We start from the raw sequence: 56,912 nt of genomic DNA on the forward strand, positions 1-56,912 counted from the left end.
GAGATATAGTACTAAAACACTTGAGCGTCTCTCTTGATCCTAGGTCCTGGCAGAGTTGTGCAGACTCAGGACAACTGAGATTTGAAGGAATACGCAGATTTAAAGAGGAGTCCGTAATTTGCTTTCTAATAATCATGATCTTTTCCTCAAAGAAGTTCATGAATTTATCACTGCTAAAGTGAAAGCCATCCTCTCTTGGGGAATGCTGCTTTTTAGTTAGCTTTGCGACAGTATCAAAAAGGAATTTCGGATTGTTCTTATTTTCCTCAATTAAGTTAGAAAAATAGGATGATCGAGCAGCAGTAAGGGCTCTTCGGTACTGCACGGTACTGTCTTTCCAAGCTAGTCGGAAGACCTCCAGTTTGGTGTGGCGCCATTTCCGTTCTAATTTTCTGGAAGCTTGCTTCAGAGCTCGGGTATTTTCTGTGTACCAGGGAGCTAGTTTCTTATGAGAAATGTTTTTAGTTTTTAGGGGTGCAACTGCATCTAGGGTATTGCGCAAGGTTAAATTGAGTTCCTCAGTTAGGTGGTTAACTGATTTTTGTCCTCTGGCATCATTGGGTAGACAGAGGGAATCTGGAAGGACATCAAGGAATCTTTGTGTTGTCTGTGAATTTATAGCACGACTTTTGATGTTCCTTGGTTGGGGTCTGAGCAGATTATTTGTTGCAATTGCAAACATAATAAAATGGTGGTCCGATAGTCCAGGATTATGAGGAAAAACATAACAGATAACAGATCTGTCTCACACTCTGACCACATCTATACTGTACATTATTGACTAACAGCAATAATGTAGTGCCAGTAATGCCAAGTGATTAAATTGGATTAATCCAGGATAAGATTATGATTTGGAGATGATATGTTGATCCTACATCTGTGCCTGAAGGCAACATCTTCCCAGAGCCATGTGAAGAGGTCCAGATCTTCTACTGATGGATCACAGCAGAGAAGCCTTTACCAATATTCCACTGGGCCATTTTACTTCACAGGCCTAACAGTGAGCCAGAGAACACATATCCCACTTGAGCCTATATCCATTCTCTTCATATCCAGCGGATTTTCCATTAATTTATCTCATCTAGTTTGGCTGGGTCTCCACCAGACCAGGTGTAAGCCTGAGTCACAAGGCACAAGACAGCACACTACACCCCTCTATGAAGAGTCATAATAAACAGTGGTCTAAGTTATATGGACTCCAATCCACTTTGGTTTATAATAGAGCAGAGCTGGGAGCTTTAGTAGACAGTAGGAGAAGGTTTAAGTACAGATTAAAGTGCCAATCTGCGATTGCTATATTCATTTTTTGTATTATTTACACTCCCCTGCATATGTATTTGGACAGTGAAACTATTAGGTGACAGTACAGAATGTCATCTTTTATTTGAGGGTATTTTAATAAATATCTGTCTTACTGTTATGTATCTATAGTCCCCCCATTTGAAGGTGTCATAAGTATTTGAACAAATTCACTTATATTGTATTTAAGTAGTCTAAAGTTGTGAGTGGATACAAGATGTTTCTGAACCCTTATTAATGAATCCTGAAAATGCCATGATTAAGAGAAATCATGAATGAATCATGAATAATGATGAGTGAGATGTTGTGGGATGGAGTTATCTTTCCAGATGTTTACGGAGTAAATGGAATGGTATCAAACACCTGGTTTCCATGTGTTTGATATCATTCCATTCACTCTATTCCAGCTATTAGTATGTGGAGGAGAGACATGTAGGCCAAATGTTCAAGTAGTGAGTCATCATCAATAACACACTGTGATGTGAAAACCAAATCATGTTCTGTGTCAAACTATATTTATGGACCACAATTACTGGTACACATGAAGAGTTTTGATGTTTGTTACAATATATCTGCCTCTTCCAAGTTTTCTAAATAAATACTTGTCATAATATTGATGTAGTGACTAGTGAGTTATGCATAACAAGGCCTGAGAATGAAATCAAAGAGATTACAAAGACAAACAAAAATGCCCTATTATGCACTGTTTGACGAAAGTTTGTGTTTCATACAGTACTTATAGTGAATGGAGACCTACAGATAAAACATGTATACATACATTCTCGCTGTCTCTCTCTCTAGATCACTCATTCACTAACACACTGAAACACACTCACTCCTTCACACACACTGAAACCCTCGGTTACGACCCCCGTCTCGCCCTGAGAATGTGTATCAATGCTGAGAAGCAGGTCAAGCATTCTGAAAGTGCAGCAAAGTGAGATAATTGTCACACTGTGATTTACCCAGACAGCTTAGGGCTTACCACTCAAATATACCCCCACCGCTAAAGACCCCACCCTCTGCACCCCCCGGCACAGTACCATTCAAAAGGCCACTGTTTCAAAGGCAATTGTCCCCGATCAGAGGGGGCGGGGGGAGTAATACCTGTTTATGACTGACAGGCCCTGGGACAGTTGGCGACAGTGTGATTAGTGCCCTGGCGAACGAAGGCCCTCTGATGTGGCTGTGTGTGATATCCCCGGCTATTAGGGCCTCCGGTCGCTTCTAAATACCCCCTTTAGGTCCGATTGGTACCTCCACCTCCCAGCACTGCTTTGAACACAGGGTCAATGAAGAGTGGAGGGGATGGGGGAATGGAAGAGGGGATGGGGGAAAAAGGAAAGCCCTGAGAGAGAGAGGACCAGGGCACCTGAGGGTTCACACATAGTATGTGGTGGCATTCACTTCCTCAAATCAAATTAACTTGGAGAACTTCGATCCCAACTTAAAAGAGAGCAATATTTTCCCGAAACTCTCGCATCTAACAATATTATATACTGTATGAAGAATAATAAATAAATGTTGGTTGTTAAGAGCCATATTGGCTTTGAAATTTAAGGACAGATTCCAGGAGCCGTTCTTTAAAGAGAGAAGACCATCTGAAGACAGAAAACCTCTATTGAGTAGGCTTATTAATACATGGACCCAATGAGCACATTGAGCAGGATCAGTGTATTGTGGGGGTACAATATGGCCCTCTGTATCTCTCCCATTACCTTTCATGCAATAACGCCATAGGCACAGCTCAGTTCACAAAAAGAGCAATCCTGTTTGTGTCAGCTGACCTAGATTTAATGAGAAGATCTACTGTATGTCTCTATTTTCCCTTTGGGGGAAAATAGGGGGTGTACTTAGTACCAAACCCTGAGTGCGAGTCTCCGGGAGTGTCTGTTGACCTTTTCATGTGTTCCAGAGACACAGGCCTGAGCAGGGAGACAAATGCTGTTGAACACCACACTGTCAATCCGATGAATCCAATGAATTATTGGGAATTTGGTATTGTTGTCGACCCCCCCTGGACAGCCCACCTCATTGGTTCATTACCCGTGGTAAACATGCTTTTCCCCCTGCCAGTCTGCAGCTAGCCCTGGTAAATACCATAGGCCAGATTCCTCCACAGACAGACTCGTACATCTCTTTGCACTCTAGGCATCTGTCTGACAGGCTACAGTCAGTAGGATGAAGCCATGCCTCTTTTTGCCATACTTACCCTAGAGCTGTGACGGTCATGGAATTTTGAATGACGTAATTGGTCAGCTAAATGACTGCGGCCAATGTTATAACTGTTCTAATACCAACAACAAATAGTGTTTTAAGATGCACATTTTCTCCTCTTCTCCGCTCCGCTCCTGACTACATGTGCTGCTGCTGCAGAGAGGGGGGCATTGCCTAGGCAACTAAAGTATTGTTTGCTACAACACCTTGCTTGTTTCTGCAACAAAGGTTCATCAGGTTCTAGAGTCCATGTTACAGCAGAAACAGACTCAACTACACGAATGCCCGGCTGTCCCGTTTTCAGTCTGCTGTGCTTTTTTACTGATTGGTTCTCCTCTGTGTCTTTCTCACCCAAACACCCACATGGACAGCCACACACAGTTCACAAGCCTCACCTGGTTGAATCTAGGGCCTACTTGTTTCCTTTACCTCAGACTGGTGGACGCAGGCTGAAGGGCAAAGTTGTTGTATTTGACTGTGTTTACTACATTACCTATGCCGTCTGGCCTCTCTGCTCCTGGTAACCTGTCACTTCCCATTATTCAGCTCCATTGCACAGCTTGCGCTGCACTTAGGCACAGTATTTGGAATACTGCAGCTGCATACAGATCGAAGTGATGTCTCCTCGGCCTCATTGCTGCACATTAATGAATGTATACTGTGGGAATCAAACAGTCGGTCACAATTATGAGATTTAAATATATAGACATTAAATCAATTAGGTCAACTTACATGTAAAACTAATTTTAAACTGTTCTTTCTCACCGTCTGCCCCAAAGCACTTGTTTTACCTGTAGGCAATAACATGTACATAATTAACACATTCATACAACCAATTTAAATATTATTACTCATTTTAAATAGAGGGTTTACCATTGCTACCCGAAAGGCCGGTATTAAGTAGTTTCATCTTACAGTCAAAAGTGAATCTATGCAGCCGGCTGTACACTCATATCCCCCTTGGACCCGTTCGTAAATATAACATTGTCCATTCAGCTGTAAAGGTTTAATTCAGCTGTAAAATCAGCTGTAAACCCATTTAATGGCAAAAAGGTGAAAAAACAGTGGAAATAGGCATACTTTCTTTATTATGTTTAAAATTAATTGTTATCATCATGCACTTGAGTGCACAATGGTCAACGTGTTCTTTAGCCTACCAGTCTTGACCACAATACTCACAGACGACATCACTGCCGGGTGCAGGCGGTTCCGGAAGGCCAGGGATTGCTAAAGTATGATATGGCGCCCTCAAGTGGGAATTATGGAGAAAGAAGTTGCCTTTTCTCCGCAACCTTTTCCATCCATCCTGTCGTGTGCACGGTCGGGCCTTTCCATCTGCTCTTGCGTGCCTTTATGCGCACGTGACATAATTGGAGGCAGAGGACTCAGACAGAACATTCTTTCAATCGATGTGAACCGTAGTCGTCCGTTCAAAAATGTCGGACAGAACGCCTCGAGCCGACAACCCGAACTCTGTGGTTTGTAACATATGCGGTATTGCTTACACTTTACCAGGTAAATTCTTTGTAATAATTATAATTTGCCAGTCCACATATTGTCATTCATGTTGTTTAAAGTTTTAGCTATATCGAGCTAACGTTACCTGTCAAATTGCACACCTGTTAGCTAGCTTCGGGCCACGTTGTGTCTACCAAAAGTTATACGGTCCATTTTCTTAAGTAAACAGGCGAACTGTGTTTATACAGTAACGTTATATCGTAGTTAATAATACATTTTGTTGACTTGAAGAAGCTTATCAAGAGTTTGGTCCGGACACATCATCTCATTCTGCCTATAGACTTCCACAGTGCCAATACGTCTGGACTGGACCGGACCATTATGGCCAGAGAGGAAGTATCTTCCGTTAACGTTAACTCTAATTATGGCATAGGAACATGTTTTGTTGTTGCAGGTTTAGGCACCCATTTCCCCCAATCTAAAAATGCACAAAACGTTGTAAAATACATTTTAATGCCATTAATCTTTTCAGAGGACGAAATCGTTGGCAACCTTCCCAATGTCCTCCTATGTTCCCACATCTTCTGCACTACCTGTCTGCGCTCACTGGAGTTTAACAATGTCATTCTGTGCCCTGAATGCAAGGTACAGTACAGTACTAGCACCTGAAGTCAGCTATACAACAAACACTACATGAAACTGATGGTCACATACATATTTCAAAAGGGGTAAGGCTGTAAATGTAATGCTGAATGTATACACTTCCCTGTATATGTATAGTCCCTATATTGTCAACATTTTCACATTTTACAGTAATATAAATCAAATCCAATTATAATTGTCACATGCGGTGAACACAACAGGTGTAGTAGACATTACAGGGAAATGCTTACTTACAAGCCCTTAACCAACTATGCAGTTTTAAGAAAATACCTTTTTAAAAAAGTAAGAGATAAGAATAACATATTTAAAGAGCAGCAGTAAAATAACAATAGCGGGGCTATATACTGGGGGTACCGGTGTCGAGGTAATTGAGGTAATATGTACATGTAGGTGGAGTTATTAAAGTGACTATACATAGATAACAGAGTAGCAGCAGTGTAGAAGTGGGGGGGGGGGGGGGGGGGACAAATAGTCTGGGAAGCCATTTGATTAGACTTTCAGGAGACTTATGGCTTTGGGGTAGAAGCTGTTTAGAAGCCTCTTGGACCGAGACTTGGCGCTCTGGTACCGACATACAAGACCACTGATAATCTCTCTCGATCTGGGGCTCCACGGAAGATCTCACCCCGTGGTGTCAAAATTATCACAAGAACCACACAGGGGGGACCTAGTGAATGACCTGCAGAGAGCTGGGACCAAAGTAACAAAGCATACCGTCAGTAACACACTACGCCGCCAGGGACTCAAATCCTGCAGTGCCAGACGTGTCCCCCTGCTTAAGCCAGTACATGTCCAGGCCCGTCTGAAGTTTGCTAGAGAGCATTTGGATGACCCAGAAGAAGATTGGGAGAATGTCTTATGGTCAGATGAAACCAAAATATAACTTTTTTGGTAAAAACTCAACTCGTCGTGTTTGGAGGACAAAGAATGCTGAGTTGCATCCAAAGAACACCATACCTACTGTGAAGCATGGGGGTGGAAACATCATGCTTTGGGGCTGTTTTTCTGCAAAGGGACCGGGACGACTGTTCCGTGTAAAGGAAGGAAAGAATGAATGGGGCCATGTATCGTGAGATTTTGAGTGAAAACCCCCTTCCATCAGCAAGGGCATTGAAGATGAAACGTGGCTGGGTCTTTCAGCATGACAATGATCCCAAACACACTGCCCGGGCAACGAAGGAGTGGCTTCGTAAGAAGAATTTCAAGGTCTTGGAGTGGCCTAGCCAGTCTCCAGATCTCAACCCCATAGAAAATCTTTGGAGGGAGTTGAAAGTCCGTGTTGCCCAGCAACAGCCCCAAAACATCACTGCTCTAGAGGAGATCTGCATGGAGGAATGGTCCAAAATACCAGAAACAGTGTGTGAAAACCTTGTGAAGACTTACAGAAAACGTTTGACCTCTGTCATTGCCAACAAAGGGTATATTACAAAGTATTGAGACCAAATACTTATTTTCCACCATAATTTGCAAATAAATAAATTAAAATTCCTACAATGTGATTTTCTGGATTTTTTTCCCCTCATTTTGTCTGTCATAGTTGAAGTGTACCTATGATGAAAATTACAGGCCTCTCATCTTTTTAAGAGGGAGAACTTGCACAATTGGTGGCTTACTAAATACTTTTTTGCCCCACTGTACCTGTCAGCTAGGGCTGGGCGACATATATATATATATATATATATATATATCTCGTGTGACAATAGAAAAACGTCTATCGTTTCATATTATGCTCTGTTGTTTATTTTGTTGTGTCGCAAATCACTCTACGGCAATATTTTTAGTCAATTGGATGACGCTTTGTGTTGCAAATTTCTTTCCACATGTGAACGCAAACAAACATGGAGGAGAGTGAACGTGGCATGGAGACACAGAGCTCGTACCTAAAAGAGGGGCTACTTTGTTTGCATGGACATGGTTTGGGTATGAAAAGTCTGGCACAGACCAGAAAACTGTCCTCTGCAAAATATGCTGCAGGCCGTTCCTGACAACAGAATCAAACACCACTAACCTCTTTTACCACCTACGCAAGAATCATGTGAAACTGTACGGAGAGAGTCTACAGATGAGACCCAAAAAAGTACAGTCGAGTGCTCAAAACAAACCCCCCCCCCAAACTCGTGGCAAGAGGCTTTTGCCCGCGGCACACCATTTATGGCAAAGAATCACGAAGATGGAAGGAGAACAGCTGCTGTTACAATTTACATCTGCAAAGACATGGCCCCAATTTACACGGTTGAGAAACGGGGGTTTCGTGAGTTGGTGCAAACTCTCGACCCAAGGTACCAAATGCAAATTGATATGTGACACGTATTAATGCCAAAATAACATGCAAAACAGGCAAGCCCCCAAAATATATATATTTTAGGCCTATATTTATTTTGTTTGCAACTTTAGTTGAAATGTTTTCTATTTACCCTTTTTAGATTTTATACATTAATATTGTTTTGTTATATGCTTAATTGAAACATTTGCGCAAAGGTTCTAAATAAAAGGAGAAATAATCAAATATGAGTAAGTACCTTTTTATTTGTTGAGTATAATTCAAAGAGAAATAGGCCTTTTACACGTGGTCATTTTATATAAAGTAGTTATTCATTGAATTTACAGAAAATGTGCTATCATATGTATCGTTATCGGGATATGAGATTTTGGCCATATCGCCCAGCCCTACTGTCAGCAATGGGCGCGGCTGATATAGCCGAATCCACTAATTTGAAGGGGTGCCCACATACTTTTGTGCCAGTTCATACTACTTACCAGCAGGCTAATTAGCTGCAGTGTGAATAAGTAGTGTAGTTGTATGAAATGCAGTGGGTGTTCCTGCAGGTTGAGTCCACTCTTCCTGAAGGAGGGGTGGAGGGACTGCAGGTGGACAGCAGAATCATTGGCCTCATCTACACAGCCAAAATGAACAAAATGAAAAGGTATATAACAGTTTATTTCACATACTTATAAATACACACATGCCAGCCACTATGATTCACTTTGGCAGTTTACAGTGCAGAAACTAAATTGCTGTCCAGTTGACCTTACACACATATTAAGAGCATAATTATAAATAGAAAACATTTCAATATTATTTCCCCCTATTCTAATTTTTCTTTTCAGTGTCCATTTAGCAGCTAACTCTGAGCGAACACTACCATTCTCCTCAGACCATTATGGGTCCTTCAGTTTGGAATCACAGAGATTCTGTCTCATATCTCAATGATGAACAAACACTCCAAACTAGAAATATAATGCGTTTGGAAAGTATTCAGACATCTACACTTTTTCCACATTTTGTTACATTAGACTTATTCTAAAATGGAGAAAATGTATATATTTTTTCCTCATCATTCTACGCACAATACCCCACAATTAAATTTTTGAAAATGTATAAAAAAAATAATAAACATCTTTATTTACATAGTGCCTTCGTAAAGTATTCATACCCTTTGACTTTTTCCCCTACAAATTACGTTACAGCCTTATTCTAAAATGGATTAAATTGTTTTTCCCCCCTCATCAATCTACACACAATAATCCATAATGATGAAGCAAAAACAGGTTTTTGAACATTTTGCTAATTCAAAATAAAAACTGATATCACATTTACATGAGTATTCCGACCCTTTACTCAGTACTTTGTTGAAGTACCTTTGGCTTGGTTTTGCACTGTCAACTGTGGGACCTTATATAGACAGGTGTGTGTCTTTCCAAATTTTCCAATGAATTTAATTTACCACAGGTGTTCTCCAATCAAGTTGTAGAAACATCTCAAGGATGATCAATGGAAACAGGATGCACCTGAGCTCAATTTCGAGTCTCATAGCAAAGGGTCTGAATACTTATATAAATAAGGTATTTCTGTTTTTAATAAATTAGCAAATATTTCGTAAAACCTGTTTTTGCTGAAGAGGTTTTGTGTGTAGATTAATGAGAAAGAAAAAACAATTTAATCCATTTTAGAATAAGGCTCTAACGTAACAAAATGTGGAAAAGGTCAAGGGAACTGAATACTTTCCAAATGCACTTTATGTAATCGTTCTTATTCTGTAGACAACCTTTATTTTTGTTTATTAAAACTCTGGTAGAGACAGACCGAGGCATCACAGAGTCAAATCCTCGTCTTCACCTCTTGAGGAGGACACAAAACAGGTATGGTTTAACGTTAATATAAGAGTGCTTGGCCTGTCTGATCAGTAATATCCAAGCTCCTGGAGTCGGTCAGCCAAACAGAGATGCAGGGCATTATTTAAAGAATGCTGCAGAAATGGAAGAATTTCTGTTGTTTCTATATAGTAGGCAATATATGTATTCTGTTCTAGGGTCCAGATGTAGAGAAAGCACTGAAAGCAGTAGAAGAGGCTCTGTCTCAGGCCTCTGAGAACATGGCCAATCTGGACAACATCCATCAGGTGAGTGACTAAAGTACTGTCCCAGATCTCCTGTCCTTCCATGATCCAATAATACTATGGCCTGACAGATTAAGCCTCGTCCTGGACTGAAAAAAGCACATTAAATGGAGAATATACATTGTGCATGCTTTGTAGTCCAGGACTAGGCTAAATCTGTGTCTGGGAAATCAGCCCTGTTTGAAAGCAAGATGTTACCTGTAGCATACCTGCTGTGTGCTTGGCTCTGCAGACTCTGGTGAAAGGCTTGATGGTGCAAGTGAAGAGAGAGAAGGCCAGACTGCTGATGGAGATAGATGAGGCTATGGACAGGGCCTTCACCATCCTCAATAGAAGGTACACTACTCTACAAACACCTCATACCTTCTTCTCACTAATGGGCTAGTGTGTTATGTATTTGTAGCTTCTGCTACTTATTGTGTGTATTGCGCTTGGCTGTAATGCTTTTTATCAGGGCTGATCAAATGGACGTATACAGTAAGTGGACCCCATTATTTTTCTTGTTTCATGGGGTGAGGTGTAATTCCTACATTGTCAGGAAGGGGGCACTGGTGGCTGAGCTGACCAACATGGAGCAGCACTTCCCGTCCAGCAGGAGGGAACTGGGCCGTGTGGAGGAGAGGATGAGGGCCCTGGACACAGCCATGCAGAAGGCCAAGCAGGTCGGACAGCACCCCTCCCTGGAGAGCTACTGTGACCTGGAGCAGGTACATACATACATACACACACACACACACACACACTAAACTGCACCTTCTGGATGTAGAGTGGCACTTCAAGGAATACGGGGTGTGTTTGTGTGTTGAACAGTTGTTGGAGACCCTGCAGGCTTCTGTGGATGTACAGTCGTTTGACCTGAAGTGTCTGTCTCTGGGCTCTGGACTGAGGTGAGTCAATAAAGTTGACCTGCATTACAATTTGAAACCCTGTAGCTATGTGGCCTGACTTGAGTTCTGCTACTGTAGTTTGAACTCACATCTGAACCATGGCGTGCATGTATGTGTGTGTGTTAGCTGCATAGCACAGCAGGATGCTCTGGGCAGGAGTCTGAAGGCGTGTCTGAAGATCAACATTGGGAACGCCAAGATGTACGTACTGTAATTGACTTCAGATAGAAAAATATATGTATCTTTGTTTACATGGTTTAACTGACTTTTGAACTCCCCCCTCAGTCTGACAGATGAGCTGATCCACAGAGACAGAGAGAGGCCCCAGGAGCAGGCTGGGCCCAATAGGAAGGCCCCCCTGCTCCCACACTCCATTAGCACCAGAGAGCCCAGCCGCCCCCAGCAGCAGCAGGTGAGCCAAACGATGACGAGGCCTCCCCCATCCAGCACCAGAGAGCATGTTCCACCTCACCAGGAGCAGGAAAGCCTGAGGATGACTAGGCATACCTGGGGCCCCTCTCCCATCCCTGGCCCTCGGCCCTTACCCAACTCCAGCCCTATCTCAGACTCCGGACCCAACGTCATCATAGAGGAGATTATAGAGGAGAATGAACAAGAAGGGAAGGACGAAGTCAGTTTGAAATCCTGCCATCAAGTCACCACAGCCTCATCCAAAACCACTGCAGCAGGGTTCTCAGTTGGAGGTTAGTGACAATGTCACAGCAACATTTAGAGCGCACGTCAGTGCATGTCTGCTGAGGTAAACCGCATCCCCATTACCCATAGGATAATAATGGTGTTTCTTGGTTTCTGCTTGTAGTTGTCCCAGCTCACCTGTCTGAGCTGCAGCAGGCCAGTGAGAGACAGAGAGCCCAGAGGAGCAGCAAGAAGAACCAGGAGGACCTCCCACTTGTCAGTCAGGGGAAAGGTAGAAGAGACAGACACACATTTCACATAATAACATGCACAACAGTTATGGTCACATAATCTATAACTTGATGAATAGAGACACATAGAAACTGTGAGTGTGTTCAGTGTTCCAGGAGTGGGTGATGGTGACCCATGTGGTGAACCCTAACCACTTCTACATCCGCCACGTGGCAGAGCAGAAGGCCTGTATTCTGCTGTCCAAGAAGATCAACTCCCTCTGCTCTGGAGAGAGAGGACTGTTCACAGCCAGCGAGATACTGGAGACTGGTGAGATCACTGTGTGTGTGTGTGTGTGTGATACCTTACTGTGGGTATGTCCCTCTCTCTAGGCTTTATGGTGTTTGTGAAATGAAAGCAGTGCGATGTTGCCACTCTGACTATTGCGCGTGAGTGTCTCCGTCAGGCTCCACAGTGTTTGTGAAGTGGAAGGAGGGGATGTGGTGTCGGGCCACCCTGACAGAACTGTTCCAGAGAGGTCACCTGGACCCGGTCCGCAGCTGTCCTGTTCCTGAACTTCACCGTGTCAGAGTCTACTTCCAAGACTATGGTTTCTGCAAGGGAATAGCCCTGCAGAGGTACAGATGCACACGCACACACGTGAAAAACCTAGTAGGCATAAAAGGGGACAGAACATTGATTTGTTTTTTCAGTCACCCAGGTCTGTCTTTCTCTTACACCTCTACTTCCCCATTCCCAGTGAGGAGGCGGGTCCAGACCTGTTCATCAGGGACATGAATGAGCGTCTGAGAAGAGTGGACGTGGCCGGCCAATCAGAAATGAGCCGCTGGCTCCCTCAGGCTATCAAGTGTTCCCTCAAGGACATTGTGCCTGCAGACCTGGTAAGTTGATGACATCGTGCCTGCGGACCTTGTAAGGAGCATACATTTGCATATTGTCCATATTCTGACATGACATTTGTGTATGTCGCCATCTATCTTTTTCTTCAAGTGATGGGCTTTTGTATAAGTGACTAGGATGAGTTTAGATTTTTTTTCTTTACCTGCATCCCCCTCCTTTTCCTCTCTTCTCTCCCAGACTAAAGGCTGGAGTGCGGAGGCCCAGGATGAGTTTCGCCGCGTGGTGGGCTCAGCCTCAGTAGAGATGCAGGTGTTTGGTCAGGAGAGAGGTGCTCTGCTGGTGGACCTGAAGAAAGGCCCCATGGACAGCGGTTCCAGCAACATGCCCATGTCCCTCCGAGAGTACCTGGTCTTCCTCGAGCTCGCCAGGTACATACATACTCAGGGTTCGTATGGTCATGAAAATCCTGGAAAAGACATGGAATTTTTTGAATGGTGTTTTCCAGGCCTGGAAAGGTTTTGGAAAATGATCAAATCTGAAAAGTTGTGGAAAAAGTCATTTTTCTGTTCATGTAATTTGTTTTTAAATATTTTATCAATCAAATTAAAATCCACATATCAGCCAGGATCGGAATGACACTTTTGCACAGCTGTGTTTACACGCATCACCTGCATTTGTGAGAAAAGAGTGGGCTGTTGCTCAAGGAGAGCGAGACAGTCGAACATTGCAGCAGCAGGTAGGCCTAACCGGAAGGTTGCAAGTTCAAACCCCCGAGCTGAAAAGGTACAAATCTGTCGTTCTGCCCCTGAACAGGCAGTTAATCCACTGTTCCTAGGCCGTCATTGAAAATAAGAATTTGTTCTTAACTGACTTGCCTGGTTAAATAAAGGTAAAAAATAAAATAAAAATGTTATACCTCGGGTGGGTCTAATGCTGATTGGTTAAAATCGCATTCCAGCCGGTGTCTATTACATAAGTTACCACCGGCTAAATCTATGACGTTAAAATGCGTATTTACTCTGTTCCATCTGACTGGGCAACCTGCTGTCTCGTCAGCCCAGCCAAGCAATTTATCAACTCGATCTCCACTGTAAAAAGCATCTAGACATTATCTCACATTTCTTTTAGACTAACATTTAGTTTTCAACGGCAGAGATTGGTATAAACCTTGTCTGTCTCCGACATTTGCAACATTGTTTCAATATTCAAATTTGATCTCCAGCTGTTCCATAGTAATGAACGTGACGAGACCGGCAGGCAGCGTTTCTCAGCCAGTCAAAATCATGAATCAGCTGGCATAATTTTTCTGGGTATATACAAAGAAATGTCAATTGAAAAAAAGGTCAAACTAAACGAAGTGCAACGAGTTTGCAGTCTTTTCAGTTTGAAGGGATTGTGTTAGCTGAGTTGTTGGCTAGCTCCTCTGAACAACAGTGTTCTGCCGAGTGAGCACATTTTCTATGCCAACCGAAATCGCGCCTTATTAGCTCATTGTTATGGATGTATCCAAATAAATGTCACTAGAAAACAGCTTAAACAAATGCAACTACTTTGCTGTTATTTTGGCTGTACTTTTTTATGTGACTGTAAATTAGCTGTAGTTGGCTAGCTTGCAAGCAAGGGATAAGAACATTGCCAGCTTGAATTGCAATCGTTTCATTCATCCATAGATGCAGAACAAAAAGACTGAATGACTGGGTCGCGTCTCTGGCAACTGAACCGATCGAACGAATGACCAGCCTGCTTGGTTAGCAACCTTAGATTTGTGTTGGGACTATATCTTGTGGAAGGATGAATTAGTATGAATAAATTCATAAAATGTTTTTTTTTATGGAAATATGTCAATGATTATTGTAATATGTTGTTAACACGTTGTATAAAAGTGATAATGCCCTCGAAGCCGGTGTTTGCAGGATATATTGGCACGGTTTACTTTTTCTCAAGGTTAACAACACCCGTGCCGACTTCTTGGGCATTATCACTTAAATAGAGAACAGACTAATAACTTTGTAGCCAATTCAAAACATATCTTGTGCCCTTTAGTTAACTGTTAAGCTATTGTTAGCTTGTATTCATGTTTTCGTCATGTCCAAAACACTTGCGAATAAGCCCATACAAAGTTGATTTACTTTTTTTTGAACGACTCAGATTAGTTTAAAATGAATATTCTTTTTTACGAAACGAACAATACATTTCACCATTGTATTAGTTGGGATTTGGTTCAAATGCAGTGAATCAAAATAAGAATTTGTGAATCGTGAACAGTAATTTTAGAAAAAAGGATTAGATGTAGCCTTTCTTTTGGATTAAGTGGCTTCAACTTGTTTTGGTGATACTTATAGTTTATTTGGGCATCCAATGTATGGGACATTGCAACTCAATAGATGCTAGTCAGCCTGCAACGTAATCACTTCGAAGGTAACTAAAATAAATTAGAAAAGGTACATTTCCTGAAGAAAATGTGTGGGCTTGCTTCAGCTGAATAAAAATAATTGTAGCCTATCAAAGCCATTTGATCTTTTGATATATAAAATTAGCAAATTATTTAAAAAAGCATAAAATGTATTTGGTTGTAATGTTGCAATATTATACATCAAGGGTGGTCAATCATCCTCCAGGAGAGCTAATGAGTGGGTAGGCTTTTATTCCAGTCCCCCTCAAACAAACCACATTTTAGAAATTAGCTGCTGAACTGTCTCTGTGTTTGAGCAGGGCTTGATCAAAAGCCTGCACACCCAGTAGCTCTCCAGACTGACCTCTTGTTTTGTACAGTTGCCTAACAGGTATTCTACTTTGTGGTGGGGTTAAGTGCTTTGCACAACGACAGGAGTTGGTACATGGGATCAGAGAGCAGCCTCCCAGGGTCGATATCACATTACATACTGTTTTATATGTACACACAGACGGCACCAATTATTGGTCATGGAAATTTGGTTAAAAGTCATGAAAAAGTCTTAATTCCATTTGTCAAAATGTGTATGAACCCTGCATACTGTACATATCCAGTGTTTCCCTTATGAGTTTTGCGGAAGGCTGCATCAGTTTCTTCCTTGTTGCCATGGATAATCAGTAGTAATGTTTGTTCCGTTCTGTTGCTGTAGGTTTTACTCTCCCGTGGCGTGGAATGCCAAGACTGTGCCATGTGGCAGGAGGCCTCTCCAGTTCTACCTTCCTGTCTTCCCTCGTACCAATATAGAGCTCAACGCTGTGGTGTCCCACATAAACACACCCTCACACTTCTACATCCAACTGGTAGGTCACACACAAACACACACACACGAAAGCATTATCAGCTGATATTCCAGTGCCCTCTCTAACTCTTCCCCCTCGCTGATTAAACGCAGGTTGACAACATGGAGTTCCTGCTGCTGACAGCCAAGCTGCAGGAGTGTTACAGCTATGACTGCCCCAGCAGGGGGACCAGAGGAGAGGACCAGGACTTGGAGGTCTACTGTCCTGTCCTGGATCAGGCCTGTGTGGCACGCTTTGACGACAAGGTCTGGTGCAGGGCCCATGTCATCGGTCAGTACACTGTCTGTGCGTGGGTACACTTAGGGCAGTTGCGGTGACCGAATTACCGCCACACCGGCAGTCATGAGTCACATAGGCCTACATGAATGCTCTCTGTAGGCCTACATGAATGGCGCTGATGTATAAGGCAGAATAATCAACTGGCTAATGAATGGCTTGGTACTCAGTGCCCTGTTGTCAGTCTAATCTGAATGATGAGGATAAATGGTGATGGGAGTTAAGAGGTCCCGTTCCAAAATGGACCCGGGGCTTTCCCAGGCGGACAAAATATGCACAGTACACTTTTTAACATAGAGACCCGGTCAGGTTTACAACCTTGCATGAGAAAATTCCATTTGTTTTGGTACTTTATTAACCGGAGTGGAGGAAAGGAGAGGGAGAGCAACAGAACGAGCATGGCACTAGGGAGAAGGGGCCTGCGGTGTGTGTGTGCGCAGTGAGTGACACAAGAGCAGGCACAGAAAGAGAGAGCGACTGCACGCAATGTTAACTCACGCTAGCAGACTTCTTGCTTGTTATTTCTCATCATATCTGATTAAATAGTACCCGTCTTGACTGCGTCAAACTGAGAGAAGCTAGCTCGGTAGGTTAATTGAGGCTAGTCTACATAACGTTACTGCGCTTCTTTCTTCCTTCAGTGTGTGTGTGCGTACTGTTACAAATAACAACTCCGTTCAGATTATTAAGGAGCAGCCTACCTGTTTGTTTTTGGTCTTTGAGACCGTGAGACTAGCAGTCATTGGCATGACGGTTACCAACTGACAAAATGTAATGACCGCCACAGCACCAAGGTATGCTCATTGAGGTCACAATGTGTTTTTACGGTATTGTCCCCTTAGATCAGTGGTTCTCAAACCTCTCCTGGGGGCCCACAACCGTTCCATGTATTTTATCTATTCTAGAACTACCACATCCTGATTTCAAATAGTCAACTAAGTGAAATCTGGTGAGCTAGTTCAGGGTTACAACAAAATTGTCAAATGTCTGGAGATTCCGAGGAGAGGTTTGAGAACCACTCCCTTAGATAATAAATTATATGCAAACTCCAAAAATGTATGGAAAAGAGTCTACCTAAAGATTAAAATGTTATCGTGTGTAGGTATTCCCGGGGGCAGGAAGGTGGAAGTCCAGTTTGTAGACTTTGGCAACAACAAGATTCTGTCAGTCAACGACCTGAGGAAGATCAAGGATGAGTTCTTTGCCCTCCCAGCCATGGTGAGGTCACACTACACAAGAGTATGTTGGATGGAGAATAAATAAGGCTGACTGTATCCATATACCATCCCAGCATTAACTGCTAGGGTTGGTAGACTGGGCAGGGCACTCCTATTATTCAACTGCCTCTGACAATTACCCCCCCCCCAGGCCATCCAGTGCTACCTGGCTGATGTGATTCCTTTGGAAGAGGGTGAGACGTGGAGCAAAGCGTGTATAGAGAAGTTCAAGAGTCTTGCTGACCAGAGACTTGTGACCGCTGTGGCCACAGGTAAGACGGGTAGAACTGGAGTGTTCTCCTTTCACACGGCACTGTTTTGGCATCCTACGACAACCGTGTGACTTTTCTGTAGTTGATTGATTTGTGTGTGTCTTCTGAACCCCCAGAGGCTGGTCGAAGGGGCAGGGGTCTGCCAGTCAGGCTGTTTGAGACCAGTGATTCCAGCGAGCCGTTAGCAAACATTGAAGATCTACTGGTCAACGATCAACTGGCCTGCTTCAAGAAGGGGTGAGTGTGTGTCTGTCATCTCACAGCAGGATACTTCCTGGGTAAAATCAATAACTAATCATATTTAGACTTTTTGATACCTGCACACACACATGTGGGTATGGTTCCAAAAAGGAGATGTTTTGTTTTACCCCATCTCCCTCTTCCTTAGCATCAAATCTAAGGACACCCAGGCCCAGGTGGTAGACACCACAGTGTGGGACCCCCCACTCGAGGGTCTTCTGGGTGAGTCTGAGCCAGCCCCTACCTCCCTGGGCCAGGAGACCCCAGAGCAGGACCAAGAGATCCAGCCCTACCTGATGCTGCCGGCCAACCTGAAAGACCTGAGGGTCAGGTTGACCCACGTGGTCTCACCCGGGAGCTTTTACGTCCAGCTTCTACAGATGGACACCCAGCTCAAGAGGTGATGGAGAGGAGGGCAAGGAGGGACAGACGATGGCTTACTGAAGCCTCGCCAAATCCAGCAGAGAATCTTGGGCTGTGTTCACACAGGAATCTTGTAACTGTAGAGTGGATGTGTGACTTTAGAATGAGACGCTGATGAGAGGTCTGTGTCATTTAGTTATCGCTCTCTCTCTCCCTTTCCCTCTTGCTCTCGCCCCCTCTCTTTCAGGGTGTATGAGTTGTTGAAGCAGGAGTATGCCCTTACAGAGCCCCAGGAGATAGAGTGGAAGGCAGACATGTACTGTGCTGCTTACAATAATGGGGTCTGGGAGAGGGGCCAGCTCTGCTCTCCTGTTTCCCTCAGCTTCATTGCCGAGGTAACACACACACACACACACACACACACATCTATCCTTTACGAGTCACAAAAGTGGACTAGGAGTGGATTTCGAAGTAATAACATTGTAGCAGCTGATTGTAGCTGATTTGTCATAACTGTTTCATCAGTGACAGATGGATGGGTACATCCAGCTGTAACTGCAGTGTGGTGTTTTGTCTCCACATGGTGTTAGGTAGTACGCTGTGATTTTGGCAACAAGGTGAAACTCCATGTGAACAACCTGAGACCACTGCTGCCCAGTCTGGTTGGCTGTCTGGTGCTGGAGTGTTCCATCAGTGAAATCAGGTAAACACACACACAAATGCAGGTATACGAAGGGCTGACTTCAAACACTGATCCCTGGCAAAATGTCCTGAATTAGTAGGCCTTTCACAAAAATAGATTCTGACAGGTTTCCTCTGGGCATGAGCTATTTATCACACCTATCCTAATAGTGGAGGAAGGGGCATGCTATTCTCCTTAGACCTCATTTCAAATTTCTCACTCTTTCTCCCTCTCTCGCTCCATTTCTTTCTCTCTCCCTCTCAGACCTGCAGGCGGTCGTTCCACCTGGACAGCCACGGCGTGTGACTTCATCTCCTACTACCTGACAGGAGCCATGGCCATCATGACCATCAAGGTGACGCCACATCACACATCACACTTTTCCTAGCCCTACCACTTCCCCTAGTCCCTACCCCTTTCCCACACTTATGTGAACTCCAAGCAAAGAGGGGTGGGGGTGGAGATGAAGCCTAGTCTCTGATGCCTCACTGTTTTGTGTTGTGGCATATTTGACCATCCATGTTTTTATAAATAAACTTAAGTGAGTAGGTGTGTCCAAACTTTTGACTGGTACTGTGTGTGTGTGTGTGTGTGTGTGTGTGTGTGTGTGTGTGTGTGTGTGTGTGTGTGTGTGTATAGATATAGTGGCAGACCAGGGGGTTGGGTCAAAACGTTTACACAGATCAAACACGGACAGAGTAGGTTTAGCTTAGTTTCAAAGGTGTTTATTAAAACAATAGTTCAAAAAGAAAAGAATACGTCTCCCCCATGAGACTCACGGGATACCGTCTTCTTGGCTCCGGGTCTTGCTGTATCCTGTGGGAATCAAAAACTGAACTCACTCCTGTTACCTCTGCAACTATACGGGAGTCCTTTCTTCCCCCTCTCTCTCCCCTGTGTGCTGCCCTTCTGGAAGCTTTATGGGACTCGTTCAGCTGGTGAGCAATCAACTCCCAATCAGCCCCAATTAGTCCTGGCCAGAGAGCCCGTCGAGACCTGGCACGTCCAGCAGATGGAGGCATCACCTCGTGATGTATACTCTCTGTCACCAGGCCTCGACGAGTCTTCCCCTGGTGGCTGACCTGTTGTATGTGTGATATATACATACACACAGTACTAGTCAAAAGTTTAGACACCTACTCATTCAAGTTTATTTAATTGTTTAAAACAATTTTCTACATTGTAGAATAATAGTGAATCAAATCAAATGCATTTGTCACATGCGCCGAATACCTTAGAGTGAAATGCTTACTTTACAAGCCCTTAACTTTTTTTGGATAGGGAGCAGCATTTTCACTTTTGGATGAATAGCGTGCCCAGAGTAAACTGCCTCCTACTCAATCCCAGTCCTAGATGTCAACCGTCTTGAGAACGTAGTTCCAGGCTTCTACTGTGAAGTGGGACCGGATGAGAGCTCTTTGAGTCAGTGGTCTGGCAGAGAGCCACGCGCATTTCACATGAGAGCGACCTGTGTTCCATTGCTTTTCTACAGACAATGGAATTCTCTGGTTGGAACATTTATGATAAAATCATCCTAAAGATTAATTCTATACTTAGTTTGACAAGTTTCTTCGACCTGTAATATAACTTTTTGAACTTTTCGTCTGACTGGACCTGATTTGTTTACCAAACGCCCTGACAAAAGAAGCTATTTGGACATAAATTATGGACATTATCGAACAAAACAAACAAGCGGAGGAAGGGAAGTGTGGAACCTGCTGGCAGAGAGGTAGAGGGGCAATGTGCTGGAGAAGGATGTGGAGCCACGTCCTCCAAAATTCTGACCAAAAAGGCCACCAGGACCTCAGCTCGACATGACATCAAAATACAGCCCCATGCAACTTTTTCAATTGTTTTTCACCCCGGCAGTTGTTGATTCCCCGGCGTGTAATACTAACAAGTATGGGGCTAGGAAGCAAGCAGGAAAGAAAGAGGCATGGAAGCCCATTTCCATGTCAGACCTTTTCTGCTACTTTTCACTGGTAATTTACATGGGGCTGGTGAAGTTAAAAACCCTAAAGGATTACTGGAAAACATCCCCACTCTATCACCTGCCCCCCCCCAACTGTCATGTCCTCTACAAGGTTTTTAAATATCTCACGGGCGCTTCACATCAGTGACCCAGAAGTTGATGAGGAGAATGACAGGAGGAGAGGCACCGCAAGGTTTGACAGGCTCTGCAAAGTCAAACCTCTCTACCCCAGCTTGGTTGAGGCCTGCAAGATACATTTTCAGCCCGCCCAGAACTTGTCCATAGATGAGAAGATGGTAGCCTCAAAGACCAGAATTGGCCTAAAACAATACATGCGTAACAAACCAACTAAGTGGGGTTACAAGCTGTTTGTTTTGGCTGATTCTGTGTGTGCATACACATGCAATTTTTTTGTCTATGAGGGGAAGAACACGTGTGCAACTGGTAAAGGACTTAGTTATGACTCTGTAATGGAGTTATTGGTTTTTCAACTGTTGGGGAAGGGCTACAAACTCTTTGTGGACAACTTCTACACAAGCCCTACCCTGTTTGCAGACCTGAGAAAGCTGGAGGTGTGGGCATGTGGCACCATTCGGAACAACAGAGTGGGCTTTCCGAAGACCAAGGTAAATGACATGCCTAAGCGGGCTGAGCGGGGGACCATGCGATGGATCCGTGAAGACGGCCTGCTGTTTGTGAAGTGGATGGACACCAGAGAGGTGGTGATGTGCTCCACTATCCACAAGTCCTTCAGTGGCGATCACGTCGTCAGGCGTGTGAAGGACGCTACTGGGCATGGACCACCAAAAATGTCCCCATTCCTGCAGTCATCAAGGACTACAACAAGAGCATCGGCGGTGTGGACCTGTCAGACGCACTTATAGGGTACTACAATGTTCTACATAAGACAAAGAAATGGTACAAGACATTGTTTTACCATTTCATTGACATTGTTGTGGTGAATTCCTTCATCCTCCAGAAGGAAATGGCCAAGAGCTGTGGACAGCCCCCCATCTCACAGCTAGCCTTCAGGGAGCTGCTCATCCAGGAGCTTGCTGGCTACAGCAAGTCCACTGCATCATATTCTGCCGCCTCTACCTCTGCCAGCTCCAGTGGTGTTCATATGCCACAGTTCATTACTGCAGGCATGACTGTGCCTCAGGGCCAAAAGGGTAAAGCATGGAGGAGTTGTTGTGTTCTTTGTCACATGAAATCCCCCATCACCTGCACCAGTTGTTCAGTTTGCCTCTGCTTTACAACAGAAAGAGACTGCAATGGGACATGGCACAGGCAGCAAAAGATTGTGTAGAGGGCTTCCTAACCGTCTACCCCTGTTTTTTGTTTCTAATATTTTTTAAAGATTTTTAGATATTTTTTTGTGTGTTAGAATTGCTTTTTGATATGTTGTATATAGTTATTTGCACTGTTGTATATAGTTATAGGTCATTTCATCAATTCGGCCACTTGGGTACATTTGGGCAACTTGTGTGGGACACCTGGGTGACTTCATGCTAAATGTCATGTAGCTCACCCATTCCTGAAGTTATCAGTCTGAAACTTTGCACACCTACCGTTGCCCTCTTGTGTTATCCATCAAAATTATCACCAGCATCCTATCTGACTGTGTGGCTATTCTAGTACATGTGAAAGATGATGCTACAACAATAAAAAAACAGAAAACGTATGCTCTTTTCTTCCACCATATCTACTGTGTTATATTCTCCTACATTCAATTAGCATTTCCACAAACTTCAGAATGTTTCCATTCAAATGATACCAAGAATATGCATATCCTTGCCTCTGGGGCTGAGCTACAGGCAGTTAGATTAGGGTATGTCTTCAGGCGGGAATTGAGAACAAAGGGATACAGCCATAACACCTCTTGAAACTCCCCATCCCGGATCCGGGATTGTGACTAAGCCTCGGGCTCATTAGCATAACGCAACGTTAACGATTTCTGAAAATCGCAAATAAAATTAAAATAATGCGTTTGCTCTCAAGCTTAGCCTTTTCTTAACAACACTGTCATCTCAGATTTTCAAAATATGCTTTTGAACCATAGAAATTGACTAATTTGTGTAAGAGTATGCAAAGCTAGCATAGCATTTTGTGTAGCATGTAGCACGCAACATTTTCACAAAAGCCAGATAACCAAATAAATAAAATCATTTACCTTTGAAGAGCTTCTGATGTTTTCAATGAGGAGACTCCCAGCCACATACCAAATGCGCAGTGTTTCCTGAAAGCGTCTGTGTGTAGGAGAAATCGTTCCGTTTTCTACATTGCGCCTGGCTACCGAAACGAACCGAAAATGCAGTCACCTACAACGTGAAACTTTTTCCGGATTAACTACATAATATCGACCGAAACATGGCAAACGTTGTTTGGAATCAATCCTCAAGGTGTTTTTTCACATATCTCTTCATTGACATGCAGTTCTTGGAAGCTTGCTTCTCTCTCTCTGCCCCATGGAAAAATACTGGCAGGTGACTTTTGCGCACCAATTTCGGCGCAGGACACCGGGCGGACACGTGGTAAATGTGGTCTCTTATGGTCAATCTTCCAACGATCTGCCTACAAATACGTCACAATGCTGCAGACACCTTGGGGAAACGACAGAAAGGGCAGACTCATTCCTCTTGCGTTCACAGCCATATAAGGAGATCATGAAAGACAGAGCCTCAAAAATCCTTGTCATTTCCTGGATGCCAAGTCATCTTGGTTTTGCCTGAAGCTCACGTTAAAGGGCACGCACAGAGAAGATATTTGTATTTCTGGACACGTCAGAGTGTTTTCTTTCGAACAGTAGCAATTATATGCATAGTCGAGCATCTTTTTGTGACAAAATATCTTGTTTAAAACGGGAACGTTTTTCTTCCAAAAATGAAATAGCGCCACCATAAGTGTAAGAGGTTAAGGAGAAGTGTATCTAAAGATCCATGCATAACACTTGAATTTTCATCAACATTTATAATGAGTATTTCTGTGAATTCATGTGGCTCTGCACAATCATTGCATGTTTTAGAACTACTGAACGTAACGCGCCAATGTAAAATGAGATTTTAAAAAATATATAAATATGCACTTTATCGAACAAAACACATGTATTGTGTAACATGAAGTCCTATGAGTGTCATCTGATGAAGATCATCAAAGGTTAGTGATTAATTTTATCTCTATTTGTGCTTTTTGTGACTCCTCTCTGGCTGGAAAAATGGCTGGGTTTTTCTGTGGCTTGGTGGTGACCTAACAAAATAATTTGTGGAGCTTTCGCTGTAAAGCATTTTTGAAATCAGACACTGTGGCTGGATTAATGAGAATTGTATCTTTTAAAATGGTGCCTAATACTTGTATGTTTGATAAATTTGATTTATGAGATTTCTGTTGATTTGTATTTGACGCCTTGCAATTTCATTGGCTGTTGGCAAGGGGTTCCGCTAGCGGAACGGGGTTAAACAGTCCTAGACAGGTTGTAGATATGGTAGATTCTTCAAAGTAGTCACCCTTTTCCTTGATGACAGCTTTTCACACACTTGGCGATCTTTCAACCAGCTTCACCTGGGGTGCTTTTCCCACAGTCTTGAAGGAGTTCCCACATATGCTGAGCATTTTTGGGCTGCTTTTCCTTCACTCTGCGGATCAACTCATCCCAAACCATTTCAATTTGGTTGATGTCGAGTGATTGTGGAGGCCAGGTCATCTGATGCAGCACTCCATCACTCTCCTTCTTGCTCCGATAGCCATTACACATCCTGGAGGTGTTTTGGGTCATTGTCCTGTTGAAAAACAAATGATAGTCCCACAAAGCGTAAACCAATTGGGATGGTGTATCGCTGCAGAATGCTGTGGTAGCCATGCCTTGAATTCTAAATAAATCACAGACCGTGTCACCAGCAAAGCCCCATCACACCTCTTCGTCCATGCTTCACGGTGGGAACCACACATGCGGAGGTCATCCGTTCACCTACTCTGTGTCTCACAAAGACATGGCGGTTGGAACCAAAAATCGCAAATTTGGACAAGATTTCCTCCAGTCTTAATGTCCATTGCTTGTGTTTCTTGGCCCAAGCAAGTCTCTTCCTCTTATTGGTGTCCTTTTAGAATTGGTTTCTTTGCAGCAATTCGAACATGAAGGCCTGATTCATGCAGTCTCCTCTGAACAGTTGATGTTGAGATATGTCTGTTACGTGAACTCTGTTAAGCATTTATTTGGGCTGCAATTTCTTAGGCTGGTAACTCTAATGAAGTTATCCTCTGCAGCAGTTATCCTCTGGGTCTTCCGTTCCTGTGGAGGTCCTCATGAGAGCCAGTTTCATCATAATGCTTGAGGGTTTTTGCAACTGCACTTAACTTTCAAAGTTCTTGAAATTCTCCACATTGGCTGACCTTCATGTCTTAAAGTGATGATAGACTGGTTTCTCTTTGCTTATTTCAGTTCTTCTTGTCATAATATGGACTTGGTCTTTTAGCCCTATTTGGTATCTTCTGTATACCAGCCCTACCTTGTCACAACACAACTAATTGGCTCAAATGCATTAAGATGGAAATACATTCCACAAATGTACTTTTAACAAGGCACACCTGTTAATTGAAATGCATTTCAGGTGACTACATCATGAAGCTGGTTGAGAGAATGCAAGAGTGTGCAAAGGGTGGCTACTTTGAAGAATCTGAAATTATGTCTTCACTATTATTCTACAACGTAAAAAATAGTACAAATAAAAAACCCTGAATGAGTAGGTGTGTCCAAACTTTTGACTGGTACTATATATATATATATATATATATATATATAATTTTATTGGACCAATAAACACAAATTGAACAGATGCATCCTTTTATCCCCCTATACTTATTGAAACACCTCCCTCCCCTTAACAACAAAAGCAGCATACATACAAAAATACATTAATACATCAATTGGAAATTATATATAAATAAAAAATATCACTAGATACCCTCCATTCTCTCCCACAAACTCATATCCCCTGTTGGCCAACATTCTTACTCCTGATCAATAGAAGGCAATTGTTCAAAAAAGGAAATTAAAGGCTGCCAGAACAACCTTTCTAATTGTCGAAAACAGATCTTTTAACCAGGCTAATACTGTGTGAGGTTTGGAGGATTTCCAATTAAGCAAGATCTCCCTGCGTGCTATAAGGGAAGCAAACACTACAATGCCTTCTTTACTTTTAGTGAGACTAGGCAACAAAGATGTAACTCCAAATATAGCTATTAGAGGATAAGGCTGCAGGTCGGAGTGATTTGAACATCATTCATGTGTCTGGGAGGAATTTACTCTTTGGTGTAGTGAATTCTGTGCAAGACCTTGAACTGAATTAGACTTACCCGAGCACATGATATGGAGTTAACCCTAAGAAGGGAGTCCTCCCACATGTCATCTGAAAATTAGAGCGAACAAAGTTAGACTTGAAAATAGGGAAAAAGATTAGCTACACGATCATTAAAATTGGCTAACTTCCCATATAAAAATACATCTTTGAAACATACCAAACCTCCCTGTTGCCGCAAAACAAAAGCCTGGTTGAGTTTGGATGGTTAAAATAAGTGCTTGTTACAAATGGGGCTTAGAGGAGAAGGGGCAAAAAGTCTAAAATGTTGACAAAATTGTCTCCAGATCCTCAAAGTAGAGAGCGCATTGGGGTTTCCAGTGTACTTTGAAGGACAGTGGGACACAAGTAAGAGCAGAAAGGGAGGATGATTGGCAGGTGTGTGCTTCTAATGAGCACCAGTTGTTACTTGGAGCATTACAACCAGACCACAATCTTTTGAATATTGGCTTTCCAATAGTAAAGCAGTAAATTTGGATGTGCCAATCCTCCATCTTGTCTCCTTTGAAGTATTGTTCTACATGTCTTAGGTAATTTGCCAGCCCAGATAAAATGACTGAGCCTATCCAACTTGGTAAAAAATGATTTTGGCAGAAAGATCAGAAGACATTGGAAAAAGGTATAGAAACCGAGGTAAAATGTTAATTTTAACAGATTGGATCTGCTAGCTAAGGACAGAGGCCGACTATCCCAGCGTTGTAAGTCTGTTTTAACTCGACTGACTGGACTTGTGAAGTTAGTTTTATGGAGGGTAGCCAAAGGTGTTATATTCAAACCTAAATAGTAAAAACCAGAGGGCGACAGATGGAAAGGCAGGGCTCCAGGGTGAATTTGCTTGGCAGCGGGGTTGATCTGAAAACATTCACTTTTCTGAATGTTCAATTTGTAACCTGAGAGTGATCCAAATGTGTTTAAAATAGGCAGTATGTTATAGACAGGATTTGTGATATATAATAGTAGATCATCTGAATACTGTGATACTTTGTTCTTCACCAGCTCAGTGGAGACCATCCATGGTTTTACTTGAATCTCTCTTTATACCAGCCTTTTCCTCTTCTCTGCAGGAGAACACAGAGCAGCGTCCGGTGCCGGTCTCTCTGTACTGCTCCAACCGGGCCGGGCAAGACGTCAGCATCGCAGACTTCCTGGTTAGTGAGGGCCTCGCTCTGAAAGAGAGGAAGCCACAGTGAGTAACAGAACTGTGTGTGGATATATGTTTCACAGTTGAGTATAATGTGTTTCCTAGGACCCATGTCTTTCTGCTGGCTCTACGTATCTGCCCTCTTTGACCCTATGTTCTGTGCTACAGAGCGTCCCCCATGCCTAAACTAGAGGAGTTATCAGACTCTGACTCCAAGTTCAAGGGCCTTCAAAACAGGACACCTAACACAGAAAATCAGCCCCCCACCCCCTCCTCTGACTGGTCAGTCTCTCCCCGACCCGTCTCCACTGCCCCTATGCCGCCCAAACCGGCCCCCGTACTAACCCCTCCCCAGAGAAGGTGAAGACACAGGCCTACTGCCCCCCTGAGCTGCCCCACTGTGGACGCACTCTGATGACCATCTCTGCCATCGGAGAGGATGGCCTCATCTACGCCATGACGCACCACGCAGGTACTCTCCTTCATACACTGAGTTATACACAATTTGACACAGACTTTCCATGACATAGACTGACCAGGTGGAAGCTATCCCCTTATTGATGTCACTTGTGAAATCCACTTCAATCAGTGTAGATGAAAGGGAGGAGACAGGTTAACTTCTTACGGATCATTGACAACATCCGGTGAAATTGCAGAGCGCCAAATTCAAATTACAGAAATCGTTATATTAAACATTCATGAAAATACAAGTGTCATACATCATTTAAAAGCTTAACTTGTTAATCCAGCCGCTTTGTAAGATTTCAAAAAGGCTTTACCGCGAAAGTACACCATGCGATTGTCGGAGGACAGCGCCCCGCACACTAAAGCATTACATACATTTTCCAACCAAGCAGAGGCGTCACGAAAGTCAGAAATAGCGATAAAATAAATCACTTACCTTTGAAGATCTTCACCTGGTTGCAATCACAAGGGACCCAGCTACATAACAAATGTTCCTTTTGTTCGATAAAGTCCTTCTTTATATCCCAAAAACGTAAGTTTCATTGGCGCGTTTGACTCAGTAATCCACCGGTTTCCCTCGTTTAAAATGCATACAAATGAATCCCGTAAGTTAACAATAAACTCTTCCAAACATATCAAACAACGTTCCTAATCAATCCTCAGGTACCCTAATATGTAAATAAACGATCAAATGTAAGACTGAGAATCCCGGTGAACATTACCGGAGATAAATAGCTAAGTGCACGCCCTCACCGGAACACGCAACAAACACTACAGCCAAAATGGGAGCCACTTGTATTGTGTTGTGCTTTGCTGGCATGCATCTAAGAAAAATAATTCAGTGGTCATCATAACAGCCCTAGGTGACACACTCAATATCAGGAAGGTGTTCGTAATGTTTTGTACACTCAGTGTACATGCGTAACTACTGTGTATTTGTCAGGGCGTCAGTTTGAGCAGCTGCGGGAGCGTCTACAGCAGCACATAAAGACCCTTCCCAGGCTGAAGCCCTACACCTGGAAGAGTGTCCTGGGTTGTGCTGTCATGGGCTCTGACATGCTCTGGTACAGAGGTGAGGTGCTGGAGGTCATTGGAGGTCACGTTAAGGTACAGACACGTTTTTTGTGAACAAATAAATACTGGGATTTTGAACAATTTTATACAAATGATGTCTATACAAAATTTACAAGACCCCAACCTGTGTGTGTTCCAGGTGCGCTACGTGGACCAGGGTCTAGTGGAGAACATCCCAGTGTGTCACGTCTACCCCACAGTGTTGTGTGAGGATATTCCCCAGCTCTGTATGCCCTGCCAGCTGCACGGAGTCATCCCTGTGAGTGGACTAGATTCAGAATCGTGGTTGTTTGTGTTCCATCGCAGTAGCTTCCTCTCCTTTATTTACAGTTGCTCCCCCCTCCCCTCTCTCTGTTCAGGTGGGCAGGACGTGGCAGTGGGATGCTGTGGCTCTGCTGAAAGAGCTTCTGCTAAACCGCTGTGTGGACATGCAGATTATGGTGAGGTGGACACTACACACACAAAGATGGTATGTTCGTGCTTGGGGGATATGAGGTGATCCTCTCAGTTTGAGTAAGTGTGGGTGTCTCACTATAAGCTGCAGGCAAGGCCCTGTATCAGTTGTGCATGGACTCACTAGCCTGATGTATGATGAAATGTAACAAAAAACATGACTGTGTGTGTTAGGAACTGCCTGAGGATCCTCTGGGCTGTCTGACAGTACAGATTTCTCTGGATGGCATGACTCTAAGCAGAATCATGGTTCACCACCAACACGCCTCTGTAGACCAGGCTATTGCATCCACGCAGGAGGTAGGGAGGTGGGAGTGGGTATTACCCTTGTTTCAACCCCCCCCATTTAAAAAACACAATTGTCTAAATCTGTGATTTTCCTCAGGAGCTGGTGGTGTCATCTCACCTAGATCTAGATGACTGGGACATTGACACAGAGGTATGTTGGTTATTCAGTGCCATCTGTATATAAGATGTTGTTTGAAATTGCTAGTATGCACACTGCGATATAACTTGCCAATTACATTTGTTTATTTATCGAGTGTGATAATGTCAGTTATCCCCACTGCTCTGCTGTGTTTTCCTGTCTTATACATTTAAGTCATTTGGCAGACGCTCTTATCCAGAGCGACTTACAAATTGGTGAATTCACCTTATGACATCCAGTGGAACAGCCACTTTACAATAGTGCATCTAAATCATTTAAGGGGGGGGGGTGAGAAGGATTACTTTATCCTATCCTAGGTATTCCTTAAAGAGGTGGGGTTTCAGGTGTCTCCGGAAGGTGGTGATTGACTCCGCTGTCCTGGCGTCGTGAGGGAGTTTGTTCCACCATTGGGGGGCCAGAGCAGCGAACAGTTTTGACTGGGCTGAGCGGGAACTGTACTTCCTCAGTGGTAGGGAGGCGAGCAGGCCAGAGGTGGATGAACGCAGTGCCCTTGTTTGGGTGTAGGGCCTGATCAGAGCCTGGAGGTACTGCGGTGCCGTTCCCCTCACAGCTCCGTAGGCAAGCACCATGGTCTTGTAGCGGATGCGAGCTTCAACTGGAAGCCAGTGGAGAGAGCGGAGGAGCGGGGTGACGTGAGAGAACTTGGGAAGGTTGAACACCAGACGGGCTGCGGCGTTCTGGATGAGTTGTAGGGGTTTAATGGCACAGGCAGGGAGCCCAGCCAACAGCGAGTTGCAGTAATCCAGACGGGAGATGACAAGTGCCTGGATTAGGACCTGCACCGCTTCCTGTGTGAGGCAGGGTCGTACTCTGCGGATGTTGTAGAGCATGAACCTACAGGAACGGGCCACCGCCTTGATGTTAGTTGAGAACGACAGGGTGTTGTCCAGGATCACGCCAAGGTTCTTAGCGCTCTGGGAGGAGGACACAATGGAGTTGTCAACCGTGATGGCGAGATCATGGAACGGGCAGTCCTTCCCCGGGAGGAAGAGCAGCTCCGTCTTGCCGAGGTTCAGCTTGAGGTGGTGATCCGTCATCCACACTGATATGTCTGCCAGACATGCAGAGATGCGATTCGCCACCTGGTCATCAGAAGGGGGAAAGGAGAAGATTAATTGTGTGTCGTCTGCATAGCAATGATAGGAGAGACCATGTGAGGTTATGACAAAGCCAAGTGACTTGGTGTATAGCGAGAATAGGAGAGGGCCTAGAACAGAGCCCTGGGGGACACCAGTGGTGAGAGCGCGTGGTGAGGAGACAGATTCTCGCCACGCCACCTGGTAGGAGCAACCTGTCAGGTAGGACGCAATCCAAGCGTGGGCCGCGCCGGAGATGCCCAACTCGGAGAGGGTGGAGAGGAGGATCTGATGGTTCACAGTATCGAAGGCAGCCGATAGGTCTAGAAGGATGAGAGCAGAGGAGAGAGAGTTAGCTTTAGCAGTGCGGAGCGCCTCCATGATACAGAGAAGAGCAGTCTCAGTTGAATGACTAGTCTTGAAACCTGACTGATTTGGATCAAGAAGGTCATTCTGAGAGAGATAGCGGGAGAGCTGGCCAAGGACGGCACGTTCAAGAGTTTTGGAGAGAAAAGAAAGAAGGGATACTGGTCTGTAGTTGTTGACATCGGAGGGATCGAGTGTAGGTTTTTTCAGAAGGGGTGCAACTCTCGCTCTCTTGAAGACGGAAGGGACGTAGCCAGCGGTCAGGGATGAGTTGATGAGCGAGGTGAGGTAAGGGAGAAGGTCTCCGGAAATGGTCTGGAGAAGAGAGGAGGGGATAGGGTCAAGCGGGCAGGTTGTTGGGCGGCCGGCCGTCACAAGAAGCGAGATTTCATCTGGAGAGAGAGGGGAGAAAGAGGTCAGAGCACAGGGTAGGGCAGTGTGAGCAGAACCAGCGGTGTCGTTTGACTTAGCAAACGAGGATCGGATGTCGTCGACCTTCTTTTCAAAATGGTTGACGAAATCATCTGCAGAGAGGGGGGGGAGGATTCAGGAGGGAGGAGAAGGTGGCAAAGAGCTTCCTAGGGTTAGAGGCAGATGCTTGGAATTTAGAGTGGTAGAAAGTGGCTTTAGCAGCAGAGGCAGAGGAGGAAAATGTAGAGAGGAGGGAGTGAAAGGATGCCAGGTCCGCAGGGAGGCGAGTTTTCCTCCATTTCCGCTCGGCTGCCCGGAGCCCTGTTCTGTGAGCTCGCAATGAGTCGTCGAGCCACGGAGCGGGAGGGGAGGACCGAGCCGGCCTGGAGGATAGGGGACATAGAGAGTCAAAGGATGCAGAAAGGGAAGAGAGGAGGGTTGAGGAGGCAGAATCAGGAGATAGGTTGGAGAAGGTTTGAGCAGAGGGAAGAGATGATAGGATGGAAGAGGAGAGAGTAGCGGGGGAGAGAGAGCGAAGGTTGGGACGGCGCGATACCATCCGAGTAGGGGCAGTGTGGGAAGTGTTGGATGAGAGCGAGAGGGAAAAGGATACAAGGTAGTGGTCGGAGACTTGGAGGGGAGTTGCAATGAGGTTAGTGGAAGAACAGCATCTAGTAAAGATGAGGTCGAGCGTATTGCCTGCCTTGTGAGTAGGGGGAAGGTGAGAGGGTGAGGTCAAAAGAGGAGAGGAGTGGAAAGAAGGAGGCAGAGAGGAATGAGTCAAAGGTAGACGTGGGGAGGTTAAAGTCGCCCAGGACTGTGAGAGGTGAGCCGTCCTCAGGAAAGGAGCTTATCAAGGCATCAAGCTCATTGATGAACTCTCCGAGGAACCTGGAGGGCGATAAATGATAAGGATGTTAAGCTTGAAAGGGCTGGTAACTGTGACAGCATGGAATTCAAAGGAGGCGATAGACAGATGGGTAAGGGGAGAAAGAGAGAATGACCACTTGGGAGAGATGAGGATCCCGGTGCCACCACCCCGCTGACCAGAAGCTCTCGGGGTGTGCGAGAACACGTGGGCGGACGAAGAGAGAGCAGTAGGAGTAGCAGTGTTATCTGTGGTGATCCATGTTTCCGTCAGTGCCAAGAAGTCGAGGGACTGGAGGGAGGCATAGGCTGAGATGAACTCTGCCTTGTTGGCCGCAGATCGGCAGTTCCAGAGGCTACCGGAGACGTGGGTCGTGCGCGCTGGGACCACCAGATTAGGGTGGCCGCGGCCACGCGGTGTGGAGCGTTTGTATGGTCTGTGCAGAGAGGAGAGAACAGGGATAGATAGACACATAGTTGACAGGCTACAGAAGAGGCTACGCTAATGCAAAGGAGATTGGAATGACAAGTGGACTACACGTCTCGAATGTTCAGAAAGTTAAGCTTACGTAGCAAGACTCTTATTGACTAAAATGATTGAAATGATACAGTACTGCTGGAGTAGGCTAGCTGGCAGTGGCTGCGTTGTTGACTTTGTAGGCTAGCTGGCAGTGGCTGCGTTGTTGACACTACACTAATCAAGTCGTTCCGTTGAGTGTAATAGTTTCTACAGTGCTGCTATTCGGGGGCTAGCTGGCTAGCTAGCAGTGTTGATTACGTTACGTTACGTTAAAAGAACGACAATAGCTGGCTAGCTAACCTAGAAAATCGCTCTAGACTACACAATTGTCTTTGAGACAAAGACGGCTATGTAGCTAGCTAGCTAGCTACGATCAAACAAATCAAACCGTTGTACTGTAATGAAGTGAAATGAAAATGTGATACTACCTGTGGAGCGAAGCGGAATGTTGACCGGGTTGTTGAAGTTCTATTCGGTAGACGTTGGCTAGCTGTTGGCTAGCTAGCAGTATCTCCTACGTTAAGGACAACAGATAGCTGGCTAGCTAACCTCGGTAAATTAAGATAGTCACTCTAAGTCTACACACTCTAAACTACACAATTATCTTGGATACGAAGACAGCAAAGACAACTATGTAGCTAGCTAACACTACACTAATCAAGTCGTTCAGTTGAGTGTAATAGTTTCTACAGTGCTGGTAATCGGTGGACGTTAGCTAGCTGCTGGGCAGATAGCAGTGTAGACTACGTTAAGACGACGAAATACGATAATTACGCAATTATCTTTGATACAAAGACGGCTATGTAGCTAGCTAAGAAGAAATTGCTAAGATTAGACAAATCAAACCGTTGTACTATAATGAAATGTAATGAAAAGTTATACTACCTGCGGACCGAAGTGTAGATGCGACCGCTCGCTCCAACCCATCTGGTTCAATGTACAGGGTTTGGAGGACCCAGAGCCAGTACCGAGGGTGTTCTCATACCCAAACCTGCCTGAGAAAGGCGAACGCTTCCGGGTCAGGATCAAACACCTCCGGACCCCCAACGAGGTACTACCACTTCCATACCCAACTGTAATATCAATTCTGAAATGATTTGTTATGCCTTTTGCAACACTTTCTACTTTTTTCTACTGCGTGTGTGTTGCAGGTGTTCCTGTATCCCTTAGATGGCAGTAGTTGTGTGGAGTCTGGTGGGGAGAGTCTGGAGGAAGCACTGAAGAGAGTCCATGACAGGATTGACCGTCTGGCCATGCTCTCGGACTTCGCCATTGGTAAACCACAACACGATCACAAGCTCTTTCCATGTACTAAACTTCACACTTAATGCTTTTACTAAAACATTTCCGTAGGGTCTTGTAACAGGGACTTATAACGAGCTAGGTGGTAAAGTTCTGACTTGTTGATCCTGTGTATCCATCTCTCCAGAGGCCCCGTGTCTGGCAGAATACAGTGATGGGAAGTACTACCGGGCCAAGCTGCTGGGCTTCGCTGGCCTCAACCCTGTTAAGATCTTGGTCAGACACGTGGACTTTGGCTCTGACGACACCCTTCCCACACACAAGTAAGACATCTCACTGTGGGCCGAATCCTACTGGAGATTGGAGCATAAATAAATCCCATTTTCGTGCAGATTGATAGTCTATTATATTGACAAGATAGTCAAGTGACCACTCTAACAATGAAAATACACATCCTCAAAGATGGAAGGCAGGCGAAAGGAGGAGAGATCAGGTGGGACCATTCTAGCCAATGAGAGGGCATGCGTACAACAGGCCTTAAAGCAAGAGCAGTGGTTCCAAACCTTTTTCGGTTACTGTACCACCAACTGAATTTTGGTCTGCCCTGAGTACCCCTGATTTACTCTCATGTGCATTTTACCAGTAAGCCTATGGTCTTATGAGTCCTTGTACCCCTGGTTGGGAACCTTTGAGATGGACTACTCATCTTTGTATCTGTGCCATTATAGTGTCTGACAGCATGGGCAGTGCCATTGAGGCTGTCTCCATTTTAAGTAGTCAATTTTCTTATTCTTCATTGGTTGATTGCTCCCAATTCATAGGAATCCCCACCCTGTTGACTACTTTAAAATGGTGGAACTCCTCAATGGCAATGTCCACGCTAAAATGGGTTATAGAGTCCTCTATCTCTATGACAACAGGCAAAAAGTCATATTTTTTTCAAAGTTGCCGGAATGCCACGTGCGTCCATTTATATCAGTGTATTTGTTTACAACCTAACCATTACAAAACTTCTATTAGATCAAATAAGCCCCACATCGCAAATTTAAAAAATGTGTTGACCAAATTAGACACACTCCTTGACCTCCATACAAAAATGTCTGTCTCATTTTTGTGGACAGATTTTGGGCAGAGTAAAAAAAACTCTCGCTTTGCCTTTTCCTCTCTGGTTACCGGAGTCTTTTTTTTTTCTCCCCGTCAGGCTGCGTCAGATCCCAGCCCATCTCCTGCGGTTTCCCTGTAAGGCCATCAAGGTGCGGGTGGCGGGCTTCAGACCACCCCGCCACAACCTGGAGAAGGAGCGCCTGTCCTACCGGCCAGAGTGGAGCCTGAAGGCTGCCCTGGAGATGATTGACCTGCTGCACAGCTGCTGCACCGCATCCGTTACCGTGAGCAACATCTGCGTTAGTTATCCCCGTCATATCAGTGGCAGTCATAAAAAGCTGGACAGACGATGACAACACATTAAGTGTGGTCATGGTTATGATAGTGGATTTTTGGCATTCAGCGTTACTGTGGTCTCTGCTCAACAAGGACGATAACAGCAGAATTGTTGCATGTGTGTATTGTGGTTATAAACAGTATACTGTTCAAATACCATTCAGCCAATTAGATCATTGTGAGATGGTAACCTTGGTGCTGTTGGTCATCTCTGCCAATCATGATAATGGTGTTAATGAAGCTATAGTGTAGTTTTTATGATAATGGTGATAATGAAGCTATAGTGTAGTTTTTAATGATAATGCTGTTTCCTGGTTGTCTCAGGCCACTGAACCAGAGCTGTCTGTGTTCCTGTATAACGAGGATGGAGCTCTGGTCTACCTGCCTCTGGTGGAGAAAGGACTGGCTGACTTTGACTAAAACACTACAGCAAGAGACAAAGGTGGGTTTGGCTCTCATTCAGGAGTCGTGTTGCACGGTATACTGGTACCAAAACGTCATGATACCAACATTTTTGAATCACGTTGTACAATATGATAGTACCACATTTTTCAGCCCTACCGATCTAAAAGAAATCAGCTGCCGCTGTTTATAAAGTCAGTTTTGTTGATAAATTGTTTTTATTAAGCAACAACTACTCTCTTGCGCCAGTCTAGAAATGTTCACTTTCAGGCGCATCTCATGTGTGGCAGCTATAATCAGCCAGCCGCATCCCCTACCAGCCTTCACTCACCTGCTTCTCTCTGTCCGCTCTTCCTGCGTATCTATTCTTCCTTCAGTTTTTAAAATATAATTTGGCTGTGAAGGCGAGAGGATGCAGACCCTGATGAGCCATCCGTTGCTACATCTGTACATTTGATACATTGGAGAAATGAGCAAAGTTGATACATTGTATAATTTCATTGCCTGGTATAACCAAGGTCACAGGCTAGTCTAAGTAGGCTTTGCAATTTCAAGTTCGCTGTCACACAGCCTCTGTGCGGCAGAGGAAAAATGGAGCGCCGCTTTGCGACAGGCATGCTTGCAGATTTATAGCAGAGAACACTGTGTCTAGCCCAACTGGTTCCAGAAATATGACCCATATTAGCAAAGCTACTTTTTTTCTTCCTGCATAATTTTGCAAACCATGTCACCGGCTGTTTTTAATTAACTAATCCCGGGTTGCTAATTATTGGTGTGATAAACGTCGTGTTACCTAGCTAACTTTGATACTAGGTCTAGGCAATTTTGATTGGCACAGGAAGAAAGTAAAGGGTCTGCTACTCATGAGATGTGCTTCGCTACAGCCCAATATGGCAACCGGAGTATGAGCGAGATGTGTCAAAAGGAGTGTGTGTATAGAAAGCAAATCAGCTAATTTTGCTTGGCTGATTGGGCTGCACAACAAGTTAAGCCGGGTAACTAACGTGGCCATTTCATTCCTACCATAATTTTATTTATAAGTAGGATAGTACTTACCTACACAAGAAATAACTAGTATTGATAACCATACATACTCAATGGGGAGGGCATGAATGGCAACACAGTACTCTGCGCTCCCCCATCACTACTGTCCAGCAATGGCGTGGGAAGTAGCTAATGTCCTAGCGATAGTCAGTAAGCACACACATGCATATTGGGATACACTACCCCCTTCAAGGTAGGATTCATATAGGCATAAACTATATCAGAAATTATCTTCCTGGTGCTCCTTAAATTCTGTTCTTTTAAAGTTGGTAGCTGTGTGTTTCCCCCTTGCTGTCACAATGACATGCAGGACATTATGCATGTATACATCTTCCGCCATCCATTCTATGCATTTTTCCATTAGACAACGAACAGTGTGAATTTAATTACGTGTTGTAGAAGTGAGTGAATATCAGTGACAGGTTTTTTTGCAAAGCACATAACAGGACCCCAGGCCACTCGGCATCGTATGGTCAGTAACAACACGCCGGTGTTCAAAGAAAGTTAAATCTGTTTGAGAGCGCGACGTGAAGTCTGAATACGTTATCAAGTAACATTTTCTCTCCTTTGACCCCCCAGATCTGCTGTGACATTGGACGGGTTCTTCAGTTCCCTGTTCCTTCTGCATTGTAAGAATGCTGCCTTCAATAAACAGTACATACAAATCTCAAACATTTTGTTTTGAGCAGAATGTAGCTGAGCACTTTATTTTATATATTTTCGTTCTGTATGAAGGGTACAGAAGTATTAAAGTTTTCATTTAAAACTGCTTCAATGTGTCTGACTATCAAATCCCTGTGCATACATTTAGGGAGTGTATTAAACATTTATTTTACAAAAGAAATTACAATCAGCTAAAACTCACACCACATTAAACTAAACTTCTCGAAACACAAATGATTCAGTCCTAGGGCATGTTGTCCATGACAACGTTGGCGTCCGGTGGTGGAGCGGGTCTCCTGTCTGCCATCTGGGTACTCCCTCCTTTTATAGTCTGTGTGGACCTCCTTCTGGCCTGTGAACCGGATCTCCTTACTGCCATCCCTGGAGGAGAGGAGAACAGTGGTGAAAAATACGAGACTTACTTGAACAAAACCCCTTGTAACCACTGACTTCACGAAAGAGACAGATTGGGAACTCTTCATCAAGAGCTTTGACCTGTCCAGATGCATGTCAGTGTAGAGAACGTGGTCGATAGGTGTGGACTTACAGGTTAACTTGAATGATGGTCCCATCAGTGAGTGTACACTCCTCCGTCCCATCTGGATACAGGTCCTTAACTGTCTGGTCAGGGTACGTGATCTCCTTACGGCCATCAGGGAAATGCTTCTCTACAAAAGGAAATGTATCGGGTCAGAACAAAGTGGTGGAGGTAATTAAGTATAATGAAATGTTTCCATCAAATCTCACCAGTCTGGTTGTTGGAACTGCAGAACCTCGATGCCATCAGGATAGGTGGTGTGAATGGTCTGGGCATCAGTATAGTAGTAGATCTGTAAGAGGACCACACACACACACACACCGATCTGGGATTCATGTAAAGTTTAATATCCCACTTAAGGTGTTGAGCTAATGCACTAAGGCCAGGGAAGGGTCACTGTCAGTAACCCACCACTCTCTGGTCAGCCATAACCTGCTTGATGTCCCTGTTGAAGAAGGTGACATTGGCTGTCAGTCCGCTAACACCACCTTCCTGGTCCCATTGGGAAAGACGATGAGTCTCCCTCCACAGGCCAGCACCCTCTCCATCTTCAACAGGAACACATACAATGTAGAGCACTTTGAGCTCCTGGAAAAGCACTAAATAAATCCATGAATACAATCCAGAGTCATGTGCACAAAACATTAGGCACACCTGCTCCTTCCATGAGACTGACCAGGTTTAAGCTATGGCGGCAGGTAGCCTAGTGGTTACAGCGTTGGGCCAGTAACCGAAAGGTTGCTGGATCAAATTCCCAAGCTGACAAGGTAAAAATCTGTTCTGCCCCTGAACAAGGCAGTTAACCCACTGTCCCTAGGCCGTCATTGTAAATAAGAATTTGTTCTTAAATGACTGCCTAGTTAAATAAAAAATAATCTGTTAAATCCACTTCAATCGGTGTAGATAAAGGGGAGGAGACTGGTTAAAGACGAATTGTGTTTGTGTGCCATTCAGAGTGAGTGGGCAAGACAAGATTTGAACGGGGTATGGTACAGTTGTGTCAAGAACTGCAATGCTGCTGTGTTTTTCACAACAGTTTCCCATTTATCAATAATGGTCCACCAACCAAAGGACATCCAGCCAACTTGACAACTGTGGCACGCATTCAACACCTTGAGTCCATGCCCCGACAAATTGATTCTGTTCTGAGTGCAAAAGGGGGTGCAACTCAATATTAGGAAGGTGACAGTGTGCAGTACTTAGGAAGCCGGGCCACTGCGATTTCTGTCTGAACGTTCCGAGACTCCACTTTCTCCTCCATAGCCGTTGCTAGTGATAATTGACACTTCCGCCTCCATTCTAAAACCTGGCCGAACTCTCTTAATATAATGTATGGCTCTGAGACTACCTGCTTTGAGTGAAACTAAATTCTAAATTATTTTCACAGATCCCCCCCCTCACCTTTCCATCAGGGTGAAAGATGACATCCTGACTTAGCTCTTGCTGCTCGTTGAACTCTGTGGACTCAGTCTGCAGACCTGGAGTCCTCTGTGGGTACATTCAAACACCACTGCAACACTCAACAACAATGGTGGTGTATACACAGAGATCCTATTAAAATGACATACAGTTATGTAATTTATCTGAGTGTATAGCAGTGTGGAGCTATGCCATGGAGGTACTTTCATTAAATAATTAAAAAGGCTAGTGATTTATGTCAGATGAAGGCTGTGCGCGTTCCTAACTCACAGGGGATAGGTTGTGGTCGTGGCTCTGTGGTGGGTGGTGACTTCTGGTCAAAGAGCTGTAACTGAGTGGGATCGGGTGCTGCGGCTGCTGTAGGGGCTGACCTCTAAGATGCCCCCGATACTGTCTGTTTAAGAGACCACGCAATGTAGAACAATACCTCCACATATGAATAAATCAAGAAATTATATTTATTCAACTCCTAGTCTGTGGTAAGTATCATGATTAGTCCATATGTAGCTGCATTCCTTGTACCTTCAATAGCAGCACTGCCTCTAGAGGAGCTACTGCTCTGTGGTGGGCAACTCCTCACTGTGTCAGGACTCAGAACACACATTGCATTAGTCCAACAGAGAATTTAACAACCTTCGTGGTGAATTCGGAACAAAACAGGAAAATCACAAAATGGTGGTAATAGTAAATCTGTAAACTCACTGCCGATTTGAGGCCCCTGGCTCCAAGAGCAATGTTGCTGTCAAATGGCCTGGGTCCCTCCCTCTCTCTCTCTCATTCTCCCGCCGGTCTTCCTCTCTGTCTGTCCCAGTCTTCCTCCAGGTGCCGAGGCTTAGTTTCTCCAGGGTGCGGACCTCGTCTCTCAGGGCACTGTTGTCTGAACTCAGGGAGTCGATCTGCTGTCGGAGACGCTTGTGTGTGGTGGACCAGCGGCTCTCTCTCCACTTCAGCTCCTTGTGTAGGGAACTCAGCTGCTGCTTCAGGGCCTGGGGGGGACGGGGGCAAGGTTGTTGACGGATACAAGACATGTCTGTGTGTGTGTCTGTGGCAGTTAGCCTACTGGTTAAGAGCATTGGGCCAGTAAGCGAAAGGTCACCGGTTTGAATCCCCGGGCCGACACTGAAAAATCAGTTGATGTGCCCTTGAGCAAAGCAATTAACCCTAATTGCTCCTGTAAGTCGCTCTGGATAAGAGTGGCTACTAAATGACTAAAACGTCTCACCTGGATCTCGTCGAGCTCCCTCTTATCTGGTATGGCCCTGGTGGCGGCGGTGTGCTTCTCAAACACCTTGCGTTCCTTCTGCAGCTTCTTAGTCTCCTCCCTCTTGAACTCTTCAAACCTGGCCAGCTCCTCAGCCTTCTACTGCTCAAACTCTGCCCTCTCCTTCCTGGAAGAGAATACCCAATATTAATAATTTTAATATGGGGGTTATTAAATATAATTTTTGTAACAATGCCTTTGAATGAGAAGAAAACCGTCCCATTCCAGGTCAGACCAGATGGTTGTTACCTGAGATATTCCTGGTTGTTCTCGTTCTCCAGTCGGAGTCTGGCCAGGGCAGGGTTCTCTGTCCTGAATCGTTCTCTCTCCCTCAGCTACCTGGACTGCTGCTGCTGGCCTGACCCCCCACACACACACAGTTTAATGCTGGTGCTACCAACTTTGGAAGGGAAAACAGTTGCTGTTGAGATGCTCCCCTGGATTAAGAGTGTGTTTGCAACTCTCTCTCACCTGGTCCGTTCTCAGACTTTCTAGGCTCTGGTGGAGGAGGGGCCTGGGTCTTGGGCTTCAGCGAGGGGAACAGCCTGGCCATAAGCTGGGAGGAGGATCCGGCTCCTGTTTGGCTGCTGTGATAATTGACACCCTCTCCAGCTCGGCCCCAGCCACCTTTCTCTTCAGCTTCCTCTCTGGGGGTGAGACGTCGTTCCCTGTTATTGTGAGAGTGTGGCTGTTTCCTGTAGCAGCACCTTTTGTTCTGATGGGGTCCTCAACGATTCTGCCAGCCACCTCCAGGTCATTCCAGGTGTCATCGTCATCAAACACCAACCGACCCTTGCGGTCCCCCTCTTCTCTGTCTTCCAATAGGGTGGAGTCATCAAGGTCACTCTCCCTGCCCCCCTCTGTCCTGATATGACCTCTTGTCGTATGGAGGGCTGGATGTGGGGAGCGTGTTTTCCCAGGGGTTGCTGGGAAATATAGTTTGGTACGGCGGTCAGGCTACTTCCTCCTGATCCAAATTCAGAGCTGCTATGGAACGAAATACAGATTCTCATGTTTGCGGTCCCTCACTTCATCTTCCTCCTCAGTTGCTTTTCCTTTTTCCCTCATCACAACCTCCTTTGCTCTCACAGCAGATACTCCTGATGATTCAGAGGAGCTGGTCCCTGTTCCTCGGCCACTTTTACTGGTGCCTCCGCTGTGAATACCTTTAGTTGGCAAGGGTTTGGGGGATTTGATTGGAAGACAGGCGTAGCGGGTGGTGCCCCCAGCTGCCATGGAGGGGGTGTTGCTGGTCCAGCTGCAGCACCTGTAGGTTTACATTTACTAAGCAATTGTGTAGCATTAATTTGTGAAACATACAACAAAAAAAATTCATGCCATACATGATTAAAAAAAAGACAGGTATAAAAGCATTACAAGCCTTCATGACGAAGGATGAGTTGGAGGAGAAAGAGAGCTCCTCGGCTGCCTGCTCCAGCAGCTCAAACTCTCCTAGCTCCACACACTCCTTGTGACGGTCACAACCCCAGCACTGCAGCTTCTCCTGAAACGACAGCTCAAAGGAATACTCTGAAACAACGCCTGGTTTTCCCAATGGACCACTTCCATTTCTCTGCAGGGCCCCAGTCCTCTCCTCAAGCCCAAACTGTTTAATTGCAGCTGCAGGAGTTCTACTCAAAGGCTGAGAACTCCCACCCACCTTGTTACTAATCACATTCCCAGGTGTCGCCATGTTCTGTCTGTGGTGACTGCCCAGGACTCCGGGTCTCACTGCCTCTGGCTGCGCTGCCTTGCTGTCTGGACTGCCACTGTCCAGGGGGAGTGATCAGGGATCTCTGAGTCTATTCGCCTTGTTGAGCACAGCAGTCTTGCACTGTATGGGAGGCCACTGACTGACCCTCTGGGTGGGCTTGGGTTCTGAGGTCCCCTGGGGTTTGGGGTCTCTGTCTGTTGGCTTTGCTTCCATTGGTGAATCTGGAGAGGCCCTCCCCTTGCCTCAGGAAGACCCTTTTGGGAATGGCACCCTCAACTGCCTCTGGGCTCTTTTGGAATGGAGAGAAGAGCTTAGCATTAGCAATGCTGCATGCCCCCACCAAAAGGGAATGGTACTGTAGCTCCAAAAACCACCATACCTAAATCAACCTCAAACGTGTCACTTGTGTGAGCTCTACAGCCCATATTTAGTGTAGTTTAGTTTCTGACCTGCTGCTGCTGGGTGGTCTTCAGTCTCTGCTCCTCCAGTCTCAGCTCTTCCTCCAGGAGCTCTTCAAATGTCTGCTTATGCCCCTCTATTCCTTGTTTAATGTGTCTTTAATGAGTAGAGCATAAACACACAGCTAAATCGCTTCTTTGTAGTCTGTACTGTCAGCTGACAGAGAATAGTGAAATAAAAAATGTTAAGACATTTATCTCAAATATTAAATTAAACATTTACCTGTCCTGTGAGTCTAGTTCACTGTCATCTCCTCTGTAATCTTTGCATTATTCGATCATAGAGGGAGCAGAATGGGGGGATAACATGACTTCTTCCATCTCCTCATTATCACCCATATGATCAGCATTCCCACTCAGCTGATGTTTGTGTGGACTGCTCCATGCTTCTGTCCTTGTTTGAGTGACAGAGTTTGAGTCAATGCTCATGTAAAAAGCACTTTTAAATGCTTTTAAGCCCCGTGGCACATTAGTCATTTAGCAGACGCTCTTATCCAGAGCTACTTACAGTTAGTGCCTCCCTCTTAAGGTATCTAGGTGAGACAACCACATATCACAGTCATGGTAAGTACATTTCCCCCCCAGTAAGCACTTTACCAACCCAGTGTTTGGTCCTGATCCTCTCCCTCCTGCTTCTGGCCCCTTGGAGGCTGTTGGAAGGTAGGCCCCTGTCTCCAAAGCTGGGAAGACGGGGGCCTATAGGGAAGCTCTGGGCTGTTGGGGAACTTTGAGAAAGAGGGGGCGTCCCCCAATAGAGTTCCCTCTCTCCAGTCTGCTCCCGTCAACCTGGAGGTCTATGTAATCTGTGGGAAATCAGTCTTGTCTAAATCAGGGGTGTCAAACTCAATAACTGGTGCTTCCTGCTCCATCCAGATTGCTGAGTAATACCACCGGAATAACAATGGCATGGCAATAACACAGTGTGAGCGTGTTTTCAGTACCTGCTCCATCCTGTTGAGCCACATGCACCATGCCAAGTAGCCTCTGTTGCTCCTCCTGGAGATGGACCAGCTCTTCCAGCTGGTGGGCTTTCAGTTGCTCCTGCATGTGTTGCTGCCACTGCCTCAGCTGAAACACAGCACATTACACTACCAATAAGCACTGCTTCCAAATACAGCACACATCAATAATCAGTGCCTCAATTACAACAAAGCATAGGCCTAGATCTCGCCATCACGGTTGACAACTCCATTGTGTCCTCCTCCCAGAGCGCTAAGAACCTTGGCGTGATCCTGGACAACACCCTGTCGTTCTCAACCAACATCATGGCGGTGGCCCGCTCCTGTAGGTTCATGCTCTACAACATCCGCAGAGTACGACCCTGCCTCACACAGGAAGCGGCGCAGGTCCTAATCCAGGCACTTGTCATCTCCCGTCTGGATTACTGCAACTCGCTGTTGGCTGGGCTCCCTGCCTGTGCCATTAAGCCCCTACAACTCATCCAGAACGCCGCAGCCCGTCTGGTGTTCAACCTTCCCAAGTTCTCTCACGTCACCCCGCTCCTCCGCTCTCTCCACTGGCTTCCAGTTGAAGCTCGCATCCGCTACAAGACCATGGTGCTTGCATACGGAGCTGTGAGGGGAACGGCACCGCAGTACCTCCAGGCTCTGATCAGGCCCTACACCCAAGCAAGGGCACTGCGTTCATCCACCTCTGGCCTGCTCGCCTCCCTACCATTGAGGAAGTACAGTTCCCGCTCAGCCCAGTCAAAACTGTTCGCTGCTCTGGCCCCCAATGGTGGAACAAACTCCCTCACGACGCCAGGACAGCGGAGTCAATCACCACCTTCCGGAGACACCTGAAACCCCACCTCTTCAAGGAATACCTAGGATAGGATAAGTAATCCTTCTCACCATCCCCCCCTTAATGATTTAGATGCACTATTGTAAAGTGGCTGTTCCACTGGATGTCAGAAGGTGAATTCACCAATTTGTAAGTCGCTCTGGATAAGAGCGTCTGCTAAATGACTTAAATGTAAATGTAAATGTAGATAACAGCACTATGGGCTGCAGTGCTTATGTTCCTGTTGTACAACACTAGAGAGGCCTACCTACCTGGAAGTGACAAGCCATTCCAAATAGTTCTCAAATATTTTATGAAGCCATTCAACAATGTTTTTTTCTTACCTGTTCAAGTATCAGGGGTAGGTCTTGAGACTGCTTTACCAACTTCTCCATACTGTCCATCTCTCCAGGCCTATCCCCAGGTCGCTGGTTCTGTTTGTTCAATTCTGTCCCAGACTCAGCATCATGGACAAGGAAATGTACACTGGGGCAAAGGAATTGAGAGGCGTAGGAATCGTCCACGTCCCGGGACCACCAGACAGAGCTATGTCGAAGAGACTCAGCCAGGTCTAGGGAGTGGTTCAGGATAAACCCGGCACAAGAGCTGCTTGGCATCCATCGCGAGAGGAAGTTTGTTTGGCACTGCTGAACCTGTAACCTAGCTGGAGATGACATGAAAGTAAACTCCAGACAGGGCTAAACCGAGTAAACCATAGTTTAGAGACAGGTCAATAATAAGGCGGCGTGCCTCATTCAGAATACACGATCAAGTGGCTAGCTACCTAATATAGCTATTTATGAACGTCACAGTGTAGTTAGGCTTTAGCTACGGCAAAAATGACCGTTTAAAATGACTGTTAGCAACAGCTTGCTTCCTACAGTTTGCCCGCTGTGCCTTTTACACTAGTTGCAATAAGTTGTAAATCCCTGAACCGTAAAGTACCTGTAACTACCTTATAACACATATTGCGTGCTAAATGACAGATGTGTTTTATAATGTTGTCGAACAACAGCTTAGTTAGCAGTTTAATGTTAACGTTAGTGCCTGCCACTCCATTGACAACGCCTTGGTTTGACTAGCAAACTAGCTTGCAACAAAGTCTTACCATGGCAGGCAAGTAAGACAACATTTGTGCTTCAATTATATAATGATGGATACAAAGCGAACTTACATAACGTACCTTGTTTACATGCAACAAGTACACGTATTCGGGGTATTTTTGTTGCGAAGACAACGAATGTGAGTTTCGAGATTTCGAAGTGTTCCGCCACACTGAAACAAAGCCCGCGAGAGAGAAAAAAAAAGGTTGTATTGCAATCTGGGTAATGTAGTAATTCACGTTAAATAATTGACTCGGAAGTGATTTTCAAACACAATTCCCATTGGTCAATTGAACGTTTCAAGAAGTTCAAACGCATTTTTACTTTTGGACGAATTTGATCATTATCTTAAACTTTTCTTGATAATGGAGATTGTACTATGCAATACCCACGGTAAATGTGTTTATTTTTGCATTGACATAGTCAAAGTGTTGCATTATCATAATGATTATATTGTTATTCGTGCCTGCTGAAACTAGGTGCTTTTCTGAAACGTATGCTAGCTTGTTATTGTAGCCATCTAACGTTAGCAGGTTGGGAACATAGCTCAATGGTGTTTTCTTTATCTCTTGAGACAGAATATGATGCTAGCCACCTGCCTAATAATAATATTAACATAATTGAGCCATCATATCAACCAATAGGGGGGTGATAACGTTAGTAATGCAAGGACGTGTTTTACTGAATATGAACTCATGTTTTCATCTATTTGACTTGTATTTACACTAACCAGGCAGCACATGCATGCTGAAGACGGGAGTGAAAGAAGGGCCAAATAAGGGTAAAAGCTTCTACTTGTGCGGGGAGCGTCAACTGGGGTCTCCCTGTGATTTCACCAAAGTGGCAGGGTAGGTGGTTCTCTCATGTCAGTTCATTAATGCATGTTTCTCTTTTCATGAAGAGCACTAGCTCTATCCTAACTAGTATCTGACCGTGGCATTCTCAAAAGCCATCTAACGAAGTACAGGACTTATGCAATAGTCATTTACTGATATGACTGATCTGTTTTATGGCTTTCATTAGGATCCCGGCCTCACACTGCCTGCTTCATGAGGATTCTATGGTGGAACTCCAGACTCTCATCCGCAGTCAGAAGCAGCAGGGCTACAGGTCTGTCTGTGTGCATGTGTGTGGATGCTTCCTCTAACTCTAGCTATGATCAATGGTTTGTGTTCAGGTGCATTATCATACTCTGTCTCACTCTCTTTTCTCTTCTCAGGTTGTACTACCGGTGTGTTTTGGGGAAGAACGCAGGTCAGAGGTGGTGTGGCAATGTTCCCTGGACAGCGGTAAGCACCTCCTAACTACTGGTAATGATGAAAATACAGTATACATTGCTTAAGTAATAGCCTATTACTGTCATGGCAAGCACTCGTTGAATGTGTTTCAAAATGGCTGACTAGTGCTCCACCCCTGCAGCCAGAGGCAGAGAAATGCAGCCCACTGTCTGACAGACAGCTGCAGCCCTCCAGCCTGCCCCCAGAGAGAAATCCATTCAAGGCCCCAGGCAAGACTGACCAGACGTCAGAGTGGAGGAGACTCCAAGATGGGGGGAGACTGGAGGATGAGAGCAAAGGAAAGAATGAGAAAGGTGGAGAGAAGGAGAGGCTTCACAAGAGTGTAGGTAAAGAAAGCGAACACGGTCGAGGTATGGAGGAGGAGGAGGAGAGGGGGATGTTAAGTTCCTCGGAGTCTTGGAGAGATAAACAGCTTCCAGCAGGGATGAAGATAAAGAAGAGAGTATCAGGCGAGGAGAATAAGGAAAGTTCTGAAACATCACCTGAGGAAAAGGAAAAGACTGTCAAGGAGATGAAAGACAAAAACAAGAACTCAAACAAAGACAGCCAGAGAGAGGCTGAGACAAGCAACAACTCTAGCCCGAAACCCCAGGATACAGAGGACCCACACAAAGCCTCAAAGGGTCGTCATGGATACTACCCACGAGAGTCACCAACCAATAGCCTAAAAGAGTCTGGAAAGCATGCTGGGAAAAAGCCAAGCACAGATAGGAAGAAGAGCAACCCCTCCAACCCAAATGGCACTACCTCTAAAGATGCCCAAGCACCTAAGAGCACAGAGAAGACCAAAACCCCAATCCCACAATCTGATAAACCAGCGCAGCGACTTTCCACTCCAACAACTGAACAGGATAAGGAGGTCGAGAAAATGACTGCTTCATCATCACAGCAGAACCAGGACAAGTCCCATTGTGGGAACCAATTTGGAGAGTGGCGTTGTGATGAAGATGATGATGATGATGTCCAGTTTGTGTCAGTTCAGCCAGGTACACAGACGACGACTCTAGTACCAGTGCCCCTGGTCCAGAAAGCCCTGACATCCTTCCCAGGGTTCCAGCCTGCCTCTCAGGTCAAAGGTCAGCGGGAGGACCCCAGGGCCCTACACAGCCAGCTCACTGCTCAGCTCAAACAGAAGAAGGTAAGGGACGTGTGTGTGTGTGTGTGTGTGTGTGTGTGTGTGTGTCAGAATGTACACTGAAATAAATAGTTAATATTTAACTCTCCTTCCATTTCTCAGGCCACTCTGTCGGTGGTGAATATGTCTGCTCTGCCCGATAAAGGGGAGAGGTTGAAGAGTCAGGTCAAAGACCTGGAGGAGGCTCTGGAGTCTCTCTGCCTGACCACTTCCACTGAGCCAGGTAAGACCCTAGCAGGATACTGGACTGTTTGGCTAACCACAACATTGCCTACTGTATTGTCATTGTAGGTACTTCAAGCACAAACTCAATTTAATGTTCTGTTTTTAGAGCCTCAGGGTGACGAAGGTAATGCCAAACCAAAGCCCACTCCCAGCCAGTACAACCCATTTAGCTGCCCGGGAGGCACCGTCCTACTGCCCATTGCTCCTGCCCCCCTCCAGTACCAGGCCTCCACCAGCTCAATGGGGCTGCAGCTCAGCCAGGGATACACTCAGATGTATGGAGGTATGGAACAGGGCTACACACACACTTGGTATTCTTATAACCTGCTTTAGTCAGATATAGTCGTATCTCCGTGATCACCGTCAGTAAACCCTCTGTCTTTCCCTGATTGTCCAGTGAACCCCCAGAGCCAAGCGTTCTATGGAGGCAGGATGACAGACAACCGTCTGCTAGCGGTGAAGAACGCCACCTCTGAGGCCATTGACCACCTCCACAGCTCCCTGGAGTCCTGCCCCGACCCCAATGCTGAGGTTACGGACCCGAAAGGCATCAAGGCAAGACCTCCTTGTACACTACTCAATGCCTCAACCCTTCTAAAGCTCATACTGTACACACTGTTGTCTATGGATATGGTACCCTAATCTACTGTGGTGTTGTGGTCGTTCTCATTGGTCAGGTGCCTCTACTGGCCCATCAGAGACGAGCCCTGGCCTGGCTGCTGTGGAGAGAGACCCAGAAACCCTGTGGAGGGATCCTGGGTAAGGTCAACCAGCCTGTCTGTAGTTGCTTTGATTGCAGCAGTCCCAGGGGTTTTGTAAGGAGTTGAATGGCCAGAGTATTTCAAAAACCTACAGAAAATGCATTAACAACATTTCTCCCCTAATCCTCAGCTGATGACATGGGCCTGGGGAAAACCCTCACCATGATCGCTCTCATTCTGGCCCAGAAGAAGAAGAAAAAGGAGGAGGAGAAAGACACTAAATTGGAAGGCTGGATCTCCAAAAATGGTAATATCAAATGGCAACTTCTCATGTAATTATTAACTTGTATTATGATATATTTGGTAATGTATGTGAACAATGTGTATATATAATGTATGTAGTAACTTGTGTATGATATATTTGTTATACCCTGTATTGTGTTCCAGACTCTAGCCTGGTAGTGTCTCAGGGCACTTTGATCATCTGCCCTGCCTCTTTGGTTCATCACTGGAAGAAGGAGATCGAGAGACACGTCAAGAGCAGCCGACTCAGTATCTACCTGTACCACGGGCCCAACCGCCAGAAGAACGCCAATGTGTAAGAGACACACACACACCTGAGTCATCTGTTTCCCTGAGTTTAACACACTTGTGTCACCTGAAAGACTATCAAGTGTACAGGTTGCTTTTGACACGTGTTTTATTTGTTTTCTATCTCCTGCTCTCTGATAGTCTGGCTGAGCATGATGTGGTGGTGACCACCTACAGCCTTGTCTCCAAGGAGATCCCAGTCCCGAAGGACGATGCAGAGAAACCTAGCAAGGACCCTGAGAATGTGGTAAGAATAAACACAGAGAGAGAAACGGTGTGTAATGTATTGATGGTGCTAATGATGCTACAACATTGTCCCCTCGCTCCCTTTCCCCAGCCATCAGCCCTCCCTCCTCTGCTGCGGGTGGCCTGGGCCCGCATTGTGCTGGACGAGGCCCACAACATCAAGAATCCCAAGGTGCAGACCTCCTTGGCTGTGTGTAAGCTGAGGGCCAAGGCCAGGTGGGCTGTTACCGGGACCCCCATCCAGAACAACCTACTTGATATGTACGCCCTGCTCAAGTAAGTCCATCAATATCTTACTCTACCCTTATATTACACATATCATACCACATGTCCAGTAACAATACACCCCCCCCTCCCCCAAAACCACAGAATCTTCTGCTAAAGTCTTTGCCTGTGTTTGTCAGGTTTCTGCGCTGCGCCCCATTTGATGAGTTCAAGCTTTGGAAAACCCAGGTAGACAACGGCTCTAAGAGAGGAGGAGAGCGACTTAACATTCTGACCAGAACTCTGCTGCTCCGACGCACCAAAGACCAGATGGACTCTACTGGAAAACCTCTGGTACATGACACACAGACACACACACACATTAGCATATGTGGATTATTAGCTGATTTGATTTCCTTCTTAATTTTCCAGGTGAATCTGCCAGATCGGACCTGTGAGGTGCATCGCCTGAAGCTGTCTGAAGAGGAGCAGTCTGTTTACGATGTGGTGTTTGCACAGTCCAGGTAACAACTATGTCTGATTGGTATCTGAAACTTCCCTCTCTGGGTCTACGGCTTAATGACTGATTCTTTAAACTTTTTCTCCTAGGTCCACTCTGCAGAACTATCTGAAGAGACATGAGGGAGACAATGGTAAAAAGGGAGACGACTGCAATCCCTTCGACAAGGGTAAGGGAGGTAAACTTTCTGTTAAAAAATAATACTACTAATAATAATCTGTTTGAATTCATGTGTCTTTTTCTCCAGAGGCGCATGAATTTGGACAGGATACCAATGTGACACCTTAGTGTCTGTCTCTCCCCCCCCCCCCCCAGTGGCTCGTGAGTTTGGAGTGTCCCAGGCGGACTCTGTATCCTCCTCCCAGCAGACCCAGGGCCCCACCAGCACTGTTCACATCCTGTCTCTATTGCTCCGACTCAGACAGAGCTGCTGCCATCTGTCTCTGTTGAAGAAGGTACAAACACACTTCTCCCTTTAAAAAACAAAACTATTTTTAACCTTTTATTTAACTATGCAAGTCAGTTAAGAACACATTCTTATTTACAATGATGGCCTACCCGAGCCAAACCCTAACGACGCTGGGCTAATTGTGCGCCGCCCTGTGGGACTACCAATCATGGCCGGTTGTGATACAGCCTGGAATCGAACCAGGGTCTGTAGTGGGGCCTCTAGCACTGAGATGCAGTGCCTTAGAGCGCTGCGCCAATCAGGAGCCAGACCTGTGGAGAGGGCCTGACCTGCGCTCCTCTCTTTTTTTCTTTATCTCTGGGGTCTATGGAACAGGCATCTGTTTGGTTTTTACCTGCTGCTCTTCTCTTTGTGTCTTGCTCCACAGACTATGGGTAAGTTTGGTCTGTATTTACCTGGCGTTTTCTTTGTGTGTCTTCTTCAAAGACCCTGGATCCGTCTGAGCTGCAGGGGGATGGGATCTCTCTCTCCCTTGAGGAGCAGCTCAATGCCCTGTGCCTCTCCTCCGAGCCCTCGGGCCCCGACCCCAAAGCCACCGTGTCCCTCAATGGGAGCCGATTCGCCTCCGATCTCTTTGAGGACACCCACGAGAGCACCAAGGTGACGTCAACTGCCTCCATGTATACTAAAATGTTTCTGTTTTTATACGGCTATCTGGTGCATCTATATACGCTACTACCTGCTTGATTCTCTTAATGTTCTTGTTGTTTCAGATCGCTGCCATTCTCACAGAGCTGAAGGATATCAGGCAGCAGAGTGAGGCTCAGAAAAGGTAATTCCACACACCTAAATGTAACCCATTCAGACTACAAATGTTTGGTGTCATCTGGATGATGTAGTCCTGGCAGACAGATGTAGAGGAGTTTGATAGACAACTAAAGTCCATGACAAATAAAGGATTATTGGTAATAGAACATGTTTTCCTCATAGTAGGGTGGGGTATGCAAAATGGGTGAACTTTGAGCACCTCTATCTCTAGAATTTGGGTTCAAAAAATATTTTTCTGACCACTTCTACCATGGGCAAACACGTCTGGAAGGCTTCGTTCAAATCTAAAGGGGTGCAGTCAGAAAGTGATTGAATGCATGTGTCGTTATGTTGCATTTTGATTGTACAGTAATCGTATACGATAATCATCCATTGTCTGTCTGTCAGTGTGATAGTGTCCCAGTGGACCAGCATGCTTCACATCGTGGCCGTTCACCTGAAGAGAATGGGCCTGAGCTTTGCTGTCATCGACGGCACTGTCAACCCCAAACGCCGCATGGACCTGGTCGAAGAGTTCAACACCAACCCTAAAGGACCACAGGTATCGTATGGACAACCGTGACCATAAAATATTGATATGCTCTACCTATTTTCAGCTTTGGATCCAGTGTAGTTGGTAGAGTTTAGACAAGGTGTGTTTCTAGGTGATGCTTGTGTCTCTGTGTGCTGGAGGAGTGGGCATTAACCTTATTGGAGGGAATCACCTCTTCCTCATGGACATGCACTGGTGAGACTCACAACACACACACCCATCCACCACTACCACATGAGTGTTCTTTATTGATTTATACTGTGGTTCTGACAGGAACCCAGCTCTAGAGGACCAGGCCTGTGACCGCATCTACAGAGTGGGTCAGCACCGAGACGTCACCATCCACAGGTAAGCGCATGCTTGGGTGCAGAGATACTGTAGGAGAATATCACTGACATATTTTGAGGTTGTGCCCTGTTGGATAAAGACATTGTATGAATCTGATTGCTGATGTGAGTGCTTACACAGAGCACGTGTGTCCCTATCCCTGCAGGTTTGTGTGTGAGGGCACAGTGGAGGATAAGATCTCCATTCTGCAGGAGAAAAAGAAGGATCTCGCACAGAAGGTGCTGTCAGGGACTGGAGCCTCCTTCACCAAGCTCTCCCTGGCTGACCTCAGGGTCATCTTTGGGGTCTGACGACCAGGAAGTAAGGGTGGTGGGGGCAGCCAGACTGAGGACCAGGTAGTAGCGGGGCCAGCCATACTTAAACAATTAGGTTTGCTAGATTTATGTTGTGTATGAATCTGGTTGATAACCCCCTTTGCTCTTGTTGGTTACTGCGCACAACAGTACATATTGGCACATAATGTGGCTAATGTGGTTGGCTTGAATGCTTTGCTGCTACTTTTCTCCATATGGTCTTCTGGCAGGTTGCAGAGCCTCAGGCCTACTAGCTGTGTACTGTTGTATTTCCCATATCCAGTACTCTGTTTCACACTATTCCATGTGTTACGGCAACGACCTTGTTTCTCCTGGTCAGGTCACATGGTCTTTTCATTGAATACATTTTAAGTGTAATTTATAAGACTGACTTATCTCTGCTGGGTCATGTTATTTCTAATCCTAAATACTTTTACCGCTTATGCTGTGTTTGATTATTAGGTCTTCCTCAAGGCTGTTGGATGTTTTTTAATAAAATATTATTTATTACAGTTGATCAAGCCGCTTATTCTGAGAATGAGAAGTTGCATGAATTCCGTAAGAACAATCACTGCAGTGGGTGAAAATATGTTTGATTTTGGATTAATAATGAAATCTACATAAACAAAGAGTTTCTGTTTAACAGAAAAAGCTCCCTAAATTACCCAGGGTCTTCATAAGTGGTAAAAAGTGGCAAATAGCAGATAATGATCCATCTGACCGTTGATAACCAAGTATTGTCATGAGTAATAAAGACAATACAGTCAGTAATCATACAATGTACAGCCAGATGTATTACAAAAGTGGGTGTTATGTTGTTTGTGAAAGTATTCTGGTTAAAACCATACCCAGTTCAGAGTTTTTCAAACGTGAGATGATGGAATGATTGTCCCACTGAGAGAAAGTCCCTAAACCACCAGTCACATGGTTTAGAATAAAACTCAGGCAAGTACATACAGGGAGGGGTTATGGAGTAATGTTAATACCAATATAAATATACACATTGCTTAAGCTAAAATGTTCAGTAGCATTAGGCTACAGGCAATATTAATCAATTTGCTGATGTTAAGCTGTGTAGATTCTTATGCTTAATTTTAGGAGTTGCCTTTTTCTATGGAGGTTGCTGATGGATATTGTTAATGCTCAACCACATTGCAAAATCAGTGGTTATTCACAACCAATCTCTTCTACTGGCAAATACATTTTGTAAGGAAACTTGATATGCTAATAATGTAATTGACTAATTTATCCTTGTGATGAGAAAACATTCCTCTTCTGTCCTTTCAGTAGAGGAGTCTTCCGGGAGGTTCTGTCCCATCATAACAGTTCTCCTGATCAGTCGAATGTTGATTCATCTGAACATCCATGTTGATCTTGATGCTCCAAGCCTCCAATCTGAGGTCCTCCATGAATGCTTTCTTCACTCTGAGTTTGTCCACTTTGAGGTCGTCCACTCTGTGTGTGGGCGACATTAGACTGTGAGCGTTCTGATTCTAGTTCATGCATTGCTCTCTCCTCTTCCTCCTTTGTCTTTTTGTCTTCAGCCTTTTCATAGTACACATCATACAGATATTCCCGATATGACTTGCCTCTGGATGTTCCACAAACCCACAGAGCCAAGATAACTGTCAAAAGAGTCAATCCTAATGTCTGAAAGTAATGAGGATATTTGTGATTAGAAAATTATTTCCCATAATAAGTACATTCATTAAATAGGTTACTTACCCGAGAACACATTACTTGGAAACGGAATGTTGCTGCTTCTTTTGTCTAGTCTTTTTGATCTTTGCATGATAGTTGCTCTTTGGGGTTTGTGGATCGGAGACACACAAACCAGTCTTCATCAATGAGCGCTGTTATTACCCATAAAAGTCCAGCTGAAAATGACCTCAAGAAAAACATGCAACAATGAACAAAACTGCATTCCCCCTTACAGATTTTCATGCACTGTGGGTCCATCATCATCAGGACAAAACACAGTATAAGGCAAGGCCACGCCATATAAACTATGCAAGCTATTTTGTTATAATACGGCTGACAAGGACAGGTGAAGTCCAGTTTGAAAATGTACTGGATAATTATGAAAAAGGCAACAATGGCAAAGCACTGTAGCCTGTAGCAAACAACTTCATCAAGAATTCATAGTTTAGAGCTGGGTGATTGGCATGTGCTGGCATATCAGCTCAAATAAGAACACCTCCCCTTGGTCATAATGATGTATGGAGTGGTGCTCTGTGATTGTATCATGTGCTGGTTGTCTTTTTATAACTATCTTAAAAAGGTGGGGTTACTGAGGTAAGGTGTCATATTTCCCCTTATGGAAACTGCCCTAAGACATTTTGATACAGCCCACAGGTTTCACCTACTTGTTGCCAGTGATATGCATTCTTCTCACCTGAAGTATGTTTGTTAGTGTGCATCCCATCCAGATTCATTTCAATGTTTTTGTGTTTTTACAGAGCAACACTCTTTTACTTTCTTTTTGAATGCTTGATTAACTTTTCTCTGTTTTTATCGTGAAATATGACATCACACAACAAATGGCCAATCCCAACTAACTGCAGTTGAGAACATTAAAAGTACATACCCTATGCATAGTGCAAGTGACCAATGCTGTTTGAGATTCTTTATTATAACAATTTTGAACATCTCCAGAGACACATGACCTTTGCTTGCTATCTTGACCATGCATGCTTTCTATGATTACATTAGTTACCGTAACCAAGGTCGCCATCGGTGTTACTCTTTAGGCCATTTACTGTGTTACTGGTTGAGAACGCAACCAAATACAAATCTTTAAAGGAGATTCATCTACTGCTTGGATAGTTTCTTCTGAGCCACTGGCTTAATGTTCTTCAACTTTTATTTTTGGTTGAGTTGGAGACGTAAATCCAACAATCTGTTATTTACAGGCTAATCAGGTTAACAGGCTAATCACAAAAGTGATTTGGAAATGTGTTTTGTTAACAATGCAAACCAAATATCTTCTACTTGGATAGTTCCATCTGTGCCACTGACTTGTCTGGCTTTAATTACAGTTTCTCTATAAATTAATAATTGATATGTTGGATTCACGTCTCCATATCAACCAAAAATCTAAGTTACAGAATAGGACTAAATCACACTTTTTCTATGAGATATGGGTTCATGTACAGAACAATTCAGTTGAGCAATTCTTGTTGACCTATCAGTGCAACGTAATGTAGTGTGACCTAGGTTATTCTGAATGTTTGAGACAGAAATGGTATAGACTGTACACAGCCTCATCATTATTAGTTTCACAATATATCACTTGCTTTTCTAGAGTCTAGCCACCTTTTGGAAGTTGTTTCAATCTGATTATTTTATACAGTGAGGTCCAAAAGTATTTGGACTGTGACACATGAGGTTTTTGGGCTCTGTACTCCAGCACTTTGGATTT

General features: G+C 44.9%; 2 protein-coding genes and 1 pseudogene across 5 annotated transcripts; 2 read left to right on the forward strand and 1 right to left on the reverse strand.

Moving 5' to 3' along the window:
* Positions 1–4,841: 4,841 nt before the first annotated feature.
* Positions 4,842–37,883, forward strand: rnf17 (ring finger protein 17). The gene is given in 38 exon segments (XM_064944738.1): positions 4,842–5,031; positions 5,507–5,619; positions 8,464–8,561; positions 9,720–9,777; positions 9,948–10,037; positions 10,267–10,370; positions 10,573–10,741; positions 10,845–10,921; positions 11,048–11,122; positions 11,207–11,625; positions 11,742–11,833; positions 11,965–12,118; positions 12,255–12,426; positions 12,549–12,690; positions 12,887–13,077; positions 15,751–15,901; positions 15,994–16,171; positions 17,280–17,395; positions 17,546–17,666; positions 17,783–17,903; positions 18,055–18,306; positions 18,517–18,664; positions 18,860–18,972; positions 19,216–19,306; positions 27,339–27,460; positions 27,584–27,744; positions 27,747–27,887; positions 28,824–28,987; positions 29,094–29,213; positions 29,314–29,394; positions 29,582–29,707; positions 29,793–29,846; positions 34,039–34,146; positions 34,247–34,370; positions 34,525–34,660; positions 35,539–35,725; positions 36,102–36,219; positions 37,803–37,883. Coding segments are annotated over 37 exon segments (4,944 nt in total). The 5' UTR covers positions 4,842–4,952; the 3' UTR covers positions 36,198–36,219; positions 37,803–37,883.
* Positions 37,884–37,897: 14 nt separating this feature from the next.
* On the reverse strand, positions 37,898–46,343 carry LOC135519506 (centromere protein J-like; annotated as a pseudogene).
* Positions 46,344–46,445: 102 nt separating this feature from the next.
* On the forward strand, positions 46,446–56,098 carry ttf2 (transcription termination factor, RNA polymerase II). Of its 4 annotated transcripts, none has more exons than XM_064944230.1 (24): positions 46,446–46,554; positions 46,895–47,009; positions 47,185–47,271; positions 47,381–47,450; positions 47,581–48,597; positions 48,697–48,817; positions 48,926–49,102; positions 49,217–49,374; positions 49,497–49,578; positions 49,711–49,827; positions 49,968–50,118; positions 50,253–50,358; positions 50,449–50,633; positions 50,762–50,915; positions 50,994–51,085; positions 51,171–51,259; positions 51,397–51,536; positions 51,977–52,150; positions 52,264–52,322; positions 52,706–52,859; positions 52,963–53,045; positions 53,124–53,198; positions 53,344–53,533; positions 54,779–56,098. In XM_064944230.1, exons 1-23 carry the CDS (start codon positions 46,527–46,529, stop codon positions 53,486–53,488), a joined length of 3,579 nt encoding a protein of 1,192 aa, XP_064800302.1. In that variant the 5' UTR covers positions 46,446–46,526; the 3' UTR covers positions 53,489–53,533; positions 54,779–56,098. The 4 variants fall into 4 exon arrangements, with proteins under 4 accessions (XP_064800302.1, XP_064800303.1, XP_064800301.1 ...); XM_064944231.1 differs by having other exon boundaries at positions 53,344–53,498; XM_064944229.1 differs by having other exon boundaries at positions 53,344–56,098.
* Positions 56,099–56,912: the final 814 nt, after the last annotated feature.

The sequence above is a fragment of the Oncorhynchus masou genome, chromosome 29, assembly GCF_036934945.1.
Source record: "Oncorhynchus masou masou isolate Uvic2021 chromosome 29, UVic_Omas_1.1, whole genome shotgun sequence".
NCBI lineage: Eukaryota > Metazoa > Chordata > Actinopteri > Salmoniformes > Salmonidae > Oncorhynchus > Oncorhynchus masou.

Excerpts from the sequence above, each read along its gene's own strand:
- ttf2 (XM_064944229.1), top strand. The coding sequence starts at position 46,527 with ATGGAGATTGTACTATGCAATACCCACG. Across the intron at positions 49,828-49,967 it reads AGGCTGGATCTCCAAAAATG|ACTCTAGCCTGGTAGTGTCT; the intron begins GTAATATCAAAT and ends ATTGTGTTCCAG. Across the intron at positions 50,916-50,993 it reads ACTCTACTGGAAAACCTCTG|GTGAATCTGCCAGATCGGAC; the intron begins GTACATGACACA and ends TTAATTTTCCAG.